Source organism: Protobothrops mucrosquamatus, unplaced genomic scaffold, assembly GCF_001527695.2.
Source record: "Protobothrops mucrosquamatus isolate PMUCROS unplaced genomic scaffold, P.Mucros_1.0 scaffold1446, whole genome shotgun sequence".
NCBI lineage: Eukaryota > Metazoa > Chordata > Lepidosauria > Squamata > Viperidae > Protobothrops > Protobothrops mucrosquamatus.
The window spans coordinates 63746-130171 of NW_015387626.1; the positions used below are offsets into that span (position 1 = coordinate 63746).

Consider the following 66426-nt stretch of genomic DNA (forward strand, 5'->3'; position numbering starts at 1 on the left):
ACGCTGCAGTAGCTTCCTGGCAGATAAAACCAGATCCTGGGGCTGGATCTGGCTTAAATGCCAAACCAGGATTTGGACCCCTTTGGAGGTGACCAGGCTGAGCCCAAGGGAGGGAGGGATGGAGGGACGGAGGGAAGGGTCAAGCGCGTCACCAGTCTCGACTCCCTTCGCGCCCACAAGGGATGTCTAAGGTCGGGGGCGGGGGGCAATGCGATAGACAGATATAGATAGGATAGATAGGATAGCTAGCTGGATAAATAGATATAGATGGATGGATGGATGGATGGATGGATGGATGGATGGATGGATAGATATAGGGATGGATGGATATGGGGAGAGGTCCTTCAGACGCCAGAGTGGGGGGGCAATAAATCTGATAAATCTATATAAATAAAAATGTAAATGTTCGTTTGTTCAAAATCTTAAATCTCCGAAAGTTCTTCACCGATTGCTTTGAAATTTTGACACAACGTTGCATTCGAATACGCGCGTTTTTATATACCTATATTATATAGATGTCACACCTGTGATAGGTAATAACATGCTTTTTTTGAAAAACAGCGCCATCTGTTGGACGTAAAAGCAACACACGCTTTTACCAGACTGAGCCACAGCAACGCGTGGCTGGATACAGCTAGTACATAAAGAGAAAACTGGGGATAGGAGTGGGGTCCTTCGGAGGAGATCAATCAATCAATCAAATAGAAGACCAGGGAGGGGGAGGAGGGAGCAAATAAAGCAGAAGACCAGGGAGGGGGGGCAGGGGCCCTTCGGAGGAGGGGGCCGAGACGGGGAAGGGCGCTCACTTGTCCCTGCAGCCGTCCTCGCAGTCGCAGCCCACCAGGAACTCCCGGCCGGTGTTGATGAAGACCCCCTTCCCGGGCAGGCGCTCCTTGCTGTAGGCCACCTGGGGCGGCGGGGTGCTGTCGATCTCGTTGACGCAGGAGAGGGGCACGTCCTCCCGGCCCTTGGTGATGTCCGCGATGTAGTAGAAGGGCTTGTAGGGCTGGAAGCGCCGGTCCACCAGCACGTAGGGGTCCAGGCAGAACATCTCCAGGAAGAGGAAGTTGCACTCCGTCTCGAAGAGGTAGCGCTCGATCTCCCCCATGCCGCGCAGGCACAGCCCGCAGGGCGTCTTGTACACCACGTGGAAGCCCGTCTTGCGGTTGATGCGCCGCCGGGCCGTCATGCGCCGGAAGTCGTGCAGCAGCGGGATCAGCAGCGGGTTGCGGCTGCGGTGCAGGTCCGGACGGCCGGGGCGCACCCGGCTCAGGCACTTGAAGCTGCAGACGTGGGGCAGGTAGAAGAGCTTCTCCAGGGGCGCCCGGTAGGAGGGCTCGCTGGGCACCCGCTCCAGCATGCTGTGGAAGGAGGGCACCGTGCCCGCCGGGGGGGGCTGCGCCCCGGAGAACCTGCCGGGTGGAAGGAGAGGAGGGGAGGGGAGGAGCGTCAGCGAAAGAGGACCCAGGAGAGCCCTGGAAGGGATCTGGGAGGTCTTCTAGTCCAACCCTCTACTCAAGGAGACCCTATACCATCTGAGACAAGTGGCTCTCCCAGTCATAAAAACCTCCAGTGATAGAGCACCCACAACTTCTGGTGGCAAGCTGTTCCACTGGTTAATTGTCCTCAATGTCAGGAAGTTTCTCCTGACTTCCCAGAATTGCTTCTCTCCCTTGATGAGTTTCAGTCCGCTGTTTCTTGTCCGGCCTTCTGGTGCTTTGGAGGACAGGTTGACCCCCTCCTCTTTATGACAGCCCCCCAAATACTGGAAGGCTGCTATCGTGTCCCCCGCCCTGGACCTTCTTTTCGCCACTGGCCTTACCCAAATCGTGCAACCGTTCTTCGTTGTGTTTTATCCTCCAGCCCCCTAATCGTCTTTGTTAGGGGGACGTGCTTCGAGATGGGAACCCCCCCCCCACTCTGCAACGCTTTGGGGCAGCCCTTTTGGGGATGGGCCCACTCCTCAATCTTGGCAACAAAGGCAAGGGCCTCTCCAGAGTCCCGAGACAGGGAGGACCCTGCAAAATTGTGACCCCAAGCAGGCAGAGGCCTTCCCAAGACCAGGCCTCTTCTAGTCCCCAGCCCACCTGAACTGCTGGGTCACTCCTGTCCGGCCGACGGGCGGCGTTTCGCTCAGGACGGGAGAGGCTGGGGGGGACAGGCCTGATCCGACCGAGCCGGGCCGTAAGAACGAGGTGCTTTTCTTGGCCACCTGCTGTTTTTTCGCCTGAGCAAGCTGGCTCTCCGAGCTGCAGGAGTTCAAAACAGGAAAAAGTTTTACAGGCAGTCCTCGGCTTACAACCGTTCATTTAGTGACCGTCCCTGAAAAAAAGGGAATTGGGACCGTTTTTCACCCCGGTGACCACTGCAGCCTCTCCCCACGGTCATGGGGTCAGTATTCAAACTCTAGTCAACCGACTCGTACTTATGACGGTCGCGGTCGTCCAGGGCCACGCGATCCCCTTCTGGGGCCTTCTGAAGTCAGGGGAGGAGGGGAGGCCCGACTCGCTCAACACCTGTGAGACTAGCTGACCAGCTGCAGGGACCGGCTTAACGACCGTGGCCAGAGAAGTCGCAGCGTGGGACAAAGCTCACTTAACCAGGGCCTCGCTTAGCAACAACTGTGGTCATAGAGAGAGGACTGCCTGCATTTTGCTCCGAAGTCGGGTCAAGTAAAAAGGTGAGAGGAAGCTGCTTTATGGGCGGCTTCACAAGAGCCCCCCCCCCAAGAAATGGAGACTTTCTCCCCCCCACAACTTACTCTGTCTCCCCAAAGAAGAGGGGCACCGGCTGGGCAGTGGTGATGGGAACTGGGGGCTCTGCAGGCTGGAGCTGCTGCTGAGGGCTGGTTCCGGTCAGGTCGTGGATGTACTGCACCACTGGGCCCTTGGTCCGCACGGCCCCTGGAGGGGAGGGGAGAGGTAGGTTCTGTGTTTATTATCCTCTCTGGCTTTCCCTCTCCAACCCTGTGGCTGCTCTTCGGCCGAGGGGCTGAGGGTTGTGCAGACAGAGACGTACCCACGTTGGGCCGCATCCTCATTTGCCCGCCCTGTTTCTTGTCGTGGGTGGACGCTGTGGACGTCTTCATGCTGAACATGGGCTCCAGGCGGGTGGAGCCCCGGTAGATCCACTCGCAACGTTTGTCATCCTGGCAAAGAAAGGGATAAAAAGAGAAAGACAGAGAGACAGAGACAAAGAATAAGAGAAAGGGATTAAAGAGAGTAAGAGAAAGGGATAGAGACAGAGAGAGTAAGAGAAAGGGATAAAGAGAGTAAGAGAAAGGGATAGAGACAGAGAGAGTAAGAGAAAGGGATAGAGTAAGAGAAAGGGATAGAGACAGAGAAAGAGAAAGGGATAAAGAGAGTAAGAGAAAGGGATAGAGACAGAGAGAGTAAGAGAAAGGGATAAAGAGAGTAAGAGAAAGGGATAGAGACAGAGAGAGTAAGAGAAAGGGATAGAGTAAGAGAAAGGGATAGAGACAGAGAAAGAGAAAGAGAAAGGGATAAAGAGAGTAAGAGAAAGGGATAGAGACAGAGAGAGTAAGAGAAAGGGATAAAGAGAGTAAGAGAAAGGGATAGAGATAGAGAGAGTAAGAGAAAGGGATAGAGTAAGAGAAAGGGATAGAGACAGAGAAAGAGAAAGGGATAAAGAGAGTAAGAGAAAGGGATAGAGACAGAGAGAGTAAGAGAAAGGGATAGAGAATAAGAGAAAGGGAGAGAGACAGAGACAGAGGATGTTGGGCCATGCTGGAAACAGAGGTCAGCAGGGGAAGGGGGCAGAGAATCGGGGCCTGAACCCGGGGGGGGGTGTCTGGCCCTCGAGTGGGGGCCCTGAGCCCCTCCTACCATGAAGAGGATTTTGACCAGGCTTCCGTCCACCTCCTCCACGCGTGATTTCCACCAGGTCCCCTCCCACTCGGTCTTGATCTGCTGCCCGGTCTTGAGCAGCACCATCGGCCGGTTGGGGTAGGCGGTGACGTACTCCTCGATGAAATCCCGGCAGGAGACGTCCTCAATGTCCTCCCAGGCCTTTTTGACTGCGCGTGCGAAAGAGACCCCACACCAGTTAATATCTACAGGGAGGCCTCGGCTGACCAAAGCTCGTTCAGTGACGGACGACTAACCAAAGACCACCCCCCTCCCACCCCCAAGCCCAGCTCGTCTGCCCAAAGCAGGATCCAGGAGGGAACGTTGGACTCACGTGATCTGCAGACGAGATAAAGCTCGTGCTGAATGACGTAGGAGGCGTAGCCATCGTCGAAGAAAATCAGGAACCTAGAAGAGGCACAGAGAGGAACGGTTGAGTTCCGGTTTGCAGCACATCAAGGATAATCAATTGGGGGGGGGGGAAAAATAATAATAGCAATTTTCCCCGCTTCAGAAGCAAGCTGAAAACAGGCAGGAGCCCTAGTCAGAATACCAGCCAAAAATTAATTTTGCAGTTAGTTTTTCTTTCCTTGCGACTTTTCCTGCGTTGGTCTCCCGGCTTTAGTGAAGGATTCCTAAATAAATACTCATCCTTCCTGGTCTTCACAAACTGATATTTTTTCCCCCCCTTCCTTCTGTTTTTAAAACCCAAGAGCAGCTTGCCCTGACCTCATCTTATTCTTGACGTTGGGCATCTCGGCCACGATTCCAGCGTACAGCCAGACCTGGTTGCCATCTTTGTATTTGGCCACAACCCGGCTGCCGACATTCAGCCTCTCGGGCACCGGGTGGCTGTCGTAAGCAATGTGGTTGCCCGACAGCAAACTCTTCCCTTTATTGTCGAATTTTACCTTGTATTTCTTCCCAGGACCTAGGGGAGGAGAGAGAGAGAGAGAGAGAGAGGGAGAGAGAGAGAGAGAGAGAGAGAGAGAGAAAGGTTTCGTTTTAATTTAAAGCAAGGCTCTAGTCCTCATGACGATCAGAGACAGATGGTCAAGAGAAAGAACTGTAACTTGATGGAGAGAAGGCTGTTCAAAATATAGTTCTTTTTTTCATAAATAGAGGCACGGCGATTACATGGGCTGGAGAAAGGATACAACTGTAGATCTCCAGATGTTATAAAATCAAAGAGGGTTAAATAAAACATACAATACTGGTCGAAAAGGGGGAAAAATTACAGCTGGTTAATACTAAACTGACTCAAATGTGTTTTTTTTCTTTCTCTTCTTTCTTTCTCTTTATGTCTTTCTTTTCCTTCCTTCCTTCCTTCCTCACTCCTTCCCTCCCATGTTTATCTATACATCATCTATCTATCCCCTTTCTGTTCGTTTCCTTCCTTCCTCTCTCTCTCCCTCCCTTCCTTTCTTCCTCCCTCCCTCCCTTCCTTCCTCCTTCCCTCCCATATGTTTATCTATATATCATCTATCCCCTTTCTGTTTGTTTCCTTCCTTCCTCTCTCCCTCCCTTCCTTTCTTCCTCCCTCCCTCCCTTCCTTCCTTCCTCGTGCCTTCCCTTTCATATGTTTATCTATATATCATCTATCTATCCCCTTTCTGTTAGTTTCTTTCCTTCCTTCCTTCCTTCCTTCCTTCCTTCCTTCCTTCCTTCCTTCCTTCCTTCCTTCCTTCCTCTATGTTGGTGGCTTTTCTTGCGAATAAGTTTCAAGAGACAGCTTTTTGCATACTTGCCAAATTTAGCAACCCCCTTGGGTGCCCCTCTTGGGTTTGGCGAAGGCCTTTTCACACTGCTCAAGGCTTGGCCAGGCCTGCTAAGATCCCGGGGGCAACTTGAGGGGTCCTTACCCACTGTCTGGATGGCAATCAAGGTGCCCTTATGCCAGGTCTTTGTGCGTTTCTTCCCCAGGACACGGTCACCAACCGTCAGGTCACCATCGTGGGTGAGTTCACAGCCAGGGCTGCCATGCTGTAATCCTGTTTTGAAAAATAAAGGGTTTGTTTTTTTTTAGCACTAGTTCAGACGTGGTTTGCCACTGCTTGCTTCCCAAGGCTGAAAGAGAATGACTCACCCAACTAGCTCTGCGCCTAAGAAGGACTAGAACTCACGATCGCCTGGTTCCTAGCCTGCCGCCTTTATCGCTACGCCTAACTGGCTCTTGCGGAGGAGTACCAGATTAAAAAAACATAAAGCAATCAACTGCCATATTTGGTTGGAAGGCAGCTAGAGCCACAACAGTCGGGTCAAATTTATATTTTTTTTGTTTTTTTTCTCCACAAAATGAAAGTTCATTGCTAGTCCTCATGATTTTAAAAAAAAAGAAGTGGAAGAGGAAGCAACACCTGCATTTCAGAATTAGGATTTCCCAGGACGGGGCCTAATCCTGCTGCAGAGTTCACTCTACTTTACCCTACGTCGTGTCCGTTTATTCTCGGACTCCGTGTTAGACTGCATTCTTTCCCAAGGATATCCGGGTGTCGAAGAGACCCCGAAACTCTGCTTTCCCCCCCCCAAGGCAACTGTGTACAGCACACACACACACACCTCTCTGGGACTCCAGGCTGCCCGTCTTCTTGTTCACCGCGTCCATGAACTTCTGAACGTCTTGAGCGGATTTCCTCATGGCAGCCATGGCTTCTCGGAGCTGGGGGGGGGGAAGCAAAGCGCCTGTTTGATTTCCTCACGGAAAGAGACAAAAGCTGGGAGGAATTCAGGCAGGGACGGACAGCATCTTAGAAAAAGGAGGAAGTTTGACTTGATGCCGTTTGTGGGTGCCAAGTTAAAACTTTTCGGCAGGGAGAAGACGAGACTGGTGGTCTGGATAATATTATTTTTCACATATCAAAGAGAAGGACGAGGGGGGACATGATAGCAGTGTTCCAGTATCTCAGGGGCTGCCCCAAAGAAGAGGGAGTCAAACTATTCTCCAAAGCCCCTGAAGGCAGGACAAGAAGCAACGGATGGAAACTAAGCAAGGAGAGAAGCAACCTAGAACTAAGGAGAAATTTCCTGACAGTTAGAAAAATTAACCAGTGGAACAATCTGCCTCCAGAAGTGGTGAATGCTCCAACACTGGAAGTTTTAAAGAAGAAACTGGACAGCCATTTGTCCGAAAAGGTATAGGGTTTCCTGCCTGAGCAGGGGGTTGGACTAGATGACCTCCAAGGTCCCTTCCAACTTTACTATTATTATTATTATTAAACGACAGAGCAACAGTTGCCCAGCTTGCAAGCAAAACCTGGCTCAAAGCAGGATTTCAGCTCAACAGCCCTCACCCAGTGGCCCCCACAGGACCAAAGCAGAGTAATCTAATTTTTCCCCCCACAAAAGGAAGAGCTATTTCATGGCTTCAGTTTACCTGTTGAAAATGCCCACCCACCTCCCTAGGTTTCTAACTGGGTTATTTTTTTCCCTAACTTCGTAACTAGGTTAGTGAATTAAGCTGTCGTTTCCCCTTCCAGTCCCACCAACTTACCAGGGTCTGGTCTTTTGCAATTTTGTTACTCGGATCTGCAAAGGAAATACAAACGAAATGCAGTGTTTTCCAGCCAAAAAGGACCGAAGCACGATTTTAAACCATCCCGGCTAGCTAACAGATGTAAAGTTTGAGCAAATGTGGGCGGATCCCATCGGCTGGCCCACCTGAGTCTACGCTCATGATGTCATCGTCATCTTCGTCGGGGATTTCAATCACTTCCATGGGTTTGCCGGAGCTGTTCTCCGAGTCGGAGTCCGACTCTCGATATTCCAGCCCCAGGTTGACGTAGATGTCTTTGACCAGCACCTCGCATTTATCCACCGCCCTGGGAAGGAACCGGAAGTACGTATCGGTTGAGGCGGAACCAGCAAATCAGAGCTCCTGGCAGCTTCCCAGGAAATGGGACCAAATACTCGACATTCACAAGAGTTTGTTTAGTGGCCATTCGAAGCGAGAACAGCGCTGACAAAAAGGACCGTTTTCCCACACAACCAGTGTAGCAACCGATTCGCATTTATGACGGCTGCAGTGTCCTGAGGGAGGAGGGGGGTCACAGAGTCCCATTTCTGACCAGCAAAATCAGTGGGGGAAGCCTGATTCACTTAACAACTGTGATTGCCTTTAACGACTGTGGCAAGAAAAATCGCAAAACGGGGCAAAACTCCCCTAACATGCCTGGCTTACCAACAAAAATTTCAGGCACCGTTGTGGTCGGTACAAGTGGAGGACAACCTGCGCTTTTGACAGGCCTTGAAATGTTCAGCGCGTTCCATGTTATTTGCTGACCATCCCAGCAGAGGTGAAACAGCCTGATTGCTCAATAGTAACTCACCCCTGGCAAGCTATGGGTTAGGCTTAGGCAACTAAGAGAAGTAATGCAGAGATTTCCCCTCCCTCGGCGTGATTTGTCCTTGATTTAAGACTAGTCACTTAGCAAACCTCACAAAGTTATGACAGTTATATCCCTTGGGTTACTTACGACCCAGTTTTGAAGTTTCAATAGTTGGGCCAGAGGACTGACCCATTTTATCATCGTCATAACTTAGACCCCAGATGGGTAAAGGCTCCGTGATGCTTATATCCTGAGGACTACCTGTATTGATTCTGTGAGTCTCTAGCTTTCCACAAACGTACAGGTGTGCCAGAGGCCCAGCTGTTTTGCTTACTTCACCGCGTTTTCAAGGAGCTGGTCCACATGGGCCACTTCAGCCTCCTTCTGCTTCACACAGTCCTCCAGGCGTTCTAGCTCCTTCTTCCGCTGCTTGACGTACTCGGATTTCTCCAGCTCCTCTTCAATCAGCTGCTTGAGGTCTTCCAGGGAGATGCCCATCTCTTCCACCACCTCCCGCTGAAGCTCTTCTATGTCCTCGGACTCCGCCATGGCGGCCGAACCTGAAACGCTTCCCAAGAAGAGCGAGTGACACCTGGGGGCTGAAAGGCCCTTCTCTCCCAGCTAGGCTGGGTTTCCCCCCCCCCCAATATTTTCTTCTGGTCTCTGACACAGGACCGATCTTGTCAGCGTCTGCGAAGAATATATATGTGCCACAAAAGCTAAGAGATGAAGTCTGTGCGGCGCAGGAATTTAGGAGCATGAGAGAAAGTTCAAACTTAGAACTTAACTGCAATATTTCTCTCAAGACCCTGAAGAGGGGCATCCAGAGTGGCAGGTGGGGGTCTACATGCCATGAATCGTAGTTATTTGATTTTTTTGATTTTAGGATGGGAAGCTGCTCAGCCCCCAGAAACAAAGGGGCAGGTAAAAAAAAAACAGGTATTTATCTTTTCTAATGCAATTTTTTTTTTTTGCACAAATGCAAAATGGGTTGTCTCCTGGAAAGAGACCCCCCCCCCACAATAGGGAGTGCAGACCCTCCAGGGTTTTTTTGGGGGGGGGGCTTCTGCTCTAAATATGTCCATCTCTCCCTTGGCTTTGCAAACCCAAAACCACAGCCCGCCTTTAACTAAGATTAAAGCAAACCAGGGTTAGTTATATGCCTGGGGTGGCTGTGCCCAGGCAGGCTGAGCCTAATGGACATTGTAGTCCAAGACCAGAGAAACCGGGTGAGGCACACCTGAGTCTATTCACTCCTCCCTGCGACCCATTCTGACCCCCCCTCCCCTGCGACCCCTCCCCTTTCAGAGCAGCCCCCCCAACTCAGCCCCTCCCCAACTCACCTTCTCCCCCCGGGGGCGGGAGAGGAGGGGGGCTTATTTTGCCTGGAACCCAATTAGGCTCCGCTGGGGGGGGGCTGGAGAGGGGGGGCCAGTTTAGGCAGGACCGGAAATCCATTCAACGTGCTTCCGGGGGCGGGGCGTCGCTCGTACCCCGGACGAGGGCGGGTGTGAAATTATACGCATGCGCCCCTGGGAGAGCGGGCCGCGCGGGAAACATCGCGCATGTGTTTCGCGCAGGCGCACCGCGGAGTCCTTGTTGAGAACGAACGAAGGGGCCCCGCCCTTTATTCAGAGGAAGCAGTGCGCATGCTCCGTTCTCTTTATTCAGAGGAAGCAGTGCGCATGCTCCGTTCTCTTGGTTTCTTCATTTTTTTTTTTTAAATAACAGCAGTCTGGCTTTTCAAGCGAAGGAAAAGTTTACATTTTGAATTCTGCAGAGCTGTTTGCCTTCTTCCCTGGGCGAGGAGGGGACAATGCAGCTTTGGGGTTATAGGACGCCCAAATAAAAGGGGAAGAAAGTCCAGAGAATGCTTTTATATGCAGAGTTAATAAGTTACAAATAAAATTCCATTGATCAATGAAAAGAATGGGGGGAAAGGCAGCTGATGCTGCAGAGGCTGCTTCTCAGAATGAAACAGAAATAGAACGCTGGAGGAAAAAATAGTTTATTGTTTTGCTTTTACATCTTGCAAGCAGAAGTGGGTCTCTCCCCACCCTAAACGTGGACACATGCAGAGAAAAGAGGCCTCGTCTTTGAACCTTTGAGGCCTCCCTGGTGGGTTTTCCCACCCTACAATTCCCTGCCAATCATCTGCCCCCTTTTGCTCAATCTCCAGCAGCCCCCGGAAAATGGTCCAGAGGGTTGAAGCCCTGCTCCTTCCGGTGCTCCTTCCGTGCGGCTGTGAGCGAAGGAAAGAAGGTCGCGCTATTAAATTACGCTGCCCTTGCAGAAGATTACCAAGAGCCTTCTGAGGAGCAATAAAACCCAGCTGAGCTGTCCTGGACTAAATCATGGCCGAGGAGATGATCAGCAAGCAGAAACCCGTGTACTTTGGGCGTGGGATACAAGCAGATGATGGAGCACAAATGTCTGCCTCCCTTGAGGACGTCGAAGACACGCAAAAGCAGAATTCTTGGTCAACTCTGGATTATCACAGACAATCCCCACTTCAGTCTTTCAGACGACCAACTTTCCCCATTGGAAAAGGGGGTTGTATGTGAACAACATTCCCAAATCTAGGGAATTTGGCCCTGCGTTTCCTACAGGCCGTGTGGAGCAATGACAAACAGAGCAGAGCTGGAAGGGACCTTGGAGGTCTTCTAGTCCAACCCCAAAGCCAAGAGAGATTAGGGATGGCAATTGCTTTTTTGGAGGCCGCTCGCTGTCAGGAGATCAGTCCAGGGGTTCCTCCTCCCAAGTGGAGGTGGGGATGGCCGTGTAAGGGTCCACGATCAGCTTGGCGCACCTCACCATCATGACCAGCAGGAAGAGACACATCAGGGAGAGGCAGGCCAGGCAGATGCCTTTGTCCACGTCCACAAAGGGCTCCGTCGTGGGACTTTCCATAGCCTGGATACCTTGGTCTGCTTGGCACCAACCTGGTCAAAAGGTTTCCAGCAGACGGAGGGAAAATCTGAGTCCGAGGCTCAGGATTCAAAGAAGTGCTGCAAGAAAGGAGGCTGGTCTTGCAAGGAAAGGGAGGGCGCTCCTTGGAAAGAGCAAGGGTCCCCTCCGATCCACAGGGACTCCACGCCGGGCACCCGAAGGCCGTTCCTTGCCCTTCCAGAAAGCTGGGGGGCTGCTCGGCCTTGGCTCCAGGCCACGTGGGAGAAACCGCTGTGAGCTGCTGAGCTGCTCCGGCTCCTCCGAGCTGCCCCTGGAAATATCATGAATACTTCAGAAGGTGGGGCAGCAATACAGTATCGCGTTTCCTGCCATCCCAGCGGAAGAGAGACAAGGAGCCGGAGATTGATGGTTCGTCTGGAAGGGGGGAATCTGTTTTTCACCCCCACTGGTGTCCAAGGGAGGACCTGGGCAGCTCTGGTGGGATGAGAAGTTTCAGCTGTGCTCCTGAGCATGTGCAAAAGGCCTTTTGGCAGGGATTTCCCCACCGTGTCTGGGGGTCCTTCTGGGTCTTGCCATTCGTTTGCTGGTGCAGCTGGACGGGAGGCGAAGGAGGGAGGGCCATCCTGCAGGGCCTTCCAACGCAGCAGCAGACACAATCTGAGGACTGGACAGGATAAAGGCGGAGAGAGGTTTGGGCTGGACTACACCTCCCATCATTCCCCCACCGGCCCAAAGGATCCCTGTCCTTCGGGGTGTACAGAACTGGGCTTTTCCTTCCCTTGGGGGCAGCACAGGGACGTTGCCCCCAAACCTTTCCAAATAAGGAAGCACCAGGTGTATTGGCTCAGGATGATGGGGATTGTGGTCCAAGGGAACAGTTAGGAGGGGGATGCATGGTGGTCTTGCGGGGCACCAAAGCAAATTGCATTTGAACAGGTCAAGCCAGCCAGTTAGGCTGGGGCAGAGGGACTCTGTAGTGATGCGCCTGATGGGCTGGGGACGATGGGAGCCGATCCCAGCCCTGCCCTTGAAGGACGGCGGCGTGGCGCGGGACCTTTAAAGCGACGTCACCAGCTGGCCCGTGACGTCACCTTCGCCCCGCCCCTTCCCGGCGCTCAAGCCTCCCGCGGCGGCGTCACTTTTCCCCTACTTTTGGGCCACGCCTCCTCCCGCAGCGACGCCGCCGTGGTCCACACCCACCTGGCGGGGCCAGCCAATGGGAGCGGCCGCTGCCTCCAGCAGCCCGCCCCTCGGTCCGGCCCCGTCAGGGATCGCCCGCCGCCGCCATCTTGGACCTGGCGCGAGTGAGGGGCGGCGGAGTCGGGGCGGGGGGGGGCGCCCGCCGGTGTAGCCATGGCAACCGCCGCCGCGGAGGAGGGTGAGTGGGGGTCGCTCGGGGAAAAAAGGGGGTTGGTGGTCTCAGGAGGGGGCCGGGGGGGGGCTCTCGGCCCTCATTGCCTGCTGGGACTCCCTCTCCCATCTTCCGCAGCCAGCGCCTCCCTGGCTCCCCCAGACCCTCCTTCCCATCCTCCCCGGCCACACCCAGCTCCATCATCCCCCAACTCCAGAAAAGCTGAGGGGGGCCGCCCAGCTGCTCTGGAAGACCATTCCCATAATCCCCAGCCGCCGTGCCCAGGCTGGCTGAGCCCCATGGGCCCGGCCAGGCCTTGGCAGGACAGCAGGAACGGCCCCTCGCTGCCCAGGGCTAGAAACAGCTAGACTGCCGCTGGGCACCGCTTGTGGGGCGGCCCTTGGAGACGATGCCAAGGAAGCAGGCCGGGCCTGGAGCCTCTCCCTTCCAGGATAGGGGCCGGGGGGCTGCCACCCCCTGGGACCCTCAAGACGAGGCCCAAAGGGGGCCGTTTTGAGCAGGGCGGTCATCCCGCGACCCTCCGGGGTCCGGTTCATCTCTGCAGGTCATGGGCGGGATCCCAAGTCCCATCGCTCCCAGCCAAAGCAGCAGTGGCCTCCTGGACTTTCTGGCCTGCCTGCCAGATTAAATCTCTGCTCTCCTTGCAAAGCCCGATTGCAAAATCTGATTTTTTCCCCCCCCCCCACTGCTGGGTTCCAGTTGCAAAATCCATCAGGATACGGTGAATAATAAGCCAGACAGTCTACAGAAAGTGTCCTTTAAGAGTTGTGTAGACAAAGCTGAGCTTGTTTTTGGCCCAGAGTTAGAGAAACGAAAGAGCGAGTTGGGTCTTGCCTCTTCAGGGGGTCCTTGACTTAACAACCACGATTGGGCCCAACCTTTCTGCCGCTGAGTGGAACATTAAGTGAGTTTTGCCCCCTTTTACAACTTTCCCTGCCACAATTGTTAAGTTAGCAACACGGTTGTTAAGGGAATCCGGCTCCCCCATTTACTTTGCTTGTCAGAAAGTCACAAAAAGGGGATTACGTGACCACCTCCCCCCCCCCCCCGGACACTGCGACCGTCATAAACACGAGTCAGTTGCCAAGCATCTGAAATTGGATCACAAGCGTCTGAATTTTGATCGCGGAGATAGATGCTGCAAGGCTCGTGTGAAAAATGGCCACGAGCCGCTTTTTTCAGGTCACTAAACAAACTGTTGTAAGTCAGGAACCTATTTGTATATATCTGTAAAGGAAGCCACCCTTTCTACTTCTCTAACCAGCCCTTTTGTTATCCTGAGAAAGGCTTGAGAGAAACTCAGATGGAAGCGTAATTCATTGGTAACACCCCCTCCACGCTCAGCAAAACTTTTATTGGACTTAAATAATTCTTAGTTCTCACAGTTACCGGAACTCAAATGTGGCTTTTAAGATAGCGCAGTGTTTTGTGATGCAAACTTCCTAGAGAGCCCTGTCAGATAACGCACACACACACACACACACACCCCAGCCGCCTTTGTATACAGAATTATTTTGGAAATTCTTAGGAGGAATACGTCAGTGCTTGGCCAGCCTTCGATGTTTTGTTTCTAGGTTTTGAGACAGACTCTTGGCTCTTTTTCCCAAAGACACTTTATTCTGGAAAAGAAGCCGCAGTTTCGGATCTTGTCGGCCGTGTATTTAAAGCCCCAGGTTTGACCGAGCATTTGTGGTTTAAAAAAAGTTGGCTTGATGTAGAGGCTGGAGAGATTGCAGCCCCGAGGACTGATCACTACCGTGTTTCATGTTGAAAGGGTTGTGACATCAAGGACTTCTTGTTATTGCCAAATTGCTACTCTAAATGCTTCTGTTTTCATATTGCAGTTCAGTTTGGAAACCAAAAAGCCAGTGGAGTCTGCCTGTAAATATTTATTTATCATAGGTGTAGCAAAATAGATCTTTTTTTTTTCTTCTACAGGTTTGGTGTTGTCTGTGGAATTGCAGTATTTTCTTTCAAAAGTCCAAATCTTGAATTTTTTTTTTCCTGCCAGGAAATCAACAGTTAAAATTCTTCTCTGGGGAGAAATTGTGGTGTTTTTCTTTTTTCTGTTTATAGACATTCTAGGAAAATCTGGTGTCGGATCACCTGTGTTCTTCTGATTCCAGATACTTTTTTCATCTTTTTAGCTGCTTTTTAAAAAAAAGGGGGGGGGCTTTTAAGAGCGCTTTAGGTGGTTCCTAGTTTGTTTCTTTGCTTTTGCAACCTTTGCTACTTAATTCAGTTGGGCCTTCTTTTGAATGGGGTATTTCCTGGCCAGCAAAGCCATCTCCAACGTGCTCCGTTCGAATTGTGATGCTAAGTTCTTTCATCTGGGTTTCATAATTCAGTGCAGAGTTTGCAATGTTTTGTTTTTTGTTTTCCATGTGGCATCAATTTTCTTTCTCAAATTCAATTGGAGCGAAGGAAGCTGTTTGTTCTAGCGAAACCCGTGGCCTCTCAGAGCCTTTGCGTGTTTCCTTCATTTCCACAGTTCAAAGAATCGGTGTGACTTTCTGTGCTCGAATGGATGACAACAAAGTTAGATCTCGCTTCAGATGTGGCTTACTACTAATAATAAGCCATCCTTTCTTCTTTTAGTGCAATCTTCTGAATGGAACCACAGGCATCGGACTGGGGCCTCCCCCCTCTCCAGTCTGTAATGTCTTTAAGGGCTATAACAGCTGAAACTATTTAATTAACTTGCATTTTTCAGTTTTCTGGAGAAATAATTAGTTTTTGAATTTGTTTCCGCATGTTTGAGACATCATACAGGTAGTCCTCGAGCTTACGACCACAACCGAGCCCAAAATTTCTGTTGCTAAGCGAGACAGATCCTAAGTCCCTTTTTTCCAGTGCCACTGTAACTTCCAGCAGTCCCTAAGCGAGCTGTTGTAAGTTGAGGACTTCCCGTTAGGATGAATGTTTTTGCAAGCTGCCCAGAGTCGTTCTGTTTCGAGTTGAGCAGCAAATAAATTCAATAAATAAACGCCAGACACCGTCCCATTTCTCCGCCTCTCCAGAAATGGCCTCGGATGTTCCTTCCTTGGGCGCTGCTTCGGGCACGGCGGGAGCAGCCGCGCATCCCGCAGGAAGCCTCAGCCAGAGGAACAGCAAGCGGAGGACGGGGTACGTGAGGTTAGGTGGGGTTTGGCCCGACAAGCGCAGGGGGGGGCAGGAAAAGTCCATTTGAGTGGCTCAAGGCTGGGCCTGACCCGGAAGGACTTCGCCCGCAATCCCTGTTTTTGTTCCTGTTGCGTTTTAGGCTTGAGTTTGATGAAGATAGTGACGGGAACGGCAAATTTCTCAGGTGAGCTTCTTTTTCATTGGCAAGGAAGTTGGGGGGATAGGATAACAGAGTTGGAAGGGGCCTTGGAGGTCTTCTAGTCCCACCCCCTGCTCAAGCAGGAGACCTTGCACCATTCCAGACAAGCGGCTGTCCAGTCTCTTCTTCAAAACCTCCAGGGACAGGAGAGAAAGAATGCGCTCTTGAGGGCAGCTTGATTCGGAGAGAAGGGGAGGCTGGGATATTTAATTCAAGCCCTTTCATGAGGTCCTTCTCCTTGTTTTTTCCAGATGTGAGGATGACCAGCTCTCCACCGACAAAGAGCGGTTTGCGAGGTAAGGATTGCGAGGAGAAGAGCCTCCGGGGGATCCCTTGAGCCCGTTCCGCAAAGCGAGAAGTGGCATTTCCCGTGTTCGAATACAAGCAGCCTTCTTCCTTAATTCTTTGCACAACAGCGGCTTTGGGGAAGCCAACATGGCCTAATTAAGCTGAGTTAATTCAAGCAACGCAGGAGGCTTTAACATCAATATTTTTTGCTATCCTTTAATATTACGCATCAAAGCTCCTTGCTTTTCCAAACGCAAAGTGTTTGTCTGGAAAAAGAGAGAGGCCGCCGGTATCCAGGTGTGTCTTTGTAATTTACGGTTCATTGCAAACTTTTTTTCCCCACCTCTTTATTTGTCAGTTTTAGGAAATTGCTTGGGATTTTGAGAACCGTGTGGTGGCTGGCTGGGGAATTCTGGGAGTTGAAGCCCCTCTTAAAGCTGCTGAGGTTGAGAAACATTGGATTAGAGGCATGATAAAATGAACTCTGCCGAGACTGGCACTCCAAAGCCTGAGTGGCTGCGTCTTGTTCAGTCGTTTTCTGCTTTACCCTGGAAGAATTCTTGCTTTTTCTTTATTTTTTTATTTTTTGCACTGAGGGGCTTGCAGCTTTTGGGGGCAGGGGGCAGAGATTGCCTCCCTGATTCAGACCCCCACCTCCTGAAATAAGATTCCCCCCCCTCGGCTCCCTCGTTGCTCCATCCGTCCATCCGCCCTTCCCTCCCTCTATCTCTCCTTTCTCTCCCTCTCTCTTTTTTTCTGCTCTTGACCCCCTCCTCGCACTTTGGACTTCTTCCGGTGAGAACCAGGCCCGCCAGTTGGGTTTTCCCCCCCCTCCTTTCTTGGCCTGGGAGGAGAAACCCACCCACCCCCTCCGGAGTTTTAGTTTAGCTCACCCGTTTTATTTCTAGGTCTGATGACGAGCAGAGCTCGGCGGATAAGGAAAGATTGGCCAGGTAGGAAGACCCAGGCTCTGGATTCTCCACGCATGACAAACCACAGTTTGTTCACTTCCCCCCACCCTCCTCTTCTTCTGCTTCCCACCCACCACCCTGTGCAGCCTCCCTCCCTCCCCCCTTCCCCTTTTTCTTCCTTACTCAAGGGCTCCAAAGTGGATACAGAGTTTGGGGAATCGGCCTCCCGGTCGGAAGCCGTGAAAAACCGGCCAGAAAGGGTAGCAAGCCGGCTCTGCTGAAGCCTGGCTGAAACTAGCCGGGGTTTCGTGGACTCATTAAAGTCTCCGGGTCTCCCTTTGAGTTCCGTTTTACAGACATTCTTGCCGCCGTTAATTGAGTCACTGCAGTTGTTAGCCACAGGGTTGTTAATTGAATCTAGCTTTCCCAATGGCTTTGCTTGTCCGGAGGTTGCAAAAGGGGGTCGCGTGACCCCGGGAGACTGCAACCGTCGTAAGTGCGAGTCAGTTGCCGAGAATGGAGAGACCTGCTGTAAAGCACCCCAGGACGGCCACGTTGGTCTCTCCTGCATCCTCCTCTTCACCACCACCCCTCCTAGCAGAGATTTCCTCCCTCCGGTGACTAGCGAGGATGGAGCAATTTAAAACTTCATTTTTTTCCCTATTAAACCCACCTAAAGCCTTTTCTTTCTTCACTACGTCATCCGCCCAGATCCATCTTCCATTCCGTGCTTCCAGGTGCCGGTTTTCTTATTAACTGATTTCTCTTTCTCCCCCCCCTCCCCTCCGCTAACTCCCACCCCCACACAGATAGACTGCCTCTGTTCATGGAGGCTCCATTCACAGTCCCCATCGGACCCTGACCTCCAAGGCCTTTCTAAGAGCTTCCCAAAGTTCATTGTTGATCGAGTAACAACAGATCCCACCTCCCCACCACCAGCCTGTCCTCCCCACCTGTAATTGGATTTTAATGGTTGGTTTTAACTTGTTTATGTTGGATAGATGATAGATAGATAGATAGATAGATAGATAGATAGATAGATAGATAGATAGATAGATAGATAGATAGATAGATAGATAGATAGATAGATAGATAGATAGATAGATAGATAGATAGATATGGATGGATGATTAGATAGATAGATAGATAGATGAGATGATGAGATGAGATGAGATGGGATGGACGGATAGATAGATAGAATAGATAGATAGATAGATAGATAGATAGATAGATAGATAGATAGATAGATAGATAGATAGATAGATAGATAGCAAGATATGGATAGACGGATTTTTATGATTGTAAACCACTCAGAGTTACCGTGTGGTAAGATGGGCAAGTCAACCGTTTTTACAAATAAATCTGCTTCTCTGTCCCTCAATTGTTTCCAGTGCCGCTCTCCTCGAGGTCTTTTCTGCTCTCCTGCGTCTGCATGCCCGGCACGCCGCCTCTTTCCCAGCCTTAACGCCTCTTGGCCCCCCTTCCCTCCTCCTTCCTCCCCTCCCCACCTGCCGCCTCTCCCTCTTTTGGGCAAGCCCGGCCGTTTCTTGAGCGCCGCCTCCCTTTCTCTGCTCCGCTCTCCCTCCCCAGGGAGAACCACAGCGAGATCGAGCGCCGGCGGCGGAACAAGATGACCGCCTACATCACGGAGCTCTCCGACATGGTGCCCACCTGCAGCGCCCTGGCCCGCAAGCCGGACAAGCTCACCATCCTGCGCATGGCCGTCTCCCACATGAAGTCGCTGCGGGGCACCGGGAACACCTCCACGGATGGCAGCTACAAGCCCTCCTTCCTCACCGACCAGGTCTCTCTATCCCCCCCTCTGCGTTTCTGGGGGGGGGGAGGAGGAGGAGGAGGATGGGGCTGGATGGTTGTTAGTATGGGGAGGAAACGGATCTGGGGGGGGGGAGGTCTGCAACTCTAGCTGAATTTGAATTTCAATTAATCAGTGGGACGGCTTCCCTCCAGAAGTTGTGGGGGCTCCAACACTGGAGGTTTTTAAGAAGAGCCTGGACAGCCATTTGTGTAAAATGGCATAGGGCCTCCTGCTTGAGCAGGGGGTTGGACTAGAAGACCTCCGAGGTCCCTTCCAACTCTGTTACTCTGCTCTCCTTTGCAGAGCTCCCTAGTTCTGCTTTGAACCCTTCGTGGCTCCTGGCCGTGGTGCAGCCAGCGCGCAGGAGAGTTGGCAGCCTTGCGTGGGGGGCTCCTTGGTCCTGCGCCCTGCTCCCCGTTTCAGTTGCTCTCTTCCCCCCCCCCTTCCAGGAGCTGAAACACCTGATCCTGGAGGCGGCCGATGGCTTCCTCTTCATCGTCTCCTGCGAGACGGGCCGGGTGGTCTACGTCTCCGACTCGGTGACGCCCGTCCTGAACCAGCCCCAGTCGGAGTGGTTCGGGAGCACCCTCTACGACCAGGTGCACCCCGACGACGTGGAGAAGCTGCGGGAACAGCTGTCCACCTCGGAGAACGCGCTGAGCGGTAGGTTTTCCCCGCCGGCTCAGCTCGAGAGCCGGTTCTCCTTCTCCGCTGCGGGAAGCAGCCCGGTCCTCATTTTGTGCCTCGGCTTGGCTTCCTCAGGCCGCATCCTGGATCTGAAGACGGGGACGGTCAAGAAGGAGGGTCAGCAGTCCATGAGGATGTGCATGGGGTCCCGGAGGTCCTTCATCTGTCGGATGAGGTACGTTGGAACCCGGATGTCGTGCCGAAGGGGGCAGCGGGCTTCACTGATGTCAGGGGTGTCCAACCGTGGCCACTTTAAGACACGTGGACTTCAACTCCCAGCATTCCCCAGCCTAAGTTAAGCACGGTTGCTTTTAACCACCAATCCTTGCCTGGCCACAACAAGCCAGGATTGTGCTGCTTTGGGGCCAAGGACAGGCAGTTAGGTCAGCGGAGGAAGGGGCTCGTGTAACACTGGCCACGACACCTTTTTTGGGGGGGGGTGTTCCTGTCAGCCCCTGCCAGTTTAGCAGATCGGTGCAGGGGAGGCCTCTGCATCAGCCTCTCTCTGTCCTGGCAGAAAGCTGAAATTCAGATATATATTTTTTTAATCCCTTGTGCTGCAGATGTGGGAACGCAACAGTCGATCCCGTCTCCATGAACCGGCTCAGCTACATGAGGAATCGCTGCAGGTAAGGGCTGTCTGCGGAAACCGGAGCAAGACAGACTTCAGAAGAAGGACACGTCTGTTTAGGTGATTTGGGGGTTTTGACACTCCCCCCCCCCAGAGGGCCTATAAACCCTTGCCAAATCTCTTCCCTTTCCAGGAACGGGCTGGGTGCCATCAAAGAGGGGGAGCCCCATTTTGTGGTCGTCCACTGCACGGGCTACATCAAAGCGTGGCCCCCAGCAGGTAACTCACCTGGTCCAGCAGAGCTTCAGCTACCTGGCTCCCCCCCTCCCCGCTTCTGACAGTCTGCTGTCATTAAAAAAAAAAAAACTAGAAGGGGGGGCAGAGGAACCCCAAACCGTTGCCTGTGGAAGCCATTTGGCTTGAAGTTCTGAATTCAAATCCTCCTCCCAGGAGTTTCCCTGCCCGACGAAGACCCGGATGCCGGACAGGGCAGCAAATTCTGCCTGGTGGCCATCGGCAGGTTGCAGGTAGGCCGAAGTTGTGTGTGCGGTTGTGTGGGGATCGTTCCCCTCAGCTCCCCCAAACTCCTCGGGGGGGGGGATAATCGGTCGCCCGGAGGGTAGAGCAGCCCCGGCACTCACGGGGGTTTTCTCCCCTCCTCTCTAGGTCACCAGCTCCCCCGGCTGCACCGACATGAACACGGTATGTCAGCCCACCGAGTTCATCTCCCGGCACAACACGGACGGGCTGTTCACCTTCGTGGACCACCGGTGCATGGCCACGGTGGGCTACAAGCCCCAGGTAGGGTCCCAGAGCTTTGGAGAGATGTTCAGGGGCATTTCTATGTGGCCAAAGCAAACTCGGGAGAAAACGATGCCAAGTGTGGCTACGCAGGGCTTCCTCTTCTGTGGCCCCGGAGGATGGAGGAGAAGCGGGCTGCTTTGCCAATGGGGTCTCTCCCTCCTGCTAGGAACTCCTGGGGAAGGACATTGTTGAGTTCTGCCATCCTGAAGACCAGCAGCTGTTGAGGGACAGCTTCCAGCAGGTAACCCCACGGCAGGGCAGCTCGACTTCGGCCATCGGCAGAACCAGGCCTGGATCCTGGAGCCGGGATTGCCTGATACGTGTCCGGGCTTAGCGCAGAAGGCGTGGAGAGAGAGAAAGAGAGAGAGAGAGAGAAAGAGAGAGAGAGAGAGAAAGAGAGAGAGAGAGAGAAAGAGAGAGAGAGAGAGAGAGAAAGAGAGAGAGAGAGAGAGAAAGAGAGAGAGAGAGAGAGAGAGAGAGAGAGAGAGAGAGAGAGAGAGAGAGAGAGAGAAAGAGAGAGAGAGAGAGAGAAAGAGAGAGAGAGAGAGAGAAAGAGAGAGAGAGAGAGAGAAGGGGGCTTGCAAAGGGTCCATAACACGGCATTCCACCCCATAACCATCATCACTTCGGCCCTCCAGGCACCTGTTCAAAGGTGGGCCTAGGAGCTACCAAGTCTCCCAGCTATTGCCGGCTCGCCAAACCTGGCAACGTTAAGACTGGTGGACTTCAACTCCCAGAATTCCTTAACGTTGCCAGGTTTGGGGACCCCTGCTTTAGGAGAGGGAGCGCTCTGCCTTGTGGGTCCAAGAGACTCGATAGTCTCTTGGGGCCCCTCGTTTTAGAGCCAGATGGCAGGGCACATCCTCTACCCCCCCCCCCATGTTTGGGCGCCAGCAGAAGGGCGCATTGGCCCTCCCGACGGCGGGGGGGGAACCCCTCGGGGTCTTTGCGGGTCAAGCCCTGGACTCCCGGCGTGCAACCCCTTTTTCCAGGTGGTGAAGTTAAAGGGCCAGGTGCTCTCCGTCATGTTCCGTTTCCGATCCAAGAACCGCGAATGGCTCTGGATGCGGACTAGCTCCTTCACTTTCCAGAACCCCTACTCGGACGAGATCGAGTACATCATCTGCACCAACACCAACGTGAAGTACGTACTCGGGACGCCAACCCCGGCACGGACTGCGCCCAGCTTGCCCTCAAGGGGGAGGGGCTTTGCCAGCGGCAAAATGGCCCCCAAGCAGCCGCCAGATCCAACCAAGGGGGGGAAACTTTAGTTCCGCGGAGGCTCGGCCTTCCTTCGTTGCGATTGGTCGCCCTGCTGTGATGTCAGGGCAAGCGGGCGGGGCTTTCTCCCGGGGAGGAGGCCGGCCAGCAGGAGGAGCCCCTGGGCTTCCTTTTATGTGGGCTAACGGTCGCGGTCTCCGGAAAACTAAGCCATCTCCATCCCCATCTCCATTGTTTAGCTTCAGGGGTGGGGCGGGGAAAGCCGCTGCGCCCGAGCCAAGGGAGGTTGGGGGGGTCTGCAGGCCAGCCGACGGTAGCCACGTTGTCTCGGGAGCCCCCCAAGGCTGTGGTCGCAGGAGGGTCTTCCTGGAAAGTCGGAAGCAGCTTGGAGGGCCCAGCGGGGGCTGTTTGGGGATGGCCTGACCGTGATGGCCTGGCCTGTTTTGAAAAGCTGGGAAAGCTCCCCTGGGTCGACTGAGGATTTTAACTCCTGGGTGCAACGCCCCCTCTGACCCCGAAGGGGCTGCCGGCCTCATGGTTCCCCTTCCCTGCAGGAACGCCAGCCAGGACACCCGCCCGCCTGGCTCGAACACGATGCAGCGGCCCCAGCTAGGCCCCAACGTCAGCCTGCCGTTGGAGATGGGCCCGGGCCACCTGGCTGCCAGGTAAGGGCCGTGGACCCATTTCGAGGGCTCCCAGGTCCCTGGGCCCGCTTCTCTCGGTGCCCTCCGCCCCAGACGAGGCTGTTTCCCGACCTGAGTCTCTGCCTTTTAGGCCGCAGCCAGCCCAGCCAGCAGAGCTCGAGGTGGTTCCCGGGAGAGAGAGCTTAGCCACGTACGAGCACCCGCAGGTAAGGGGGGACCAGGGCGCCAGGCGCCGGTGCGGGCAGGAAGCGCAGACGGTGGGTAAGTATTTGGGTCACTCTCCTCCTCTCTCCAGGCTGCCCTTCAGGCCGTGAGCGCCTCTGGCCCCGAGCACAACAAGCCTCTGGAGAAGCCCGGGGTCCTCTTCGGCCAGGAGCGGGACCCCCGCTTAAGCGAGATCTACGGCGGCATCAGCCCAGGTGCGGGGCGCAGGGCCAGGCCTCGTGCCTGCGACCTCCCTTCCGTGGGGCGGTTTCTAAAGTGTGCCCTCCTAAAACGTCCCCTTTGGGGTCTCTCTCTCTCTCGCAGACCAGACGAAGCCCATTTCGGCCAACTCGGTGCCCACCAGCCAGCCCCTCTTCGCTCCGGGGAACAGCTTCGGGGCTTCCCGCCCCGCTGAGAGCTTCCGGTAAGGCTCAGAGGTCGCCCCCTTTCTTCCACGACTGCTCTGCTCTTTACGACGAAGCAGCCATTCTGGGGGGCTGAGAATCTGGGGTGGGTGGGTGAGGGAGGGGCGTCCTGGGGGCTTGCCCTTCCCCTTGACGTTCCCAGCCGGGCTCCAGATCTCCCAAGAAGGGTTTTCCTTCCGTTCCGCTCTTCACGGGGTCTCTCTTCCCCTCCGGCAGCAGCAGCAGCACCCTGGCGCCCCCCGTGAACGTCCTGCAGCCTGGCCGGGCACACTCGACCGCAGCCGGACCCATCCTGGCCCATCTCTCCCGCCACGCCAGCCCCGGCCAGGTCTCTGGAAGCGGCTGGCCTTCGGGATCGCGCCCGCCTTTCACGGCCCAAGTAATTCTTGTTCTTTCTTCCTCCAAAGCCCCCTCCCCAGAAAGTGTCCCTTGGGGTCAAGGGTGAGAACTCCGAGGGGCTCTGACTTGGGCCCGTCTTCGGCTTCCCAACGGCCTGGATTTCTCTCGGAAAACCCCAAAAGCAAATCGCTCCAGACGAAGTTTGGGAAATTTATCGCTTCCTTTCTGCTCTTTGCCTTCTCCAGCCAGCGGCTTCCCAGCCGGTGAAGACTCGCCCCCCCTCTTTTGCCATGGGCAGCTTCCAGGCCACGCCGTCCTCCTTCGGCCCCATGCCAAACCCCGGGTCCGCGGCCTCGCCAGCCGGGGCCCCCTACCCAAATCTTGCCGGTCGGAACGCCCCTTTCGGTAAGTCCCTTGGCTGCCCTTGGAGCCGCCCGCGGGCTCAGTCTCTCGGTAGCTGTGATGCCTTGGCAGTCAATCGGTGTTAAATGAGCTTCTCTGGGGAGCTGGGAAGGACCCCAGAGGCCATTTAGCTGTGCCTTTCTGACCCAGAGCTGGTTGTTGAAAAGGGGACCGAAAGGCCTTTGTCTCTTGTGGGTTCTCCTTCCTTCCTGCCGGCCTTTCCAGGTAGACCAGACGGGAAACTGATCCCACTTTATAGTAAGGCTACGTTAACCCAAGGTCTCTCTTTCTCACTCACCTCTCCTCAGCTGCCGGGGAGAGCGGGCAGAATCCGGCCCCGTTCCAGGCGCGGACGGCAGAAGGAGTCGGCGTTTGGCCCCAGTGGCAGAGCTCAGGCGAGCCCCACGTCCAGCAGCAGTCTACCCAGGCAGAGGTCTTCCCGGTGAGTCACTTACCAGCGGTGAGAAGCCACCAAGGGGGAGCGGAAGGATTGTACAAGAAGTCCTCAACGTACGACCGTTGGTTTAGCAACGGTTCAAAATTAAGACGGCCTCGGACAAAGTGACAACGGTCACAACTGTCGCACCACCCCCGCAGTCACAACTCAACCAGTTCACATTTAGGAAAGTTGCAGTGTCTTGCCGTCGTATGATCATGATTTGCGACCGTCTGTCTGATTTGCTTAACAACCGCGGTAAACAGTCGCAAAATTGGGTCCGATGACTTGCTTAGAGGCCGCATCGCTTAGCGGCCAAAGTTCCAGTCCCAGTTGAGGCCGTAAGTCAAGGACTGAGAGCAAGTGGGAAAAACGCAGATTGGTTTTACGGCTCGGCTCGCCCCACTCATTGGGATCCTCCTCTCTTGAGCCCTGCCTGCTTTCAGAAGCGAACCCAGTTTAATGGCAGGTGTTGTTTTATCCCGGGTTATAAAAGTGACGGCTCCTCTCTTTGGGTTTCCAGGATATGCTGTCCATGCTGGGGGAACAAGGAACCAACTACAGCGGCGAAGAATTTCCCGAACTGAACATGTTTCCGCCCTTTTCGGAGTAAGCGAGGGAGACCATCCGCCATGATGGGACGTTATTCTGTGTAGCAGCATGGAGGGGGGTCTCTTCCTCACCCCCCCACCTCTTGCAAAGAGCCCCCAAGTCTTCCTGGGGGGGAGGACAAAAGCCTCCAAGGGGGGGTCACGAACACAGGTGGGCTGAGGCTCGACCTTCCCACCAAATCTCTGGGGGCTGCCCAGGAAGACCCCTCCCTCCCTCCCTGCCAGCCCGCGACGGGCGTTACTCAGAGACCCTCCCTCTGGGAGGAAGGAACTGATGGGAAATCTTATTTTTTTTCCCCTCCGACATCCGACACGGGAAAAGATGCTCGGGAAAGAAAAAGCTCTGCAGGTTGTTATTATTTTTAATTTTTTTTTTGGTCTTGTTTTTAATTCTACGGCATAATCTTTTATACCTACCTTGTATTCTCATTTATACACGTCGAGGGAGCTGCGTTTTGTGGAGAGGCTCCTGCTTCTTAGGCGGTTTTGTGAACTTGTGAACCGGGCGGAAATCCCGGCCTCGTGTTTCTTCCCTCACACGCTCGCACACGCGTGTCTCTTGTCTCTCTCACAAGCAGTATTAATGAAATGCTGGGGTGGGGGTGGGGGGCTGAGATGCCCCTCCCTCCTCGTCTGGTCCCTTTGTTGGTTAGCTTGTCTTTCCACACCTCTTTCGGGCCACGCTGTGCTCTGTGCTCGGAGACTGTGCTGGCACAATCTTCTTTGTGAAAATCCCCCTTTTTTGGGGGGGACGGGGCGATTGACAATCATGGTGGACGGCAAGGAAGCCAGGAGAGAAAAAAACCGGTCCCTGTTTTAAAATAATGTTTAGGGCTCTGATTCGGGGAGGGGCCGTCCCCGTCTTGGAAAGTAGGAAAACGATGCTGGTTCAATCCTGGAGGTGATCAAGGGAAGCCACTTGATCACCTTTTCCAGCCGTTTTTCCAAGCCGGGTGTGGGTCAGGGGGCTTTCCGGCGCCCCCTCCCCTCCCTTCCCAATCTCTGTGAAGCCCTTTTCCTCTCTATTTGTACGCGCTTTACCACGGGGACACCTAAAAGCCATAAAAATTGCACAAAGGTCACACGGCGTTTTGTCTTCCTTGAGATCGCTCGACTCGCACAGCGTCCTTGGCTTCACCGTCGGAAGTGAAAGGCACGTTATTTTTAAACTCTGCTGCAGGTGGGAGCCTTCCTCCCGCCACAGGTGACGTTCCCCACCCTGTGCGGCGGCCTCTTCCCGTTCGAAAGACTCGGCAAGCGGACGGCCATCGCCACGCTTGGAGACCTGGAAGGCCGCCGCTTGCAGCTCCCCTTTTTTTTTTTAGGGCACCTGTCTTGGCATCAGGAGAGCTGGGCAGAGTCTGAAGCGTACGGCTGCTCCGGGTCTCTTTGCAAAGATTTATCTGCACGCTTCGCAAAAAGGAATCTAGTTTCCATCAGCCGGGAAAAGAAGAATCGAGTTCTGGGAAAGTTGCACCGTTTGCATTTCCAGAATATCCAGAAAAGAGGACGGGGGGGGGGGGGGGGAGAACAATCACGTGATCAACTGTGATTAAATTCTCCATCTGGTGGTTGCCGTTGCCTTCCTAAGCCAGGGCTGTGGAGTCGGAGTCGAGGAGTCGGAGTCGTAGGAAATTTTGGGTACCTGGAGTCGGAGTCGGCAAACAATGCACCGACTCCGACTCCTACTAAATTTAGATTGGAATTAAAAAAAAAAAGCAGGTTTAAATGTCCCAATTCACAAAAAGTTATAATTAATGACTTCTCTACTGTAAGAATAAAGACCAATGCATGCAGTGCCTCACGTAACCGCAAAACGAACACGTTAAGTGACCGTGAAGAAGCATGCTTTTCACGTGCATGGAATGTATAAAATACATTCGCATATTAATACAGAGGAGTCGGGGAGTCGGAGTCGGAAGTACAAAAAACTGAGGAGTCGGAGTCAGAACATTTATCTACCGACTCCACAGCCCTGTTCCTAACTGGGTTCCTTTCCTGGCTTTGATTCAGAAATCAGTCTGGAGACAGGCCTTCTTGGAAGGAGCAATGGCACTTTTCTGGGAATGGCTTTTGCTGAACTAAGCCTTGGTCCCGAAGAAGTCAGAACCGCATGACTCGGTCACATGTTTTCACTTAGTGGTGGTTTTTTTTGTTTTTTTTCTGGTCACGGCTTTTTTCCTGTTTTAAAAATCCTCAGCTGCCTTAGTCACGGTAGGAAAAACAGCTCAGGATCCCGGGTCACCTTGAAAGCCGACGAGACTTAAGAGCAGTTCAATTTTTAAATTTGCCGACAAAGAACTTTTAACACACAAAAGAGTCTGTCGCAGAAGCGACGGCCGGTGAAGGCTGCTAGATGGGGGCTGAAAGGCAAAAATGGAAGCGGCAGGCTGCATCCCATAATTTGGGGTAGACCAGGTTGCCCTGATAGACCGGTCTCGCCGGAAAACACTTAAGAGCAGTGTTGTTTGTGCGCCTTTACACTCCACCGTTGCTCCATACAGGAGGGCAAATTTGTGTGTTGCTTTTTCCTGTCCAGTGATTCACGTGGCTGCTTGTACGTTGACAGTGTCCAAGAGTGGCTAAAATTGTTCCAGATTTCTTCCTGAGATTGGAGAGGTTTCCATTTCAGATCTTGTTTGTAAATGGGAGTGAGGAAGCTTAGGGCAAAAATGTGCTGACCTTCAACTGGGACAAAATGACTTTTTCACTGGAATTACAGATATCCAGAAGAAGGGGCAACCTTGCTGTAGGCCTGAATGTCTCTTTAATCCACAAACCACAGTGTCAGTCAAGTTCCCCTACGCTCAGTTGGCAGTTAGAAGCCAAGAACATGATTGAATGTCATAGAGAACATTATTTCTTAACACCCAGACCCAAAATCCTGATCAAGACAGGTAAGACGAATAGCCGGGCAGGAAAAGGCCAGCAAACCACGTCATCCCTTGTGTCAAAACACTGACAGTATCGCCTAAATTGGTAACACAACGATGCTTGGCATCTGCCTTGTGGTTTGCAGGTTTATTTCAAGATGCTATGGGCAAATGAAAGCTGGGCCTGTGGCCCCTGAATCGCTTCTGCATTTTGTCTTGCACCTGGCGTGTCATGACGCCAATTTGTGCTCGCCCCATCAGATGAGTTCCTAAAACAGCACAAGGGAACAAATCGCGACCAGCTTTCGGCCTAGCAAGAAACGAAATAAATTTCGGTCCGGGGGATGGATGGCGAGAGCTGTGAATCCCCTCCTGTTTTATTTTCCCAAAGAAAAATACGAGAAATAAGCTTTTCTGCAAGCGAAACTGAAAGGAACTCTTTTGTCCTTCCGGTTCTCAGAACGTGAGATTGCTAGATAAGTCTAATCTGATCCCAAACCTGCCCAAAGGAGGGGAAAAAAACAACAAGCCATTTCTGGACTGAATAAATAAAAATCTGTGCTGAAAACCAGAGAAAATCTTGTTTTTTTATTTAGTGCCCGTTGATGAGATCCGGCTCACGGACTGAAAGGGGAAAGGGCATTTTCATGACAACCTGCAAGTGGAGAAGGAAATAACGGGATCCTCCCCGTGTAATAAGGAGGAAAATAATTGAGATCGGGTCAGGACGGCCTTGAAGCATCTTGCAGAGCATGGGAAGAGATGTTCAAAAGCACAGCCAGCTTCGGAAGAGAAGCGAAAGAAAAGTCCTTCCGATTTGGGTGTGAATCGGCCCCACTTTCTCTGTTCCCTTCTCCTTAACTCCAGGCCACCTCAGAAATTGTGCCTGAATCAGGATCTGCTAGCTTTGTGGGTACATAACGCAGCTGAGCCATAAAAGCTGCGAATCGGGCCTGATTCAAAAGTTCTGCCACTTTTGCAAGGAGAACGAAGATCTTGCAAGTTGGGGGGGGGGGGAAGGATATTTTTTTTTCCCCTCCCCATCTTGCAATGCTTTCATTCTTGATTTGTTCAAAATCCTCTTTCCATGTTCTCCGTAACGGTCGCAGGCAAGAGAAACTGTTGGGGCTTCATGCGCCAAAAGCTGAGTCTGTAATAGGGAAGCATCCAGACAACTCTCCAAGGGGAGGGAGGGGGGCTGGCTGGTTCCCCTCTGCACATCAAAAAAAAAACCCTGGTGTAATTTTAGCCAGGGGATCATGTGAGGCAGCTGAGCCCTCCTTCCCCAAAAGCTCACTCCGAGTGCCCCTTCCCGGTTCCCGCACAGGATGTCTGCCTCACTCACCGCCTTGCTCACCCGGCCCGCTTGGAGCATAAGTCGCAGATTTTCCATTGTTGGCTAGACTCCCCCCCCCCAATACACCCCCAACCAACTCACCATAAAAACAAACTGGGAAGCTGAGATTCTTCCTATTCTGAGTGGCTGCACCTGGGAGAGTGTCTCTTGAACCAGAGCTGGCCTTTGACTCTCACTTCTGCCGAGGAAAGGGCGATTTTGGGACAGGTAAGCCGAGGAGAGCAGGGATCCCTGGTGTGGGGGGTTTTAATCCAGGGTGGGGAGTGGGCAAACGTCTTGCAACCCTTCCAAGGCAAGCCAGACCCTCCTCAAGGGAGCTGGGAAGAGGGATCCAGTGCTCGCTCTCTCAGCCTGATGGGAATCCTCGCTGGATCCTCAAGTCCGTTTGGGACACGGGTTCAAGTGCAAAATCACCCACTTCTCCCCCCCCTCCCCAAGCCAGCCTCTGCCTTCTATGTCAGCTGGCAAAGTTGCAATATTTTTAATAGATCCGGAAAAGCGGGCATAAATCAAAGGTTCAAAAGGCTCTAAGATTGCATCTTTTGTGTGATGTCCCCGAACGACAGCTTTCACAATTCTTAATTTATCTCTGAGTGCATCCAGAGGCCTTCCTGTTTTCATGCTTTTAGGGGGGGGTGGGGGGAAAAAGAGAAAACTTTCACGTGACACTGGAAAACAATTTTCCACCCTTGAAGGAAGGGCGAGGCGGGAGGAGCTGTTTAATGTTTAAGTCAGAAAGCAAGCCTTCTCGTCCTCTGTCTGTACAAGAGGTAAATTAGGAGGAAAAGGCTCCATTTTGGCTTCTAATTTGGGGTTTTAAGTTTCTCTTCGGTGGAGCGAGGTCTGTTTTGCTGAAAAACAGGGAAACATCTCCCTAACAGGAACCAGCTGTGGGTCTCCTTTTGGAAGAAAGGATAGGGAGGGGGGAAAGAAAAGATTGTGGGGGTAAGATTTTAGGTGGGAACTTTGGAAGGATTTAGGAAAGTTGACGTAACTGAAAAGCTTTCCACTAAATCACGGGTTTTGCTTTGGGGCAAGGTGGTCTCTTAATTTTTTCCAAGGTTTCTTTTTTCCTTTTCAACTGGTAAAGGATTAGGCTAGCTAGGCTAAAAAAAAAAAAAAAGGGAATGGCCTCAAATCAAGCAGGAAAGCCTTTGTCCTATTCTTGATGCTCCTAATCTTGGCTGGAGTCCACGTGAGTTAAACGGTTCCGTGGTTTGTTTAGATTTCACGGGTGGCTCACACCCCACAGAAGCATAGAATGCTAGGGCTGAAGGGACCTTAGGGCTTGTCTAATAAACCATCTTTGGCACAATCTCTGAACTTTTCCGTGGTGTGTCCTGTTTGACCCTCCCAGAATGCACTCGCTCGTCCTTCTGTTAGCCACGGTGCTGCCCGTGGCAAATGTGGTGGCCCTGGAGTCTCCTCTAGACAAAACGCTGGACTCTCAGTGGGAGCTTTGGAAGAAAATTCACCGGAAGGATTATAATGCCAAGGTAAGGACCCGGAAGCTGCCAGGCTGTCAGCTGGGTACGAAGCCCGATGGCACCAAATTCAGTCCTGCCGTGCCAGCCTCGCCAACCGCTTCTTTGTGCCACCTAAAAGAGCCAGCTGATGGCAGAGCTGAGCTAAACAGCCCAGTAGGCAAACTTAGAGTTATAATCCAAGCCTAATGTTTTATAATACAAGTTCCCTTTTAGACTAAAGGCTGTAATGGAGCAGTGTAGCCGCACTGCTGGCCAAAGATCCAGGTAAAACTTTAGTGTCTTCTTGTTGGGGGGATCCCGCTTGAGCGGGGAAACCTGATTTATAGACCTGTCAGGTGAAGGAAAACGCAAGCCTTCTGCAAACACTTACCCAGTTCTACCTCTGGTGGTGTGCCATAGATCAAATTTGTTCCCAGGCTTGTATTTCTGCCTCTAAAAAGCGTTGCGCAAACTCTTGTGTAAGCGAAAGAAAACTTGGGGGGGGGGGACTGTCCTTGTTTTTCCGCAAGTGGGGCATAGAAATGCTCCCTGAGTAACTTTCAGGAATCCATCCGAAAAAGACCCGTTTTGCCACGTGGATGTCGGTTGTGTCTTTGAGCCTGACTATTGCCTGGGCACCTTAACAGATGGAAGAAGTTTCCCGGAGGGTCATCTGGGAGAAAAACCTGAAATACATCAACACCCATAATTTGGAATTCTCCCTGGGAAGACACACTTTTGAGTTGGCCATGAACCACTTGGGAGACATGGTAAGATGCAACAATTCCTCTGTTCAGCAGTCAAAATGGGAAAATAATGTCCTTCGCGCCATGATACGATGCTGTAGAATTAAAATTGTGCCCTTGTGCTAGTTGAAAAAAACAATGTTTGGCCTCTTCATTTGCATTTCCTGTTTCTGTCTCAGGAAGTTGGGGGGGGGTGCCTGGCACATCTCCCTAATCTTCCCACCCGAGAACAGCATTAACAGAGTAACAAAGTTGAAAGGGACCTTGGAGATCTTCTAGTCCAGCCCCTAGCCTGTTAAAGAGACAATCACAAATCTAGACCCTGGGTCTTCAGGACAGTTAAGACCCCTCTGCATCGTTTTAGGAATTCAGAGGTGGGTGGAATTGTCACTGGGGATGATGGGATCTATGGAGGCTTAGGGAACAATTCTGAGCAGGTGGTTTTGTGGTCTCATGAACTGGACCCCGACTTTATCAAAGGAGATCAGCGTCCCGTATTCTTCCCTTTTCTTTCCCTTCCTCTTTTTCCCGTCGGCAGACCAGCGAGGAGGTCGTTCAGAAGATGATGGGGCTTAAAGTCCCCCCGTCGCGTACCCCAAATAATGAGACCCTTTACATTCCTGACTGGGAGAAGAGAGTTCCAGATTCTGTCGATTACCGGAAAAAGGGTTACGTAACCCCAGTCAAAAACCAGGTAAGGCCCCTCAGACCCTTTTCAAGGGCAGCTGTTTGTTTGATGGAGGTCCAGTGGCATCTCTGTCAAGGGATTCCCTTGTGTGTTTCATCCTTTTGGGCTGGACCATTACAGCTTCCTTCGTGGACCTTCCCTGTCCGCTCTCGCCAAAGTTGGCTTTCTAATGAGTTAAAATCACAATCAGATTCCCTTTTGGCAACCAAGGGATCTATCAGACCATCCCCTGGTCCTCAGAGGCGATCAGGAAGGATAAGGAGTAAAGGATCCAGTGGCAGACAGAACTGGAGCGTCAAATACACTGAATAGAATTGAAGTTAAATAAAAATAAACTTCTAAGACGCGGCTTAGACAAGGAGAGAGACAGTGAGACGGAGAGCCGATTCTGACTTATTTAAAATAATTTATTCCCAGAGGCAGAAAGAATAAAAATTCACCAGCCTCTCAAAAGGGATTCCCTGCTTTTTGCACAACACTTTCTTAGATGCAGATCAATAATTCACGGCGCTCATTGGAAAAAACCATCCCTAAAACTCTCACACACCTGTGTAAAGAAGTTGCAGACTTCATTGCCCCATTCTTCCTTGGCAGGGCCAATGTGGATCGTGCTGGGCGTTCAGCTCGGCGGGCGCTCTGGAGGGGCAGCTGAAGAAGAAGACAGGCAAAGTGCTCAACCTGAGCCCCCAAAACCTTGTCGACTGCGTCACCAGCAACAGCGGCTGTGGTGGGGGCTACATGACCAACGCCTTTGAGTACGTGAAGGAGAACCGGGGAATCGACTCGGACGACTCTTATCCCTACATTGGCCAGGTAGGGTGGCCTTGCCTCCCGTCTCAACCAGCGTCCCTCTTGGCTCGTTGGCCTTCTGGAAAGGGGAGACCCCCCCCCCAATAAAATACCCTAAATAATTTTGTGCAACCGAAATGGACCAGACACAGCGTCGGAACCCATTTTAACCCATTAAAATGCCGGCGGCACATTGGTCCGTTGTGGCAAATTGGAAAAAAAAACAACGGGGCTGTTTTGATTTGAGACCTTCCACAGGCCAACAGTCACCTCAATTAATTTAATTAAATGGTGGAGGAGGGAGGAATTGGACAGAATTGGGAGGGTGCTCGGTGAGAAGATGGTTTTGCAGGTCTCCAGCGGCAGGAGACCTGAAGAGACGGAGTCAGCCTTGAAAGGATTTGTTTATAAAGGAAAGAAGAGCGGAAGTAGAAATCCATTGTTTTTTTTCCTCCGTAGGATGAAAATTGCATGTATAACCCCACGGGCAAGGCCGCCAAGTGCCGCGGTTTCAGAGAGATCCCGGAAGGCAACGAGCGGGCTCTGAAAAGGGCCGTGGCCCGGATCGGTCCCGTTTCGGTGGGCATCGATGCCAGCTTGTCATCCTTCCAGTTCTACAGCCGAGGTGAGTCGGGAAAAATCTCAGTTAGATTGCATTCGGCTTAATTTGACCCCCCAAAACCTTCCCCGTCCCTCTGTGGATTTTAATTCATTGCTGTTAGAGAGATGTCCCTCTCCACTCATCCTGAGATGTCAAGAGAAGCCTCATCTATCTCCCCACGCCCCAAAGGGGATCATAATCTGGCTGTAAAAAGGAAGTTGGCTTCTCCAAAGTTGAAGACCCTTCTCTTTCTCATTTTTCTTAGGGGTGTATTACGACGAAAACTGCAACCCCGGTAACATCAATCATGCCGTCCTGGCAGTGGGTTATGGGACCCAAAAGGGTACCAAGCACTGGATCGTGAAAAACAGGTACGGCTTTATTTACTTCCCATTTTATGCCACAAATAATCTTCTGGGGCACCAAATCCTGTGTTTTGCTGTGGGTAACCATGGACAAACCATAATGCAACAGGCTGTGTGTAAAAAAAAATAATAAGTAATTAACCTGCCTCAAATTAAGAAAGAAAAACGGTACTGGTCAGAAATAAAAACTTCATAATCCAGATGTCACTTATCACCATGAAGCCGGACAACCGAACGGAGAAGCTGGTGGAGACTTAGAATTCTGATTTTTTTTTCTCTCTCTCTCTCTCTTTCTGTCCACAGTTGGGGGGAAGAGTGGGGTGACAAAGGCTACGTCCTCATGGCCAGGAATATGGACAACGCTTGTGGAATTGCAAATTTAGCCAGTTTCCCAAAGATGTGAACGTCGGTGGCCAAATCCGATGGCAGGTCCCGGTCCTTCGTTGGTCGATGGCTGGATTCCCGAGGCTACATAAGGGACTGCTGATACGTCAGCCTTGACTTCATAAGCAGCGTTGAGAGCGTATTAAAAAGATTTAATCTTCCAGTTTTTTAAAATAAATTGTTGCTGCGTTTTTTTTCTTCTTGGCAAAAGAGGCGTAGCTGTCAAATAGAAAAACCCAGAGGCCAAACCTTGGTCCTGAAGTATTTTCTTGGCTTCCGAAATAAGAACTGCTAAAAAAATTAGTAAAAATAGTCATCGTTTTTGTAAGCCCCGCTGAGAGTGAGGGGGGTGGCCTAGATTTTTTTCTAAATAAATTAAATAAAACGGAGAGGCAGATGCGAGAGAGACCTTCAAGTGTATTGCTGCCTCTTTTAATCAAGAATCTGAGGAGGGACTAGGAGAATCCTTTAAGACTTGTGGACTTCAACTTCCCAGAATTCCCCAGCCAGCATGGCTGGCTGGGGAATTCTGGGAGTTGAAGTCCACAAGTCTTGAAGTCATCAAGGCTGGACAGCCCTGCCTTAAGCTGAGGTTGTGTTGTTTCACTTCCTCACTATTGCTCATAAATTTACTGCTGCGAATTGGGTTGACTTGTGCAGAGACCAATTTGCTGGAACTGGATTATATTAATTTCTAGATCTCTACTAGAGGTTGGGGGTATCTGCAAAGAAAACCAGTATTGGGGTCACACTCCTACTAGCAAGGACAGAGAAAGTCTATTCCCCAGACAGCCTTTGGAAGTTGTGACAGGGAGAAAGGAAAACGGGGGCCTAAGAAACGAGGGAACGGGTTTTACACACCCGCCTCCAATTGTGCAAACCAGGAAGCTTTTCTCTGAATACGTGCATTCTTCTTACAAGCATCCAAATGAGGAAACAGATAAAAATAATTCCTTCCACCACCACCCAGGAAAAATGAAAAACTACCCAGGTGCAAAGCAAGAACATTTATGTGTGACGGTTCACTAAAATAAGATATTTTTGATTGTGCGTGGCTTTCTTTTCCCCAAATTCACCTGCTCCCAGGACGATCTTCGTAAATGGTGCCTTTGCCCATCCTGACCAGCTGTTGTCTGGGGGGATGTGAGGTCCCCCCTTTGGTTGGGGTTTTGCAGCTGGAGGGAGGATCCACTTGCAAATTCTGTTCCTCTTTTCTGTTCCTTTTGGTAGTTACCAGCTGCATCTCTTCGAGTAAAAAGAAGTTCGTGCATTTTCACTCACAACCCCTTGTGCAGAAAGGCCTGGGGGGTAAATTGTGACCTCTGGGGTCTTCTTGCCTGAGCTAGCCATGAGTTTCTTTGGCCCCAGAATGCGCGGAAAGTTGTAGCTTTGTAGCTCCTGTTTCAGTTGTGCCGAAAGCAAGATGTGCTTGACAAAACATTCTCACAACAGCAGTTGGCTTCAAACCTCTTACTCTGCACTGTCACATCCCAGCACTAAGGCTCAATTGCATATGGACTTGTGTGGTGCATGAACTCTTCAGGGCAGTTGACCAATAAATCATGATTGGGTAGGTCCACCCCCACACCCGGGAGTAAGCTGTGACTTACAAACACGGGATCCGAATCCAGAAAGTAATCAGAGAAAGAATATCTAGAATAATAGACTTGGAAGGGACCTTGGAGGTCTTCTAGTCCAACCCCTGCTCAAGCAGGATACCCTATACCATTTCAGACAAAATAAGTTACCAGTCTTTTCTTTAAAACCTCCATGTTGGAGCACTCACAAGCTAAAAGTGATCAATTGTTCTTAACTGCCAGGAAATTCCTCCTTAGTTCCAAGTTGCTTCTCTCCTTGGTTAGTTTCCATCCGTTGCTTCTTGTCCTGCCTTCAGGCGCCTTGGAGAACAGCTTGACCCCCAACTCTTCTTTGTGGCAGCCCCTCAAATATTGGAAGACTGCTATCCTGTCACCCCTAGTCCTTCTTTTCATTAAATTAGACACACCCAACTCCTGCAACCGTTCTTCATATGTTTTAACCTCCAGTCCCCTAGCTTTAGGGCTAGCTGGGATGGGCCTATTTTAAGATGAAGTCCACACATCTTACCAAGGTCACACACTCCTCACACAATGAGGAGACCCAGAGATGGGAAGATTGTGTGTGTTAATGCTCGCCCATGAGCAGCCAGTCTTTTCAACATGAAACCAACCCCTCTGGTCTTCCTGGGCAAAATCTCAGGTTAACCTGGCATTCTTCTCAAGCTTCAACGGTGAGCAAAAAGCTTGGTAAACCCCAGCAAGCAAAAACGGAGAATATTCAGATCATTTTGGGCTTGACTGAAAGTGAAAATCACCGCCCGTTTCCTTGTGTGGGGCAGGCTCATGTGACAAGGGTAATAAATTGATTGTCTCCCGTTGGCACCAGCACTTGGCGGTTGCTTCCGCAATGAGCGACGGTGTTCGGCTCCGGAGTTAGCAAACAGTTGGCAGAAAAGAGAAAATTACTCTCTGAGGGGGGTCAGAGATTGGATGACTACGATTTAGAAAAGTCAGCCAGCTGAAAGATGTTCAGGTAGGAAACAGGTCATGTTCTCCTTTGAGCCGGGTGAGAAAGTTGTTTTTTTCCATCAAAAGAGATTTGCAAGAACGTTAATTTTTAGCTTTGAATCTCTTGATAATACTGGATATCTTTTCATCAGGGGTTCATATCTAACAAGGGTGGGGGGAACAAGGAATTTGCTACCAAACCTGGATTCTGACAGGAACTTCCAGCCAAGACACTTTCACTGATTAATTACTTTCGATTTTTCCTGTTGTTACTGAGTCCTATTTTGAGAGTTATATGTTTTTGCAAAAAATTAAATATGAGCCGGGTCTTAATTCGCAAAGATGCATTAGGTTTAAGAAACTGGAGATACAAAGGAGATCTATCTCCTTGATTCTTGGCATATTTTCCAAGCAATTTCCTAATTCAAAGTCGATATTCTCCAATTTCACACCAGACTTGACAAGAAATGTGGTGGATAAGAAACTTTTTCACATCATTAAAATATTTATTTGGGATGCAGTCTCTCCATCTTCCAGTGACCGTTCAACTTATTGCTTGCTTTACTTTTGGAGTCACCCTGAGTGAGTTGGGAGGCCGTATAATTTTTTTTATCAAATAAATGAAATAGTGCTTTATCTTCCTTGCATTGTGAGCAAACTCAGTGATTTCTTTGTAAGAAGTAACGCAAGATTCCTTTGTTAAAGTATATTCAGGAGTAGATTTATCAGAGTGGTGTTGGAAAATTGCATGATGTCTCCACTAATTTAACCAAAACGGACATTAGGTCTTGTGGCTTCAAGATTGTACAAACGTCTGACTGAACGCCATTGTTGCATTGTGCAAAGAATGTTCTTAAGAGCATAAATATTCAGCACTTCAACTATATAAATGGGCTTTTCCTTCTTGACTTGCTAGTCATTGGCAAACAGAGTTAAACAATCATTCCTCTGGCGTGCCCTGACTTGAAGAAATGCAGGGTGATCACAGACTGTGATGGATCATCGTTACGATTCATATAAGTCATGGACACCAGGGGTGGTTGCAAGTCAATCTTCTCTCAAGCTTATGTTGTCATTCCAAATTTGAGTGGTTCCTACATCTCAACAGGATGGAGATACACATTTGGCTATTGGCCTTTTGTGTTATCGTTGCATCTGAACTACAGTGGCATAGGGACCCCAAGCTGAACAAGTGCTGGGAATTATGGAGGAAAAAATATGGCAAAGATTACGAAAACAAGGTAAGAGCGCTCAGCGGTAGCTCCTGCAGATAAAAATAAGAAGCACACAATTCTTTTTATAAGCAAGATCTTCTTGTAGGCTAATTGTGAGTTCTGCTTTAATTCTTAGAATCAGGAAGAGCAGCGCCGAATGACTTGGGAAAAGAACGCACAATTTATCGCACTACACAATCTCGAATATTCACTTGGCATGCATTCTTACGAACTTGGCATGAATAACCTAGGAGATATGGTTGGTGATGTTGATTTATTTAATGGATATTTAAGTGGGCTTGGTAATTACACGTATTAGATGCCGGGAAGGACTAAAAATGATACTAAATGTGAATTGTGAGGATTAAAGAGTATAGCGGCTTGAATTTTTTTAGGGAGGATAAAAAATATATATATTCAGGTGTATTTTGTGGTGATGGAAACTTCTGCAATCAGGTTGGACTAGAAGACCTCCAAGGTTCCTTCCAACACTGTTGCTATTCTGTTATTCCTTCTTTTGGCTAAATTAATGCACGCATTTCTGATCTTTCTACAGACCAATGAGGAAGTGTCGTTGCTCCTGACCGGCTTGAAAATCCCATCCTGGTGGAACCGAAATTCCACGTCGCACACGTCCATCGTAGGCACTCGCCTCCCTGACTCCGTAGACTGGAAGGCCAAAGGATTTGTCACGAGCGTTAAAGACCAGGTGAGAAGGACTTTTAAACATCCATTGGTCTGTTCAGGGCATTTTTGTGCAACTGATTTTGACCACCTCTATCTTTCAGTATTCGTGTGGCGCTTGCTGGGCTTTTAGTGCTGTTGGTGCCCTGGAAACTCAGTTAAAACTCATGACTGGGAAACTGGTGTCGCTTAGCCCACAGAATCTCGTCGATTGCTCCAGCTTCTATGGGAACCATGGCTGTAACGGAGGTTATATGCCTGCTGCTTTCCAGTATATCATAGATAATAAAGGCATCAACTCCGAAGCTTCCTATCCATATAAGGCCAAGGTTTGTATGGTTATCGTTGCAGAGACTGCTTGCAAACTTGTTCTAAATAGGGGTGTGTAAACTTGGCCACTTTAAGACTTGTGGACTTCAATTCCCAGAATTCCCCAGCCAGCCATGCATGGCTGGCTGGGGAATTCTGGGAGTTGAAGTCCACAGATCTTAAAGTTACCAAGTTTGGACAATCCTGGTCTAAACTCGGTCTCTCTTTGGTCTCCTTTCATGATGGTTTGCATTAAAGCTGGCGCCTTTAATCATTTCCCTGACTTCCTCAACAGAGGTTGCAATCCTACGCACAGCGGCATAAATAAGCCCTTGCTACTTGTTCCAAACTTAATTTATAGGATTGTGCCATAAGTTCCATTTGGGCTTCTGTGTAATCATCCAACTTTAAGGGGGGGGAAAAACCCCCGCGGAATAATTCAGAATGTGTGGCTGCTCCATCTTAAAAGAGATATTTCTTGTTTCGCTCACGTCAAATGGAGCATTATCAAGAGGGCACCTGCACTTTTTGAAGCAAAGAAAGAGGTGACTGTGTCGCAGAATCAAATTATAAACGAATGAATCAGCCATCAATTACAAGCAGTGGTATTTTAACAGGTTTTCTCAATCCTTATCACCACTATAAAAATTGCATGCTTTATCCCTCATCATGCTTTTGCTGACCAAACTGAGGTGGAGAAATGCTTATCATGATTCCAGACCCATTTATTTTACTTTAATTAAAATCTTGTTTTTTTTGCAAGACACCCAATGCAACATGCATTTATGTTTTACAGTCACCGAAGTTGGGCTGAGTCCCAGCCATAAATTTTAGCACCTCCCAACGACAATTATTTAAGAAATAAGCCAGAGGGAAAAGCACTGGGATTGAGTGGGGCACAAATCTGTGGATTTACTCAGGAGGAAAAATCAGTTTGAACTTTTCCCTGCTTCCTGCAGGATGGGCTCTGCCGCTATAATCCCTCTGCACGAGCTGCTACCTGCTCTAAATATATCTTGCTTCCATCTGGAAATGAGACTTATCTACAGGATGCTGTAGCCAGAATTGGACCGGTGTCAGTGGCCATCGATGCAAATCAACCGACGTTCTTTCTGTATAAGCAGGGTGAGTTCTTAACATTCACACACACACGGAGAGTCCCAGAAGGAAACATGTCCCCATTTATGTTGATCTGTTAAATGAACAAGATTCAGTTTTGTGAGTTTGGGATCCTGGGTTCCCGATAAACATTTAGAAGTGATTCCAATTTTTTTTTCCAAACAGGAGTTTATAATGACGCCAGATGTACGAGTCAGCATTTGAATCATGGTGTCGTCGTGGTTGGATACGGAAAGGAGAATGGCATGGATTACTGGCTTGTGAAGAACAGGTATGCCAGCCCTTGGGCAGTTTCAGGGGCTAAACCAGAATTAAGGACTGGGCATAGTTGTTTTAAGATGCTTTGGTCTTAGATATAAATGCAGCATTCTTTCCTGCAAACAAGCATCATAACTAGGAAGAATTAATTTAGGGACAGTAGAAGATTTAGTAGCATCTGTCTGCTTGTAAGGGTGCTGGAGGGAGATTATTTACAACGTCTGATCCGCTTTTGTGCCAGGAAAAATAGATTTTAAATGGATTGAGGTGGTGGATATTTTTTTCAAATCTTTTGATTTATAACCCATATTAAGGACTTCTCAAGCAGAAAAGCAGAGACCCAAATTATTTTTGACACACCCTTGCTCTGCAGACTGTAGTCAAACATTGCATTATATCAAAATTCTCCTCCTCCTCCTCCTCCTCCTCCTCCTCCTCCTTTAGTATGGTATGAGGATGCAGCTTGCAAGAGGCCACCACTCCTTTATAGATTGCACTGGCATCTTGACTATTTTTGCCCCTTGTCAATCAAAGCATCTAACTGTCCAAAGATGCCAGAGAAATCCTATATAATTTGAAGAATATCAGTGGCATTCCCAACCCACAACACTGCATCCTCATTTGGACACCTCACTTAAGAAAACTCATTCCTAAAGTATATACTCATTATTTTCCTCTTTTTATTCCAACAGTTGGGGAATCTATTTTGGCCAAGAAGGCTATATTAAAATTGCAAGAAATCAAGGGAATCGCTGCGGCATCGCCAGCTACTGCTCCTATCCGCTAATTTAGATGGCGTCATCTTCAGTTTGCAGTTTCTTCGTTTGAGGAGCCCTATTAGGCAGCTAATCTTAGCCTTTAAATATATATATATATAAATCTAACTGTTGCATTTGGGAAGAGTGATTGATCGCCAAAACCCAGATCTTCCATTCGGCTCCACTTGGTAGATCTGAGACAAGCAGCCCATATGAGGGTTTATCTGGGTTTAGTTCAGAATTTGCTAACGATCTCAGGGGCACCGCCAGGCTTAATCAGTTAATCAGGTAATGTCTGCCAATCTGCTTTGAACAACCAAAGAGCGCTGGGTAATTGTCTGGGATTTCCATTCGGGCCACCTGAAAACGTCCAGAATCTGCATTCAAGAATGTAAAGCAAAGTCGTCTTTAAGGTTCGGCCATTTGTGAGACGGTTTCTCGCCTGAAAAGAGTCAAATGCATACAAGTTGAACTTCGGATTCATTTAACATGAGGAAGAAAAGAACATTTTCACTGCTGGGAGCCACTGCATGGAGTACAACATGGAATCCTAGGGCTGGAAGGGACCCTGGGAGGTCATTTAGTCTGACCCTCTGCCCAAGACAGAAGACCTTATTATACCACCCCAGACAAATGGCCACCCAATCTTCTTTTGAAAATCTCCAGAGATTTGGTTCTTCTTGCAGCGTATGCTGGATCCTTCCTGAACCTGGTTGAAATTTAATCCGAAAGCCCAGATTTAACCTTGGCCCTGTATTAAAGATTATTAAAGGCAATGCACGTTCAAGAAAAATGTGGCTTGGTGTGATGTGAAAACCCGGTTGCTGTGCTTTCTTGATTACAAATAAATAAATAAACAATCTTTATAAATAATACCTAATTTTAAACATATACAAGCATGATATCGTAGGCACGTGATGTCCTCCCACATGACGTCATTGGGCAGGGCTCCAATCAGCAGCCACGCCTTGTTTGAAAAAAGGCGAGAAAGGCCAGGGGTGGGGGAGGGGGCAACTGTTGGGCTACCTGAGGGAAAAAGGCGGGAAAGGTGAAAACGCACCTCGGGGTTTGAGGGAGGGAGCAGCCTAAGGTGGCCATTTTCCCCCCTCACGGTGTGCCTTCTTTCCCCTTTCCCAACGTCTTTTTTTTTTTTTTTTTAGAAAACACACAATAATAAGTGTTATCTTATTTTAGTTCCTGGCTGAGCTATGTGGGTTCCAGATCCCTCCAACCAGGCAATCCAATTTCTCCTCTCCTGCGTCGGCCATGATGGCTGGGTATAAGGAGAATGGCCGGTTCTGTCCCCCCCACCCCCCGTTGCATCCACTGGCTCCTGATTGCCATCTTGAACCTTTATGATGAACAAGATGGCAAAGACTAACCCTGGTTCCCCCTCTGGGGCCAAGCTTTCTCTTTCCCTTAAGAATGGAAAGGCAGCAAAAATGGAGGATAGCCAGGAGGGTCTGGTAGATCCATTTAGCATCCATCACCAGCTGGCTTTTCACAACAGGGCAGCCACTTTGGGTTCCTAAGGGGGAAAAAGATGGTGGACTATGGAATTCTCCAGAGCCATACTTATGGAAACTCTGGCATCTCCACAACAATAGATCCTGACACATTTATTCCAGGAACACATAATTGCTCCCATCAAAACTGGTTCTACTTGAAGGCCACCTTCCCCAACCTGTTTAGCCATCCTGGTTTGGCAACTAGAATGATGGCTTAGGGTAGAGGCATCCAAAATGGCAATTTTCAGACCTGGGGATTTTAAATCCCAGAATTCCCATGCTGGCTGGGGAATTCTGAGAGTTGGAAGGCCCCAAGCTTTAAAGTTGCCAAGGTTGGACATCCATGGCTTTGTGCATTGTGGGAACACAGCCATAAACATCCCCAGGTTGGACCATTTCCCCTAATTCTTTTCTTCTCAACAATCCAGGACTAACCAATCCTTTTATTTTTTTTATCAACAGAGGATTGCAACATCCTGTTGGAAAAGGGCATGGCAACTTTGCAAAAGCAAAGGAATCCTGTGGTAGGTGTGAGGTGCCTCATGGCAGATCTCCCCAGGATCGAAATCTAGGATCATTTGTCCTGGAAGATCAAGGATTTCTTTTTTTTTCCAGACTGCAGCCATATTCCCCACCAAAATTGCGACCGAACAGCAATCCCTCATGTTGGTGAAGCGGCTATTGGCCATCTCCGTCTCCTGCATCACCTATCTCAGGGGCATTTTGCCCGAAAGTGCCTATGGGACGAGATATTTGGATGGTAATGCCCTTTCCACGTATTTGGGGCAAAAAGAAGGAGAAACCCTGCTGGAAAAGGGTTTTGGAAGGATGTGGAAAGCTTGAAGAACATGGAGGTTCCAGAAGAGAAGATGGACCTTTGAGAAGAAGCCCTTCTCCACCTTCGATGGTCCCAGGGACTCCTTGGAGAGTCCTTTCTCAGGAAAAAAAAATGCATTTAAATGCATGCAAGAAAATATATCAAGTAATGGTGTCCAAGCTTGGCAACTTTAAGGCCTGTGGACTTCAATTCCCAGAATTCCCTAGCCACCCATGCATGTGGACTTCTGGACCAACTCCCAGAATTCCCTAGCCATGCCTGGCTGGCTGGGGAATTCTGGGAGTTGAAGTCCACAGGTCTTAAAATTGCAAGCTTGGACACACCCCTGATATAAAGGGATAGGTTGGCTTGCAAAGGAATCAATCCTGCTCAAGTAACAACATTAAGGTGTTTTTTAAAAAAACATATTGCATATGAAAGGGAAAAAGTTACTTTAAAATTTTCTAAACCAGTATGAACTTTTTACTAGGCTGGCCAACAGCAGGAAGTTAAAATAACTGAAACCTTTCTGGGGAGGAGGGAAGGGTGGTTTCGTTTCTTATGGACCAGTTTTTTAAAAATAGTTCCCTTTTCAAGACTATGGGGTGTAGGGCTATCGGCATATTCTGCATGGAAAGATCTGGATCTCTGAATCTCCTAATCAGGTGCATGATGACATCATACAGATGATGTCATTTCTCTGCACAATGACATCATGAGGGTGATGTCCTTGGCTTCACCCAACCAGCCATCAAACGAGGCAACAGGGTCTAGAACTCAAATTTTATAGAAGCAAAATATTTTAGATTAGCCAGTGAAAAGTTTAATTGCAATTAATGCAGGTGATTTGTTTGTGTCTTTCAAGATCTCTGCGTGAAGATCCTAAAAGAGGATAAAAACTGCCCCGGGTCCAGCCAGCTCGTGAAATGGTATGTCTTCTACCAGATGCAACTTCCAGTGGCTTTGTGTCCTCTGGCAGGGGTGACCAGCAGAAAAAGAATGACACTTTTACTGGAGAAAGATTGGTAAAACAGTCATGAGTATTATATGGAAAGAGTTGCATAGTCTGGCACCACTGCATATTTTTCGTTTCAATTAATACACTTAAAGTGTATTTTCAGTTCATGCATCCAAAAGCTAAACTTAAAGCCTCAATCTTATTTGATTTTTGCAGGATGCTAGGATGTTATGATGCCCTGCAGAAAAAATATGTAAGTTGGCATTTTATCTCTAATGGGCCCTGGTTTTACAAGTATGAAAACGCTTCTAATATCAATTTCTTTCTTCCTTGTCTTTTAAACAGCTCAGATTAATCGTCTTAGCAGTAAGTTTGGCAAAGATATATCCCATATATCCCATAGAGAGTTTTCCTTTTTCTTGGCCTCATTTTCATTTTGCTGTTTATCGTTGAATATAGGTCTACACCAACCAGGAGGATCCCCAGGTATGTCTTCCATGTCATTTTTTACAAACTTTGTGACTGGATGCTTTGATTTAGATCAAAACATCTATTAAAATTCTTATAAAGATATTTATTACAAAGAACATTATGATAAAGGTGGATACTTAGAGCTCTGCATGGAATCTAACATCAAGATAAAAGGAACCATCAGTACTAGATAAGGAAATGTGTGCTCTTTTGTTCTTGGGGAACAAAATAATTCTTTTTTCCTTATCAAAAATACTTTCCTTGACACAGAAAATAACAGTGCCAGAAACCCACTAGGTGTCACCCTACTTCTGTATTATATTATAGTAAACATACTGAAGACTGGGTCTTTTGCATCCTTATAGTTTTAGTTGGATCATTGAGAAACCACCTACTTTTTTATTTTTGTGTGTGCAAAATGCTGTTCCCAAAATTAATCTTATGCACAAGGCTTTAACATTTATTTCTTGGCATTGCAAAATAGATTTGATTCTGTCATTTCACTCACAGTTCTCCCTCTGAGTGCTAGATAAATAACTGCTGCATTTTGTATTAGACGGTTACAGAATGTTACCAGTTTAAGTTCAAATACACAAACAAAGGACCTTCAATGGATTTCAGAAGGTATGCTTTTATTTTTCCCTCTTCATCAAAGAACTCCAGTAAAATATGTTTCTAGCTATTTGTCCCAGTAAAGTGTGGAGAAATATATGTTTTGATTTTGGAAACTGAACGTTAACCCAGGTGTGTTTGTTGACAAGGAAAATGCACATTTGTTTCATAACAATTGCCTACTAACAGTTGGCTTGTTACAAAGTCTAAATAGGATTGTTGCAACAAATACTATGAAAATAGTGGTCTTTGATCACCTCCCAAATTCTGCAGAAATACAAAAGTTGCAAACACAGACTTGCCTGCTAGAATTAAGAAGACCCCTAGTTCATCATGCAAGAATGAATAAAGCCCAGCATTTTGTTTCCAGAGGCTGTCGGAAAGGCAGGCTTGCCCCCTCATCCTACTCCCCACAATTGGTATTCATGCCCATATGCCCTTTGACCTTTTAGGTCCCATCCAGCCTTCCTGGTTTGTCCTCCCTGATAGATTTATCTCCCGTGATGAATCTGACTAATTCCCTTTTAAAGCTACTTAAGCGAGTGGAAAGAACAACACCACATCCTATGGAGCAATTGTCATAAATTAGATCGTGGCCTTCTGTGAAAGCATCCTGCCTTTGGTGTGTGATGCTGAATCAGGTTGTGTTGCACAATGCCACGTTCAAGAGAGACGCACAATTCTGTGTAACATCTCCACATCTTGCACACTTTTATAAACCCCTCTGTTTGTGTCTAATTTCCCTAGACCTCCTTGCCAAGAACTGTTTTGCTGCCCTTGCTGTGCTCTCTTTGGGGGTACCCCTCGTCTGCAGACACAGCTAGGCACAAGGGAACAACTTGGGTAGAACTGAGTTTACAAACTGGCCTTGGGAAGAAAGCTAAAAACTTCAGGATCCTCCTTTTTTTTAGGGGAGGGTGATGAACTTATTTGGCCTGGTAACACAACTCCCGGCTACTTTGTGCTTTTAGTCAGCAGAGTCAATCGAGCATCACATGCGCGGACACTAAGAAAGCAAGTATCCTGCTCATCCGCAAGATTTACATCCTGATGCAAAACCTGGGCCCGCTGCCTGATAACGTCTGCTTGACCATGAAGTTGTTCTATTATGATGAAGGTAACTTTAAAATCTTTAAAATATCGTCTATCGAGGGGGGTAGATCAAAGTAACTAACATGTCTCATGGCAGAGCCTGGATTATCTTCTTTCCAGTTACACCTCCGGACTACCAGCCCCCTGGATTCAAAGAGGGCGACTGCGAAGGGATGGTCTTGGAGGGGGAGCCGATGTACCTCAATGTTGGGGAGGTTCCCACCCCTTTCCATATGCTGAAAGTGAAAGTGACCACCGAGAAGGACCGCATGGAACGTGTGGACAAAGCCATCCTGAAGGAGGACTCCTCCCTTGCTTCCGTCCAAGGCTGGCATCTTCATGAAGGCCAGGACCAAAAAATGGATGTAAGAGTGTTGGGATTTATTTGTATGCTTGAAGGAATCTGTTTTATGTTCTGTAGTAGGTCACAATAGAACTAGATGACCTCCAAGGTCCCTTCCAACTTTATTTTTATTTTTATTTTTATTATTATTATTATTATTATTATTATTATTATTATTATTATTATTATTATTATTATTATTATTATTATTATTATTATTATTATTACTATTACAATAACCTCACTTCAAAATCACCAGATCAGTTCCATTTGAAGACATTCTTGTTTGTGTACTTTACACAGGAAGATTTTGTGCTGGAAAATAAAACAGGAGGGCAGAACAACGCAAGCAGGAAGCTGTGCCCTGAAGGTACACATGGCATAGGATTTTTTTTTTCTGTATCAGAATAACTAGGTAGTCATCTCCGTTGCCTTGCTTTTTTTGTGTGTGCATCAGATGAAGTTGTGAACTCAGTGCCTTTAATGAACGTCTGAATCATTAAAAAATAAGCATGAGGTTTAAAAAGAAAATAGTGAAACAAATACTCAAATACTTCTTTTCCCCTCCAGAAAGATGATACAAATATTATGGGTTAAATTCTGCCCCCGTGAAAAAAGTCATTCTGTCTGGAAAGCATTTTGCTTCCATTTCATTATAATTTGTTTGTTTTATTGAATTTATAGAGTTGTCTGTCTCATGCATGTGACTCTGGGTGATGCAGATTAAGTTGGGACTGTTTTTCCCCAGACTATACACATGGATAAGGTAACATTTAGCTACCCCAGAGACTTTGCTAGCCTTGGGAAATGGAGGGAGAGGAACAAATGTGCCACACCGCAGCCTCTCAGCCCTTTCTGCTTAATTTTGAAAATGTATTAAGGCAGTTCAAAAGTTTAATTATCGTTTATTCGGTTTTCTGAAGAATTGCATAATCCTTTTCAGAACAAAACCTAATTTGCACAGAGGAAGAGCAAATCACAGAAGAACATCAGAGCTGCCCCATCAGTAATTCTAAGGTACAAAGCTCCGTTTTCTTCTCCAACATCTCTGCTTTCTCCACGGGATAAAATAAGGAAACGGGTTCAGCTACTTGAAGCTGAGGATTGTATCGCAAAGGGGAGAGGAAGCAAGCCTTTTTATGGAGAAAAAAAAAATCTGTGACACCTGTTCCTTGTGGTACGTGACTCTTCAGCCTGAAAAAAGCAGAAATGTGGTCTGTTAAAGTTTAGCTAGTAACCATTTGGTAGTTTAACTCTTTTTAGGTGGATCATTTAATAAGCAAGACATCAGAACTTGAAGTCACCGAGAGCAGAACCCGAAGCGGAAAGAAATTTCAGCGAAAGACGGTAAGCGTTTTATTCTTAAACATGCATTCTTTTAAAAGATCAAACTGATAGTCACGCAGGCACGACAGTGATTGTTAGTACTAACCGTTCTTAATTTATTGTCCTAAATTTGAATTACTTTCCTGGTATCTCCATTTTGTTACTGTTCCCATAACTGGGTTGACTTTGTTAATGAAAATATTAATTCCTATAACAAATTTTCCTGCAATCCATGATATTATTTTATCCTCCCACTGGTCTTTTCTTCTGAATGTCTTAAGACCACATGCTAAGTTGCTTAGGCTAGTAGGCTGACTTTAAATTTGGACAGCTAGGATCCGAGACGGAAAATTTGAGCATAGCTAAGTAGCAGCCCTCAGTGTCTCTTCTGGTCTCCACACCAACTGTTTAATGAAAACGTATGAAGTCAAATCAGACCCAGGAAGGCTTCCAGCTTGTCTGCAAGGTGAAGAGAAAATGGTGCTGATTAAGAGATTAAATAACTGGAGTGAAACCTGTTTTGGGGGGGTGGGTTTTATAAAAACTCCCACCCCGAATTCCCAGTTTCCAGCAGAAAGTGTTCCAGAAAGAACCTTTAGGTCAGTTTGAATCTTTGCAAGCCCTCTCATCCATCATACAAAGTGCTACTAAAAAAAAAAAAACCTCTTTGCACCAGCCAAATGCCTGATTGATATAAAATTGTCCACCTATAAGCATTGTGGGAAAGATTCTGCCAGAATCAGCAACTTAAGAAGTGCCCTTTAGCATGTACAGCAGGGGAAGTAAATCACATGTCATCAGGACCAAGCTACGGCTTGCCCTCACTGTCGCCACTCGGAGAGAGCCCCTCATTAATTTTTTAGCACGAGCTGAGGAAGAGTAACAGCCTGCAGATGCCTCGCGAGCTGCTTAATAGCCGTCTGCAGGCTTTTCTTCTAGAGTAACAGTTCCTCTGTCTCTGTCAAGGGTGCCGTGGAAAACACAAAGCAGAGACCATCAAAGGGTGCCGAAGCTCAGAAGAGAAGGAGCTCAGAACTGGAGAAGCCTGTAAGTGCTTCTGTGGTGCAATTAGACCACCCGCCTTTCCCCCCAGCAGGATTTTTGCGGAATAAATAGAAAGTTTGACCTCTGGAAATATTAGTTTTGTAAAGGAGGGGGGTGACTGGTGGGACAATAGAGGCTCACTGCTGCCCATCCATTTAATGTCTCCGCACATTTGCCTTGCAGTTCTTTACTCACACTTGTTCCCAGGTAAGTGTGCCTTGGAGCGCAGTCACAGTCAGAAACACACTCGGCAAAATAAGCCAGCAAAGTTGGAGCCAGGGATGTGACAAGCTCAAATCCATGGCACTGAGCACAGCTCTGGCTCTGCTTGAAGCTCTGGAGCCATCCCAGAATAGTTGTTCTGGAGGTGAACAGCCACACATTTGTGCATGTAACAGGTGTGACACCAAAGGTAGCCAGGAGTCTCCAGGTGTCTCTTTTTTTGGCCTTGTAAAGTTTGGGACTTTACAAGGATTCTCTGACAATTCCCTCTGCTACAACCACTTGTTGTTTTTTTTTAATAGAATAATCTGTATTTTTGCATAATAATAAACTTCCCCACCCTTCTCACTTCCCCACTGATGGAGGATCAACCTATTTTGGATAGCGGTATCCACCTTATTACTTATATTCCAAGCCACTTCCCGCAACGTTAGCAAGGCTTAATTCTCAATCAAATGCACATACATTCATTGAAACGATACCCTAAATCTTAAACAGGTTGGCTGGAGACGGCCAATCTTGCATTTTTCGGCCGAATCCTCCATTTAATCTCCATCGATGTTTTTATTGACGTTATGCCACATTCTTCATGTTTACCGAAGAATAAGTCCTCTAAAGTTCAACCACGCTTGCATGATGTGAAACGCAGGCCAGATTGCAGCCAAATACACCTCTTTTTTTTTCCCCACCTTTTTTTTTTGCAGCAGTGGCTGAGAATTTACAGACCTTTTCTCATCACCTCCAGCCTAAGTAAAGAATTACATGTTCTGGCACTTCCCTTGTATAAATGAGTGGCTGTTAATGCTCGTGGCGCTTTCAGATCTAATGGCAAACAGAGGACCCAAAAAAAAAGAAGTAATAGAACATACTGGCTGGAATAGATTAGCTCCAAAGGGAAGCTGAGTTGCGATCGCAGTTGTGATTGTGTATTAAATGGGCAAACATTTTCCCGGCTGTTTGGGCGCCCCGTCCTCTGCAAAGAGAAGCAGGGTTTAAAATGTGTATTTGATTTCACTTCATTAAGCCTCAGAGAGCGAAAGATTTGCCTGTTAGTAGCATCAAGACCTTCCCTTAAAACGAGGGAGGGGTATTAGGTATGTTTGCCGCCTTGATTTATTTATCAAAATAATAAAGCTGGGATCTAAAGAAATGAGTAAGAATAAATGAAAAACCATTCACAGACCCGCTGGCTTAAAAACTCCTCCGCTCGGCAATTCAGCCAAGAACTAATAGTTTATCTGCAATCAAATGAAAGCGAAAACAATAAAAGGGGGGAGGAGAAGGAAGAGGGAATTCTCATGAAACAATTCATATTCTGCAGCAGATACATCTGTTTTTTGGCTTTCCCCCCCCCTCCCCACCTCCAGGTTCATCCTCTGGATTTCTCTTCCAGCCAAGAGCTCAGTCCCAAGCGGAGAAAAATCAGCCAGCCCACGGAAGAGTTCTAGAGAGGCGCTTTTCGTTTTCTTTTCCCGTGTTTTTCTCCCGGCTGATGGTCTTCGGAAGTTTTAAAGGAGGTGTTTTGAAAAGATTAAAGCCACTGACACTGATGGGGCTTCCTGTTTTTATTTTGTCTTAAGACACGCGCCTTTCACGGGGAGAGATTTCCCACCAGGCTGGGGGAAAAAAAAAAGGGGTCGCAGGTGGTCCTCGAGTTACGGCCACAACGGAGCCCAACATTTCTCCTGCTAAGCGAGACAGCGGTTCGGCGATTTTTGCCCCCTTTTATGACCTTTCCTGCCACCGTGGTTAAGTGAGTTGTTAACTTGGGAACACGGTCGTTAAGGGAATCGGCTTCCTCCGTTGACTTGGTCAGAAGGTCGCCAAGGAGAACCCCTCGGCCTCTGGACTCTGCGACCGTCGCAAAGACGAGTCAGTTGCCAAGTGTCCGAGCTTTGATCCGGCGGCCACAAGGATGCCGGGATGGCCCTAGGGGGGAAAAATGGTGCCTTTTTAGTCTGGTGGTAACTGCGCACGGTTCCTAAACGAACCGCTGTAAGTCGAGGACTGTCCCGACGATGCCTGGGCCATGCCTGGGACCCCTCCCTGCCACCAGGGCCCCCTTTGGCCCCTCAAAGCCAGGCCCGGGGGGGGCAAAAATGGGGCAGGGGAGGGGAAAAACTTTGCCCCCCCCAAGATGGCGGGCAAGGTGGGGACCCCCCAAGTAAGTGCGCCAGGGAGGGGCTCTGTGGGGGGAGAGAGAGCGGGGCACCCCTCCCAGAGCTTCTTCTGGAGCCCCTCCCTCCTAGCTTTCCCGCCTTTTTCTCCTCAGCGCCCCCCCCAGGCCTCTCTTCTGGCCAAGCCTGGGTGGAATCAGCGCCTCCAGAGACCCCCCTGGCCAAGCCAGGATTTAACCAGGGTCTGTTCAGCGCAAGGGCCCTGCTGGAGCCACCCACTAGGCCTCCCTGGGGCTCGTGGAGGCCTGGAACCCGGCAGTGAGGGGAGACTGCCCCTGCAGCTGGAGGCTCCCTCAGGGCCTTCAGGAACCCAGGACCGGCCTTTCCTGGGCCGGGGTCTCCCTCAGGCGGGTCTGTGGGGGGGGAGGGAGGGCGAAGGGGGTCTCCTCAGCCCCTCTGCGCCTTTTGGTGGGAAGGGGAAAAAAAGGCCCCTTCAGAAACAGACCAGGTTTATTTGTTTATTTTTCATTTTATTTATTTACGTTTGTTTGTTTGTTTATTGTATGTTTTAAACCGTCGCCTTCCCCTCACGGCGGGGCACTCTGCCGCCCCCCTCCCCTTCGCAAGCCCCCACCGACCCATTTCCCCCCCCCTCTTGATTTCCCCTCAGCTCTGCCTGGCCGGCCGGAGAGCCACTCTCCGCGGCCCCATTGGCTGCCGCGCCCGTCCATCAGGCGGGCTGGTCCCACCCCCTCCCGGGCCATCCATCCTGCCCCCTTGGCAAGTTTGCGAGTGGCCCGCGGTGGGGGGGGAAGAGGGGGAGAAGGGAGGGAGGGAGGGGGAAGCCCCGCCTCCCCCGGCAGCCGATTGGCGCTTTCCGCGGCTGCCGCTGCTCCCATTGGCCCTCGGCGCGGCTACCGGGATACGTTTCCCGGGGACACCAGGAAGCGATGGGGGAGAAGCCTTTGGGGCTTTTCCTCTCGGCTCCTTCCTCCCCGTAGGTGAGCCCGGAAGTCGGCTACCGGGGCTGCCGCTGCCCCAGGCGGAGAAGGGCGAGGAGGGAGGCTGAGCAGCAGCTGGGAAGGCAGAGCCAGGAGTGCGGGTAAGGGTTGGTGGGGGGGGGAGCAAAGCAGCCATAGCATGGGGAGGGGGGGACAGTTTCTTCCATTGGCAGGTGCAGTTGGAAGGGGGGGGGGTGGCGGGCTTCTCTTCTGCGCCCCCCAAATGGGGAACCAGCCCTTCCTGTGATTTGCAAATGAGGAGGGTGTTGTGCAAAAGGGGCTGGGGGCTGGGGGTAGGCCGTGCAGCCCCCTCGGTCTTTGAGGTGTAGGGAAAACCCAGGTCTCTATTTGGGGAGAGAGAAAGAGAGAGAGAGAAAATCCCACGTGTATTCAAGCCTTTTTCCCCTGGAAGCTTTGTTTCTTGTGAAACCGGAGTTGGGATGGCTTGTTTCTCCTTCCTGCCTCCACCTCTCAAGGGGGGTCACCTTTTAAACTGACATGTGCCATGATTTATTTCCACAGGAGAGGCTCAGGAATACAGCCAAGCCACTTTTTCAAACCCTTTTCTTTTCTGCCTCGTGGCTGCCACATATACAGTTCCTCTTTCATCACATGCAAGGGGATGTTCTCACCTGAGGCAGCAGCCGGGTTCCTGTTTGCTCAAGCTTGGGCCCTCTTTCATGGACTAAGCACTCCCTGAAGGAGCCTTGGATGCTGCTGCCTATTTTGCCTATTTTATGGACTTATAATAGCTTTAAAAAAGACATTTTTTACCTTTGGTCTCAAAACCTGGCTGGGGAAAAAAGTGAGAGTCTTTATATCAGGTTCTTTGGCAAAATGGTTACTCAATAAGGACTATCATCCTGTAGTTCTTTCTGACTTTAACTTGTTGCCTCTATAAGATGGATGAAATGTTATCCTTTCTGTGGATAGCATTTAGAAAAAGGAGATGGGGGGAAAATAGCTTTTGGATTATATTGGTACTACAGGTCCCTGAGTTCTCACTGAGGTAGGAATTCTGGGAAGTCTGGTCCAACACATCTGGATCCCAAGGAAACCAAGTTTAGAACTTGCTTGCAATCCACCCTTGCTAAGCTAATAAGCAAAACTTGTACGTTGTTTTATAAAATGATTAGCCTGTTGTTTTCAAGTCCCTGTGGTCATTATTCGATACTTCACTTACTTGTGGTTGATTCATTAAATCGTGATTGAGCAAACTGTGGCTTAGCGTAATAGACGAGCTGTTTTTTGAAAGTTGTGCACAGAAGGAATCGTGTCTTCGGAGCATGGATCTGTTCCTCACTTCCCTACAGAGAATGCATTCTAGGTTGTGGGGATTGGGTCAAGTGTGGGGCAGGGCCCATAGCTTATTAGGGGAGTTGCTGTGGTTTCTTCCCTCAGGCCTTTGAGAGTGGTAGGTGAGCTCAGATGGCGCAATCGGCAGCTGCTTACACAATTATATTTCCGTTAGGCTTACAGACCCAGCAGAGAAGCCATGACAACTTTGATCCACCGAGGAAAACGTGTGGAAGTTGGAAGGAACGCAGACAAGCGGGTGGAGGATGAAGAACATGCCGTGGTCAACCAGACTGTGGGCGAAGAGGACTCCGGAGACTCCAAAGACATCCGCCTCACCCTCATGGAAGAGATCTTGCTTTTGGGTCTGAAGGACAAAGAGGTAGGATCCGACTGGATCTCTCGCGTTTGGGGTCCTTTCCTACTTACGGTGATTCCGGCATTTATCGATCTGTGCCATCTCTTTTCCCAAGAAGGCTCCTGACAACGTACAAAATTTAGATTTGTAAACAACAAAACGTATTCAGAAATAACTTCCAGAGTGATACAATGTGGTAACAACTGGGCACAACTAAAACAACTTTCCTAAACAAGGCAGGTTTCAACAGCAACATTAAGAAAAACAACAGAGCAGCTTTGCACTATTATGTGAAGGAGCAGAGAAAAATTCCGTCAAGTTAAGTCAGAAAATTCAAATTCAGGGTTGGGTTCTGCTTCCTTTTTGACCAAGGTCACTGGAGATTCAGTTGGGATTTTAGCAGTGCTTTTACCAAGGAGTGGAGTTCATTATGATGGGTGCTTTATATTTTAAACCAGCGGTAAACTGATCCCTCTGATGTTTTTTTTTTTAACCAGCAAACCAGTTTGCCAAGGTTTTTTTTGCCAACACCAAAGCTCATAACCTTCCCTTAATTAGAAAAGTTTGTTGGGACTAAGAAGGAGTGTGAGAGAAACAAAAGTTTCCCAAGGATCTCCTTGGGCATTGCCGATCCAGTTATCAGTACTAATGTATTCCTGGTTTGATCAGTCAACAATGTCAGGCTACGTCCCAAATTTTAACTTAATTTAATGCCATTGGCAGGAGAAGAGAAACTTTCTCTTGATCCAGTTCTCAACAAACAGAACTTGATTTAATGAAAAACCAGGAAACAGTAGTACGTGCCAGCTTGGCTGTCTTCCTTCAGGGCGGAACAAGGGAAAATTGCTACGTATTTTTGCTACTCAAGTAGGTGTGCAGAAACTGCCGTAATTTGGGGCATCACAGATGTGATGCCCCAAATTTGGGGCATCACATCTTCTCTCTAAGAAGCCGGAAGTTGCATTTGGAGGCTGTTCATAACAAAACAGCATTTAACCTTGGTGTGTTGTGTACGTAACTCCTTGCCCTTGGGCGACACCGTTTAAATTACAGCATCCTAATTCCAGCTGCACCTGTTCTGTGACTTTCTCTCAGGGGCTTCATTTCCTCCTCTTCCATGGGGATGGAAGTTCCACATGGCAAATTTGCCCAGGGAGAAACTGGTCCTGGCTCTCCATGATTGGCATATAGTAGCCAGATGTAGCTTCCATCCTGGATTTCCTAACCTTGCAGACCTCGAAGCTAATTGTAATAGACTGAATGGGGAAAAACAAACAAACAAAAACATTGCTGCAGGATTGTAGAAAAAATGCCTGGTCTCTCTCTCTCTCTTTTTTTTTTTACAGTAGGGGATACCAGATTAAATCACTAAATAAAAGAATTAGGGTAAACCTCTTTTTTACTGTACTTTAAGGACGGGATTCCCAAGACCTGTAGCTGGGATGTGCTTCTCTCAGTTGTAAAAAGGCGCAGCAAAATCCTTTGTCTTGTGTTGTTTTTGACTGACAGAAATCATACAGGACAGATGGACAGTAAAATTGTGTTTGGCTTGAAATGGGAGTCGAAAAGAATTAAATTCCAATTTAATTCAAAGATAAGCTAGAACCGCTTTGCATCTGAACAGAGCTGGAAGGGACCTTGGAGGTCTTCTAGTCCAACCCCCTGCTCAAGCAGGAGACCACATACAGTATATACCATTTGCTTTGTTGCAATGGTGATAGAAAAGTCCACTTCTTTTTCTTTTTATTATGATTTGTTATCAACCCTTTAGGAGAAAGAAGAGATGCAAAATGAGAGAAAGGGGAAAAAAAAAGCAGGAAGAGCACAGACTAAAATGCCAAGAGATTTATAAGCCTGATAAAACTGAATGAATCGAAGGCAGATTTTCGAAGGAACACTGAGTTCTAACATATTCAAATATTTTGTGTCATTTAAAAAGTACAGATGGTTGTTAAAATCCCATTTTTCCTCCATTACTTTCACAAAATATGTAACGATTTAATTGGATGTTGAGAAGGAGAGGGAAGTTGGTGCTTTAGGAGTATTTGCGTATTTGAGAGATTGGCAATTTGTGTGTGTGCTCTGGACATTACAGGAACCGTGAAATCTCTTGTTTGCTTTTCTATTTGAGTTGACATTTCAGCCAAATGTTCTCTGCCAGAATTGTTTCTGGTATAACCTTCCCATCTGCTGTCAAACTTGGCAATGTAATCTAAGGAAATATATTATTAATCTAGCTGAGATTTTTTTTTTTTTAAAAAAAAAAAAAGCAGTTAATCATGGCTAGCATGCCTCGTTATTAGGCATAGTTACCAAATTTTTAGTCCTTATCCTAATTGACTTAACAATTATGTAATCTTGGAACCACCAGGCAAACGAAAAAAAAATGAAAAGATTGGATACGGTACGACTGATTTTTTTTCCCCACGCTTGCCTGATGCAAGAATGCAGGTGGTAAAAATATGACACTGAATTCGGCTTATCTAAATGCCAAGGTTTAATATCTTGAATTTAAACTCTGCACTTACGTCTTCCTACTTGATGCACATTTTCTGAAAACCCGAATTGAGTGCTAGTTTTGCTGCTGCTTTCATACCCTTTTGTCAGGACTTTTCCTCACATTATTAAATCGACAAGTAAGAGAGGAGCTAGGGCTGACGTTTTGTGTATCAGGACGACGTATAACAATTTTGTTACGTATGCTGTGGAGTTAGTCTGCTGGTCAAAGTCTGGTGGGACCAGGGTGGTTTGTGGTAAACCTGTGTGTGTGCGCTTTTGGGACTGAGCTGAGCTCTCCCGGTTGACTTCTGCTTTGCTGGTCTTCTCAGGGCTACACATCTTTCTGGAATGACTGCATTTCCTCGGGACTGCGCGGGGGAATCCTCATTGAGCTCGCCATGCGAGGCAGGATACAGCTGGAGCCCCAGTCCATGAGGAAAAAACGGCTGCTGGATCGAAAGGTAGGCTTTGGCCTTCCCGGTTTGCCCGGGCTGTGAAGAACTACTGGGTCTCCACCTCTTCAGCGCCTGGACCCCGTTTTCTTCGCCCACTCAGGTCCTCGTGAAGTCGGATGCCCCGACTGGAGACGTCCTCCTGGACGAGACGCTCCGCCATCTGAAGGCCACGGAGCCAGCCGAGACCGTGCAGACCTGGATTGAACTGCTCACAGGTGAGAGAGATTGGACGGCTGCCTTGTGTGGCTGCGGTCCTGGTCTCTCCGAGGGCAGCCCCTGGCCCCGTGCAGAGCGCTTGCCTTGTCCTGCAGCTGCTTCTGAAACAGCTGTGAGGGTGACATCCTTCACTGGGCCTGCTGGTTTCTGTGGCCGGGGTCACACCTTGCAATGAGCCTGGGTTTTGTGGAAAGAGTTGAAATTTGACTCAATTGTTTAACTCATGGTTTCAAGCCACCACAGCCCAAAGTTTTTTTTTAAAAAAAAAAACAGAGAATCAAACAACTGCTGTACTTTTATGGCTCAATGCAATGTGTAGATTTCGACCGAAGGAAAATGAATGGTTAAATTGATGAAAAAACCAGCATTAGAGACACATTCAGCTATCAACCATTGTCCAGAAATGGCAGTGATCATCAACCCTGAAGGAAGAAATCAAATTAGGTTTTCCCAAGGGCTGGGATTCTTCCCATTGTCTCATTTTCATGAGCTTTTTTTACTTTGTCCAAAGTGTTGGATGTAACGTTACCCAGAGGTAAATAGGGAATCCATTTTGAGTCACCCCGGAATATAAATCCATATATTTTGGAGGTCGTCTTCAAAACCTAGGATTTAAGAGAGAATAAAGGGGGGAGGGAAGTTTCAGGCAGGCCTGTCCAAAAGCTGTTGGGGGCTTCCTTCAGTAATTTGCCCACAGAGCATAATTTTCCCTGACTCCGAATGGTTCCCTCCCTCCCAGGTGAAACCTGGAATCCCTTCAAGCTGCAGTACCAGCTGCGCAACGTCCGCGAGCGGATTGCCAAGAACCTGGTGGAGAAGGGCATCTTGACCACCGAGAAGCAGAACTTCCTCCTCTTCGACATGACCACCCACCCGGTCACCAACACCACGGAGAAGCAGCGGCTGGTGAAACGGCTGCAGGAGAGCGTCCTGGACAGGTGGGTCAACGACCCCCACCGCATGGACAGGAGGACTTTGGCGCTGCTGGTCCTGGCCCACGCCTCGGACGTGCTGGAGAACGTCTTCGCCAGCCTGGTGGATGAGAAGTACGATGTGGCAATGAATAGGTCCAAGGATCTGATGGATAGGGACCCTGAGGTGGAGGCCGCCAAGGCAGCGGGCGCCGAGATGATCTGGGCTGTGTTGGCGGCCTTCAATAAATCCTAAGCCCTCCCGGCGAGCGAAGTGGTTCCAAGCGGCTTCGGCCCTTTTCTCCTCCAGGAGGCTTGGTGGTGTCCTCCCACCTTCCTGAGCAGGAGCTTTTGGCGACCGCGGCTAGCCAGGCCCACCATCGGCCTCTGAAGCTGGGCCTGGAGAGCTCATTCTGTTACAGGGACAGCCCTGCCTTCACCGCCAGCCCCACCGTCACACCTTCTTCAAGGGATCCCGGGATCAGCCAAGACGTTTGTGCATTGCTCTCCCTAACCCTAACCCTGGTTCATTTTTTCTTAGACCCCAACTTAAAACAAAGGAGGGGCTGTGTCTGGGACAAAAAGACAGTCCTTTCTCCCTGCCCCCCTCATCTTTCACTTCAAACCCTCCTCTCTTTTTTGCCGTATTGAGGAGGGGGATTCATTCTGGCGGGTGTGCTTGTTCTCCTTTTTTAACCTCACGATCCCAACCTCCCTTTTTTGTCTTGCCAGGTTTTTTTTTTTCCTTCTTCTTCAGGAATCCAAGTTCCTTTGCTTTTTTTTTTTTCTTTTCCTTGTGCTGTCCTTGCGTTTGTTGAATTACAGCACAAGTTTCTATGCAATCTCGGCCGTGTTTGCTTTCTGCTTTTTGAGCCTAAAGGTTGCGCGGAGAGTCCTGGCAAGGAGCAGCAACGCCCCTGGTTGTCTCCTCCCGGTATCGCCGTTCAGATGCACCCCGGTTAGATTGAAGTGCATCTAATTTAAGAGTTCAACCCCCGAATACTTGTACTGACAGCAACCGAAGCCAGAACACATTGTACAAAACTGGTTAGACTTGGATAGTTCCCAACCAGGTTTTTTCCTGGAAGGGGCCGGGATTAAAACCCATTCTGTTTTATTCGACTATCTTGTGAGACTTTTAAGAGGTCCGTTGGCCTCGGGGGGGGGGGGAGACGCTTTAGAGCCTCTTTTCAGAACCATGAGATCTAGAAACTTGACGCTGAATTCCAGACCTGCGTAAAATTGTACCTTAATGCTTGTGGTTCTGCTTGCAACTCCGTGTCCTTTAGTTTAGTGCCTTACCGTGAGTTCACAGTTCACAGAGGTGTATTTGGGCTGCCTGAGCCACCAGTTAGAGCCGACCCTTTGAACCCAGTTGAGGCCATCGACGTTCAGGGCCGAGCCTGCAGTGTTTCAGGATCTTGAGAAACATGGTTTCTGTGGGTTTGTAGTCTCTAGAGGCCACTGCCTTGTTATTAAACTCTTTCCTTTCCTTTGAAAGTCGTCATTGTGTTCCCTTGCCATTTTTTTATTTTTTTTATTTTTTATTTTTTTTGCTTAAGTTAGAAAATTGCGGGAGGTTTAAGACCCTTTAAAGCAGATTTTAAAGCCCGCTCAACATTTCCTCCAATGTCGTAGATGGAGGAAGAAATTTGGATTGGAAAATTCAGAAGAATCTTCAGGCTGGATGGGAAGAGTTAAAAAGGTTGCAGAAGCTAGGTAAGTCGGTCGAGAATCCCTACTAATGCCTGGAATTGGTTTACTAATTTGGCGCAGCAGAACCCGTTTCCTTGACTCACTTCCCAGGTACCCTTGACCTCGGACTTGGCTTTTAAAAAAAAAACCACCCCACTTCCCCATAACCTCCCCTCCCCCATCCCTGCCCGTAAAGCAGAGCGCTCCGTTGTGCTTCAGTTTAAGGACAGTTTACTTTCTCTGAATAACATTTCACCACAAACAGCTACAGGATGAGGTATTCAAGAAGAAAAAACTTTGGTATAAAATGTACAGCTTTTGTTCAACTTTTTTTTGGTTTTTGTTTTTGGTCTTTTCATTTTCTTGTTTACAGACAAAAAGAAAAGAGAGAAAGACTTTGGTTTTTCTGTTTAAGTTAGCACGGTTGACAAACAAAGGAGAAACATTCAATTCATTAATAGATAGTAATGCACTGCTTTGATTTAAAAAAACATGAGCACACCACTCAGCTTACACTGGCCAGGGAGTGAAGAGAAAGGGACACCTTTTACGGGGAAGAGATCCACTTTTGAATGACAGGGTAGTCTCTTTTTTTAAATGATCTTTCGTTCCGGTGGTTCTCAACGTTTCCTTTGAATACCCTTTGTAGCCACGGATCCACCCACCCCTCCAAGACTTAAGATTTAAATCATAACATTTCTTCAAGCCTTCGAGGACCCCCTGTGATGACCTCGTAGCCCCCCAGGGGTCCGCAGACCACAGGTTGAGAACCACTGTTTTATTCTATAGAAAAGTTTGCCTATTTATCTCTGCCCGTCAAGCTGTACATAAAGCACAGGAAGAACCATATGTTTTCCAAGTTAGCAACCTGATCTTCCAGGACGTGGGAAAGCCACGGAACATACTTTAGAGCTGCTGTTACTAATGAGGGCCTGAATTTGACAATATAATGGGTTTCCAGAGTTAAAACATTTAAGCAAGGTGGGAACATGTCAGGATTGACAAAAGCACCCCACCCAAGGAAGTGTCTTTTGCTGGCTTGAGCTCAAAACGTCATCAGGGCTTGGTCTGAGCCCAGGTGTTGTGCCTGTGATGTTGCAGAGCACAGATTGTGTAACAAGCAAACAAAAATTGCGATAAGGCAGCCGCTTCAGACTCGGGAATCAGAGCTGAATTGTACGTACATAGCGTATTGGTGGTTGGTATCCGAAGGATTCCTTGCAGAACCAGATTCATCGGACTTTGGAACTAAAATCCTGGAGTTTAGCAAACTTTTTTTTTTTAAAGCCATCTGTTAATCCTCCTTTGCCACACCTTATTCTTGTTAGAGGTCACCAACTAGGATGTGTGTTTAGGCAGGTAAAAAAAAAAATACAATACAAAATTTCCCAAGAGCTTAACAGGTTTGGCAAAAAAAAGGCCAGCCCAGAAATTGGTTCATATGCACTCGCCTGATTTATAAACTCTTAAAGATTTTAAAAGCAGCCCATTTTTAAAACACATTTTAAATGCCAGGGTAAGAAATACACCTATTTTAGGCCTTCCTCTTTCGATTTGATAGTTGAGGCCACATTGACGCCTGTTAATTTTTTTTTTCTTCGTTTTGTTCAGATATAGTTGATGGGACCAAGGATTCATTTCTTTTTAAGAGTGAATGCGTCCTGTTGTGCTAAAAGCGAATGCTAAGCTAAGATTTATCTTCGTGGTTTATTACACAAGCCTCGATTGCCTGGTTTGCATAGAGATTTAAGTCGTCATGGATGGGTTCACACAGCCCAAAAGAAACAATATTAGGGTTTATAAACCCAGGGGAAATGGTTTATTAGAATTTCACCAGCGGTGCAGATATTGGAGTTGTGAAGAGATAGATTTTTTTTTATAAAAATGAGATTGTTCAAGATGGCAGCCCTTCTACGGCAATCTTACCCCAACAACTTTGAAAAATGAGTGGGCTCCAATCAAACATAAGTACTAACCTTAGCTATTCATTTAGAAAATGTGTTAATTAGAAGCTGGTATGGATTTCTTACACCTCACCTCTTGTTTTTTTGGCCTGCCTACTTTGAACAGTATTTCCTCACTGTGAGTCACCTCAAACCCTTTTTGATAAAACTGATAAAACTGTGTAAACGTAACAATGCTGATTGCCGGTCAGAGTGTGGTCTGCCTATTGTCAGAAGCGAGCAGACAACTTCTGTGGGGAAAAAAAAAAATCTTGGAAGAATTGAGTTTTTGAGACCTGGTTAATTGGCCAGAGCGTTTAAAAAAAAAAGAAACTAGATTATTTTAAAAAGAGGGTCAGCGGTGAAAAAGGAGCCAAGAAAGGGAGCCTCTATCAGCCTCTAAGAAGGCAGGAGTGTAATGTGTAACTTTTTTCCCCTCCAATTCCATAAATTTCTGTTTGGAATTGGCAAACAATGCACACACACCCCCTTTTTTTTTTTAATCCTGTTTGTTCATTTTGTGGCTCAGGGCACATTCAGAAGGGACCTTCCCAAGTCCTTTCCCAGTAGCTCGGTCCCTAAAGTGCATTATCTTAGCTTCCACTGGGAACAAGGTGGTCAGAGAATGGGGGGGGGGGAAGCAGGTTGAGAGAAATTGGGGTTCAGGTTTCTTCCCCCCCCCCAAAAAAAAAAGAGAAAAAGGCCGGTGCCCTCTCTGCCCAGGGCAAGCTGAGCGTCTTGACGCAAACCAAGTACTTAGAGAAGCCATGCAGGAAATTAAAAATAAGAACTATCGCGTTACGACACACACACCCGTCCACCCTTGCTCCAACGACGACACACTCGCCCCGACACACACACATACATACACCCACACCCACACACAAAAGACTTTGTTTGCAAAAGGAAAACAAAACCATCTTTGGTATCGTTTGGTGCAAGAGATAAAGTGAGGTAGAATTTTTTTTTTCTCCTTTTTTTTTTCTTTTCGGTAATTTGGAGAACCTTTTGGGACCAGGGGAACACCCAACAGGCCTGGAAGGGGAGGAGGAGGAGGAGGAGGAGGAGGAGGAGGAAGAAGCAGTAGCAGCAGTGGTGGGGAGAGGGACCCAAAGGGGGGGGCAGGATAGCCAAGGTTGTTCTGGTGCCCTCTGCATGGATCGTGGCTTTGACCGCCGATCAGATAAAACGAAAGGCAGCTTTCCAAGATGCAGCAGAGAATAATCTGCGTCTGTCCAGCCCTGCTCTGACCCAGAAGGGCCACTTTGCTTCCTGACCCCTTTCAAACAAGGTCTGGGAGGGGAGTCATGAAACGAGTGGGCGGCCCAAAGATGCTGGAGGAGGGAGGGGAGGTCAAGGAGGGGCAGCAGGGGGATATTCCAGATGCAAAATTAGCCATGGGTGGACCTCTGGGTAGGGGGGCAAGGAGGGCCAGAGATTTGTGCTCATCTCGGATTGCTGCCTGTCCTGCAGTGGCTTAGAAAATAGATGATGATGGAGGAGGAGGAGGAGGAGGAGGAATTGTGGTTTAAAACTGGCTCTGCTTTGTCCAACTCAGAAACTGGCTTGGAACCTTGAGAGAGTGAGGGGGGGGGGTCTCTGTCATTAGGCTTCATGCATCGAATTGTCGGGGTGGGGAGACTGGGCCGAGCCCACCTGCGTTGGGGAAGGGGGATATTTAGCGCCAAGGGTTTTTAGAAGGAAATGACTTGCTTTGGGATATCTGCTCCCAAGGGTAGGGGGTCTTCCCCTTCCTCCTCGGTGGAAGGTAACCCCGTTCTGGTCCTTCGCCCCCCTCCCCACTTTCCCCCCCCCCTTTGGACCACTAGATGGCGTTGCCTCCTCATTGGGGACCCACACAGCAGAGTTTGTAGGATGAAACAAAGGAACCACCGCTTCTTGGAGGCAGCCTTGACCGTCCTTCTCAAGGTCCTTCAGGGTCGAAGAAGGGGGCTCACCCTCACCTAGACCCCCTCCCCCTCCCCCCGGGCGAAAATTACAGGAGGGTGGTGACTCCCCCAGAGCAGGATTCAGACACTAGGCGTCCCTTCTTCTCCTCTGGCCATTTTGGCGCCTGCCCGGCTGAAGTGCTCGTCTTCCATCTTTGGTGCAAGAAAGGGGACCGTCCGGCGCCTCGGCGGTCACGCTTTGGTGCAAGTGACCGCCGAGGACGGGGTCGAGCCGGCGGAGGGGGACCTCCCTTCCTCCATCCATTTGTCCAGGCTCCTCCGCCGGGCGTTCATGAAGAAGTTGCTAACGGTGGACAGCTCCAGGCCCAGCTGTTGGGCGATGGTGATCTGAAGGTCCTTGGAAGGCCTTTGGTTCTCGTGGAAAATGGCGTGGAGGGTCCGGCGCTGGATGTCCGTGAAGACCAGCCGGTGGCGCTTGGGGACGTGGTTGCGGTCAACTTTGCTTTGGTCTTGCTCTTTTCTTTTGCAGGCTGGGGGGGGGGGGAGAGAGGGGGAGATGGGCAGGTTAGTTACACACCGTATAAAACCAAAAAATAAATAAATACCAATTGCTGTTCACCTTGGCAGCGGATCAGCTCTGCTCCACACTCTGTTGCTATTATTATCCTTCGCTCTGTCACCACCGGCATTCTGATAGACTGCCCCTCTCCGTGGAGGTTCCATGGAGCCAAAGAGGCACCCAGAGATCATCTTCCCTCCCAGCCTTCACCCTGTCTCCTTTCTAGCTAAACTGATTCAAGATCGAGGGCAGGGTTGCTACCTGGGTTAAAATTACAGGCGTGAAATTATAACCTGGTGCAGCCAGAGAGAATATTTCTGCATTGTCGGGGGTGGGGGGATTAACGTGACTGGGCTCCGGTTAATTTTTGCAGCAGAATGTGGAGCAGCTGAGTTTGGGGTCCGATGCTCTTTGGGGAGATGGAGAGTCAGGGAAAAGAGAGAAGGTCATTCTGTCCCCCAAACTCTCGGATTTAAGCTGGGAAAAAACCGTATAATTTATAATTTTATGGGCTGGGAAGTGGCGAGAACAACCCTTGAATCAACCGCAGCTTAGGGCAGACTCTGGTTGCAAGGTCTGTGTTGTGTGTGTATGTGTTTTGTTGCTGTTTTGCTTCCCTCCCTTGGAATCAAAAATAAAAGTTTGCTCTTTAGCCGGAGGATGACCTTAAAGCACACAACTGCACCTCTCTGTGCTTTTATGCCTTCATTTAATGGCAGGGAGGGAGGGAGGGAGGGAGGAGAAAGAGGGGAGCTGGAAATTTAATGCTAAATCAATAGCTCTGGTGACTGAAATCTTCTGCCTCCTTTCTTGCTTCCCCAGCCCTTCCTCCGGCTCCTTCCAGTTGTTTTCCCCAGCAAGAGACCCTTGAGGGCATCTGGAGGCAGCCCGGCTGGCGTACCGGGCAGGGCGGCCCCGTCCTTCACAGGGGAGCCCCAAATTTGGCTTAGGGAGAAATACACTTTTTTAACCCATCCACAACTCTCTCCCTACAGCCAAATTCGGACGCTTGCACGAGATGATTGAGGAACAGACCCTTCTGACATGCCGGCCAGCCCTAAAGCTGGTCCCGCTACCTTATCCTGGGTGCCGTTTTTAACCTTATTGACCCCGGTTTGGTCAGCGTGCAACGGGGGTGCCTTTTAGAAGCCTGCTTGACGGGTTGGTAAAAGACATCAGAACAGCAGCTCTCCTGACGGAACATTTGATTAGCGGACTGGCTACCTTTTGAGAGCTTTTTCAGGGGGAGAAGCAGATTTTCTCCAACTAACAAATACTGCGCTTAATTGGATAAATGGCCTAGAGATGGAGATTCCCAGTCATCCAGGTTGTCCCAAAGGTGCTCTTTCACCAGGCAACTGGACTTTCTTGTTTTTCTTTGAAGAGGTCTCGCTTCTCGTAACTCAGAAGCTTCCTCAGGTTCTGGCTGAATGGCGGAGGATGGATTGATGTTCCTTGCAGTCATCTGGTTGTCGACACTCTCCCCGAGGCCACTTGGAGGTTTTTCTGTGCCCTCAGGGTCACCTGAATCCTGTAGTCTGGATTTAGGTGACCTCCAAGTGGCCTCAACGACTCTCAGAGAGAGTGCCAGTGACCAGATGTCTGCAAGGAATACATATCCTCCCTCCCTCCGCCATTTAGCCAGAACCCGAAGAAGCTTCCTAGATGGGAAAGCGAAACGCCTTCCAAGAAAAAACAAGAAAGTCCAATTGCCTCTTGAAAAAAAGCACCTTTGGGACTCTAGAACACTTATTCTATTCTT

The 66426-nt window shown here is 49.0% G+C and overlaps 8 protein-coding genes across 12 annotated transcripts in view; 5 read left to right on the plus strand and 3 right to left on the minus strand.

Annotated features, from left to right (window-relative positions):
• Positions 1-9751, minus strand: part of SETDB1 (SET domain bifurcated histone lysine methyltransferase 1) — a 13980-nt gene extending 4229 nt beyond the window's left edge. Inside the window, exons 1-13 of the mRNA XM_029285250.1 lie at positions 9685-9751; positions 8526-8751; positions 7524-7684; positions 7357-7391; positions 6426-6525; positions 5729-5857; positions 4596-4797; positions 4201-4274; positions 3835-4036; positions 3019-3152; positions 2762-2903; positions 2088-2249; positions 807-1412 (exon numbers count right to left, since the gene is read on the minus strand). Coding sequence (XP_029141083.1) covers positions 807-1412; positions 2088-2249; positions 2762-2903; positions 3019-3152; positions 3835-4036; positions 4201-4274; positions 4596-4797; positions 5729-5857; positions 6426-6525; positions 7357-7391; positions 7524-7684; positions 8526-8751; positions 9685-9751 — 2240 coding nt within the window. The remainder of the gene's footprint in view (positions 1-806; positions 1413-2087; positions 2250-2761; positions 2904-3018; positions 3153-3834; positions 4037-4200; positions 4275-4595; positions 4798-5728; positions 5858-6425; positions 6526-7356; positions 7392-7523; positions 7685-8525; positions 8752-9684) is intronic.
• A 1176-nt stretch (positions 9752-10927) lies between these two features.
• On the minus strand, positions 10928-11101 carry LOC114922975 (cortexin domain-containing 1-like). Its single transcript, XM_029285259.1, has one exon. The coding sequence runs from the start codon at positions 11099-11101 to the stop codon at positions 10928-10930; it is 174 nt and encodes a 57-aa protein (XP_029141092.1).
• A 1353-nt stretch (positions 11102-12454) lies between these two features.
• On the plus strand, positions 12455-25265 carry ARNT (aryl hydrocarbon receptor nuclear translocator). Of its 3 annotated transcripts, XM_029285257.1 has the most exons (22): positions 12455-12479; positions 15494-15599; positions 15736-15780; positions 16047-16091; positions 16992-17036; positions 18585-18798; positions 19260-19473; positions 19573-19672; positions 20061-20126; positions 20262-20347; positions 20519-20595; positions 20735-20869; positions 21039-21113; positions 21865-22016; positions 22648-22758; positions 22868-22943; positions 23033-23156; positions 23266-23365; positions 23586-23745; positions 23951-24110; positions 24416-24549; positions 25067-25265. In XM_029285257.1, exons 1-22 carry the CDS (start codon positions 12455-12457, stop codon positions 25154-25156), a joined length of 2340 nt encoding a protein of 779 aa, XP_029141090.1. In that variant the 3' UTR covers positions 25157-25265. The 3 variants fall into 3 exon arrangements, with proteins under 3 accessions (XP_029141090.1, XP_015677524.1, XP_015677523.1); XM_015822037.1 differs by lacking the exon at positions 12455-12479 and having other exon boundaries at positions 15496-15599; positions 20522-20595; XM_015822038.1 differs by lacking the exons at positions 12455-12479; positions 16992-17036 and having other exon boundaries at positions 15487-15599.
• A 4292-nt stretch (positions 25266-29557) lies between these two features.
• CTSK (cathepsin K) lies at positions 29558-34591 on the plus strand. Of its 2 annotated transcripts, none has more exons than XM_015822043.1 (8): positions 29558-29591; positions 30742-30880; positions 31498-31620; positions 32135-32290; positions 32879-33097; positions 33533-33698; positions 33940-34045; positions 34343-34591. In XM_015822043.1, exons 2-8 carry the CDS (start codon positions 30743-30745, stop codon positions 34440-34442), a joined length of 1008 nt encoding a protein of 335 aa, XP_015677529.1. In that variant the 5' UTR covers positions 29558-29591; position 30742; the 3' UTR covers positions 34443-34591. The 2 variants fall into 2 exon arrangements, with proteins under 2 accessions (XP_015677529.1, XP_015677528.1); XM_015822042.1 differs by lacking the exon at positions 29558-29591 and adding an exon at positions 30079-30154.
• Positions 34592-36865: 2274 nt separating this feature from the next.
• On the plus strand, positions 36866-42155 carry CTSS (cathepsin S). The gene is made up of 8 exons (XM_015822045.1): positions 36866-36994; positions 38078-38210; positions 38320-38442; positions 38740-38892; positions 38972-39196; positions 40136-40301; positions 40461-40566; positions 41246-42155. Exons 1-8 carry the CDS (start codon positions 36987-36989, stop codon positions 41343-41345), a joined length of 1014 nt encoding a protein of 337 aa, XP_015677531.1. The 5' UTR covers positions 36866-36986; the 3' UTR covers positions 41346-42155.
• A 1155-nt stretch (positions 42156-43310) lies between these two features.
• Positions 43311-51152, plus strand: HORMAD1 (HORMA domain containing 1). The gene is made up of 15 exons (XM_015822026.1): positions 43311-43343; positions 43435-43579; positions 44502-44565; positions 44811-44847; positions 44940-44960; positions 45054-45080; positions 45622-45689; positions 46649-46794; positions 46890-47134; positions 47416-47482; positions 48056-48129; positions 48376-48459; positions 49378-49485; positions 49666-49689; positions 51072-51152. Exons 1-15 carry the CDS (start codon positions 43311-43313, stop codon positions 51150-51152), a joined length of 1224 nt encoding a protein of 407 aa, XP_015677512.1.
• A 1715-nt stretch (positions 51153-52867) lies between these two features.
• Positions 52868-59078, plus strand: GOLPH3L (golgi phosphoprotein 3 like). 2 transcript variants are annotated; one of them, XM_015822046.1, is made up of 5 exons: positions 52868-52923; positions 54294-54500; positions 57305-57436; positions 57531-57645; positions 58386-59078. In XM_015822046.1, the coding sequence occupies exons 2-5, from the start codon at positions 54318-54320 to the stop codon at positions 58811-58813; spliced, it is 858 nt and encodes a 285-aa protein (XP_015677532.1). In that variant the 5' UTR covers positions 52868-52923; positions 54294-54317; the 3' UTR covers positions 58814-59078. The 2 variants fall into 2 exon arrangements, with proteins under 2 accessions (XP_015677532.1, XP_015677533.1); XM_015822047.1 differs by lacking the exon at positions 52868-52923 and adding an exon at positions 53543-53627.
• A 5258-nt stretch (positions 59079-64336) lies between these two features.
• LOC107292902 (hepatocyte nuclear factor 6-like) overlaps positions 64337-66426 on the minus strand; it is a 9109-nt gene continuing 7019 nt past the window's right edge. The window contains exon 2 of the mRNA XM_015822027.1: positions 64337-64635. Coding sequence (XP_015677513.1) covers positions 64337-64635 — 299 coding nt within the window. The remainder of the gene's footprint in view (positions 64636-66426) is intronic.

Bases quoted from the DNA above. Each gene is read 5' to 3' on its own strand.
- LOC114922975 (XM_029285259.1), bottom strand. From the start codon at position 11,101: ATGGAAAGTCCCACGACGGAGCCCTTTGTGGACGTGGACAAAGGCATC.
- ARNT (XM_029285257.1), top strand. From the start codon at position 12,455: ATGGCAACCGCCGCCGCGGAGGAGG. The intron at 19,474-19,572 runs GTAGGTTTTCCC...TGGCTTCCTCAG, and splicing joins CTCGGAGAACGCGCTGAGCG to GCCGCATCCTGGATCTGAAG. The intron at 20,870-21,038 runs GTAGGGTCCCAG...CCCTCCTGCTAG, and splicing joins CGGTGGGCTACAAGCCCCAG to GAACTCCTGGGGAAGGACAT.
- GOLPH3L (XM_015822046.1), top strand. From the start codon at position 54,318: ATGACAACTTTGATCCACCGAGGAAAACGTGTGGAAGTTGGAAGGAAC. The intron at 54,501-57,304 runs GTAGGATCCGAC...TGGTCTTCTCAG, and splicing joins TGGGTCTGAAGGACAAAGAG to GGCTACACATCTTTCTGGAA. The intron at 57,437-57,530 runs GTAGGCTTTGGC...TCGCCCACTCAG, and splicing joins AACGGCTGCTGGATCGAAAG to GTCCTCGTGAAGTCGGATGC.
- HORMAD1 (XM_015822026.1), top strand. From the start codon at position 43,311: ATGGCAACTTTGCAAAAGCAAAGGAATCCTGTG. The intron at 44,961-45,053 runs GTAAGTTTGGCA...CGTTGAATATAG, and splicing joins TCAGATTAATCGTCTTAGCA to GTCTACACCAACCAGGAGGA. The intron at 45,081-45,621 runs GTATGTCTTCCA...ATTTTGTATTAG, and splicing joins CCAACCAGGAGGATCCCCAG to ACGGTTACAGAATGTTACCA.
- CTSK (XM_015822043.1), top strand. From the start codon at position 30,743: ATGCACTCGCTCGTCCTTCTGTTAGCCACGGTGCTGCCCGTGGCAAAT. The intron at 33,098-33,532 runs GTAGGGTGGCCT...TTTCCTCCGTAG, and splicing joins CTTATCCCTACATTGGCCAG to GATGAAAATTGCATGTATAA. The intron at 34,046-34,342 runs GTACGGCTTTAT...TTCTGTCCACAG, and splicing joins CACTGGATCGTGAAAAACAG to TTGGGGGGAAGAGTGGGGTG.
- CTSS (XM_015822045.1), top strand. The intron at 38,893-38,971 runs GTGAGAAGGACT...TCTATCTTTCAG, and splicing joins TCACGAGCGTTAAAGACCAG to TATTCGTGTGGCGCTTGCTG. The intron at 40,567-41,245 runs GTATGCCAGCCC...TTATTCCAACAG, and splicing joins TACTGGCTTGTGAAGAACAG to TTGGGGAATCTATTTTGGCC.